The sequence below is a fragment of the Quercus lobata genome, chromosome 6, assembly GCF_001633185.2.
Source record: "Quercus lobata isolate SW786 chromosome 6, ValleyOak3.0 Primary Assembly, whole genome shotgun sequence".
Lineage (NCBI taxonomy): Eukaryota > Viridiplantae > Streptophyta > Magnoliopsida > Fagales > Fagaceae > Quercus > Quercus lobata.
Window position 1 is genome coordinate 6187167 of NC_044909.1, and position 71509 is coordinate 6258675.

Sequence of the window (71509 nt, forward strand, 5' to 3'; positions counted from 1 at the left end):
TGTATATTGTTTATGTTTTGGATTGTTGATATTTACTCAGTGTACAAGGCTCTGCAGATCTGCAGGGTCTGGGGGGTTTGGTTGATGATTGATAGGTAGTCTAACCCGACCGAACCCATTTTTAACCCGCTTAAAATGACCAGTTTTGATAAAAACCGTTTTGACTCGCAACCCAATTGACCCGACCCCAACCCGTCCGTTACTAGTCTTTGCCCCAATTTCAGTGGTGTTGCTATTCATGGTGTTACTACTTATTTATACCAGAAGAGAGCTTCAGCGGCTACTAGGGCCCTAGGCTCTTGGTTTACATGTCCAAAATTGTTTTGAGAGAAAGCTGGCTTAATATATATAGAAAAAAAAAAAAAAATTGATCATGTAGGTATGTAATTCCTGTAAAATGTTTTCTTGCAACAAGATCTCATAGACACACTCACATTGCCACAAGTAATCAACTGTTTGCTACAGTTTATTTTCATCTCATTAAGCTTGTATTTAGTTCTTTTGACTTATAACTTTCTAAAACTTTACTTTCTCTAGGTACAGTTGTACTTTTTCGCCCAGCTTATCTTTTAATCCCAATAAGCCAACAAAAATAAGCTATTTGGCATGTTGCTACACGAACACACTCAATTATGTCTTATAATTTAAGATACCAATGGCATTGTAGCTTGGTTATATTTCTCCTCTCATTTTAAGGATTAGGCGGCCCTTTAGTGTATGACTAACTGCAGGTGCAGTTGGTGCAGGATTTGTAGGGATAAGGATTCTTCTATTAGACGAGTTTGGACTGTCGGCATACTAACAGTGAATAATTTACAGGCTGAAAGGCACTGGGGAATATGACAAGTTCTATGAAGAAGGGATTTACAGCTGTGCTGGTTGTGGAACACCACTTTATAAGTCCACTACCAAATTTAACTCCGGCTGTGGTTGGCCTGCTTTCTTTGAGGGTTACCCTGGAGCCATAACTCGCACTGTGAGTCTATTCCTCATGTGCTAATATTTGTGATTGTTGATGTGCAACATTTTTTATTGTTACTGATTACAATAAAACAACTATGCAGCCGGACCCAGATGGGAGGAGAACTGAGATTACATGCACAGCTTGTGGTGGGCACTTGGGTCATGTTTTCAAGGGGGAGGGATTCAAAACTCCTACTGATGAACGCCACTGTGTCAACAGTGTTTCAATTAAGTTTGTTCCTGCAAACTCTGCTCCTTCCATTTGAAGTCTTTATGGTGTAGAGATGAATATGCATATTGTGTACAACCTTTGGGTTATGTCGTTTATGCAAACTGGAACGAACAATGTATTGAGCAGGGAGTGATGGAACGATGACTGATTGAAATTTCATGCTAATAAACCCTTGTCTCTTTACATGGCTCTGTTGGTAGTTTTTAAGAAAAGGTCAGTTAGGCCTGCACCATGAAATTTATTGTGTACAATCTTTGGGTTATGTCGTTTATGCAAACTGGAAAGAACAATGTATTGGGCAGGGAATGATGGAACGATGACTAATTGCGATTTCATGCTAATAAACCCTTTGTTTGTCTCATTACATGGCTTTGTAGGTAGTTTTAAGAAAAGGCCAGTTAGGCCTGCACCATGAAATTTATTTGTGGAAATGCATTTTTACTTGTATGCATGTCCAATTTTTATATATTTTTCTTCTTAAAAGGAGCATTTAGAACTTGGAAGTAGAGAATGCTTGTTGTCCAATTTATTTTATTTTATTTTATTTTTTTTATGAGTTTGTTGTCCGATTATTTATTGAAACTAGTTAGACAATTAACTAAGAAGAAATTCATCAATCTTCTGGTAAATGGAATTGGTATGGAAGGATCATTTATCTACTACAGGATATCCATATGGGTTTATGAGCATACTACCACGGGATTATAAATTTTATCAACTGGCCAATCGCGTTTACATAAAGAGTATGTTTGGATATCACTTATTGCTAAATGCTGAAAACTAAAAACATTGTAGCAAAATAAATTTTAAAAGTGTAAATAGTACTGTAGGATCCAGTTTTAAAGAAAAAAATGCTAAATAAAGGTACTTATAAGTCCTGTAAATAGTGCACGGGACTTATAAAAAAAAATGCTTCCATTGAAAAACGTGCAAAATGCACTTCCCAAATAGAGGCAGATAGCAAAGATCAGCCCTTGAAAGCATCTAGAAAACCAACTGAGCCTTAATTCTATTAGCAAGTTAACAGGTGGAGTTATGCTCCTACTCTGTGTCTAAACTATTACCAGAGATTCTAGTTTTTAACGGACACAAGACTCGCGGCAAAATTTCTCTGAAAGACCCTTTGACCAGAGATTCTAGTTTCCTGTTACATCTTTGCCTACACTCCAGTCCTTTCTGAAGTAACCTTGGTGAATGAAAAGAAATGTACCACAAAAACAGAAAAAGAGCCCCCAAGCATTCAAATAAGCAGCAGCAGATAAGGAATAGAATGGCTGAATGCGAACAAACAAGTCCATGCACATATATATTTCTCCAACACATGCCACCTTCTTATAAGGCTGTAAATGAACGATCTATTTATGAATAGCTTGGATTTGACTTCAACAACAATTATCATGTTTGTTTATTTAGCAAATGACTCAACAAATAAATCAAGCAAGCTCAATTTTAGACTCGATTATTAAAGGCAAAATGCAAAATTGACCCTCTAACTTTTAATTTTTTTCATTTCAGTCCTCTAACTTTCAATTGTTGTAAATTTGGTATTCCGTTAAACTTCAGTTATGTTTTGGCGTTAACTAACCCAAAACTACGCCATTTTGGCTTTTTTTTTTTAAAATTTTTTTAAATTTTTTTAATAAATTTCGAAATTTAAAGAAAATTAAAAAAAGAAGAAGAAGAAGAAAACATTTATGTGATGAAAACCCAGTTCGAAACTGCAACCAATATCGGTAAAACCTCAGTGGAGTTGAAGTTGAGGACATGGGTTTTCTTTTGCGGGGACCACGCGCTAAGGTTGAGGTTGACGTCGGCGCGGCGGAGCACAGCGCGAAAGCTAACGGTGGCAGTGAAGACTATGAGGAGGAGAGTGCTGAATAGAGGGCAGACGGAGCATTTTTGTGGGTGTGGTAGTTTCATGGGTTTTGCTAAAGACGGGATGTTGAAAGATTGAATCTTGGGTCAAGGTCAGATCCATTGTCTTCTTTAGTTTTAGGAGTGTTCTTGGACATTGGAAGAGATGGGATGTTGAAAGACTGAATCTTGGCATGAAATGGTGGAAAGAAAGCTGAAACTTTTTTGTGAGAGATTGATGAGTAGCTAGTTTCCTGAAAGTGGTAGTGGGAGCTTTGTTGTTGTTGTGTATTGGGTTTACAATGTGGAGGATTTGGTTTGAGTTTGAGAAGTGTGTAGGAAATTTACCAGCGAGTGATTTGGGAGTGGCTCATTTTTTTTATTTATTTAATATCAGTTTTTTTTTTAATTTTCTTTAAATTTCAAAATTTATTAAAAAAAAAAAAAAAAGAGCCAAAACGACGTAGTTTTGGCTCGATTAACATCAAGACATCACTGGAGTTTAACGGCGTACTAAATTGACAACAATTAAAAGTTAGAGGACTGAAATGACAAAACTGAAAGTTAGAGAACTGAAATGAAAAAGATTGAAAGATAGAGGGTCAGTTTTGCATTTTTGCCATTATTAAATAAGTTAAACACAAACATAATAATATGTTTGTGAACAAGCTTAGAGTGTGGGATTTGATTCTAGTACATATAATATTTTGTGTGTTATATATATACACATGTATAAAAATGAACTTATTTAACTTAAGATTTTAAATTTATAAATAAGTTTATAAGATATTGAATTATTATTTGTAATTTATAAATAATATAAATAGTCCATTTCATAGTAAAAATTAATTTATAATTTTTAACATTGCAACGCTTGTGAATCTAATTTTCATAAATTCATAAACAAAAATCATTCTATCAGATTGAACTAAATATAATTTCATTAATAATTATTAATGTGGGGCCCAAATGATTTATGGGCCGGGCCCGTCTACCTGGGAAAAATTCGAAGGCCCAAGCCGAGGAGGGCTATGGCCCAAGCCCGACAAAATAGCCTGTGGATATCGCCGAGGACGGCTCAGTCCTCGGCAGACCCAAAGTTCCCCTCCCTGAAGGAAGGGTAAAAACGGTATAGGACCGAAATCAGGACGAAAGATCTAAAATATCCAGGGAAAGCTGCTCTCACTGCCATTCTATGCTCTGAACCTGACAGAGCCGCAGTCTTTGGCTTTTACAACCACCCTCAACGACTTTCAATATGGGCTGATGGGACAAGTATCAATTTTGGAAAGGTTGACCCTATACGTGGACGACGGACAATGAACGCAGGCGAATATAAAAAGGAAAAAGAAGTAACCTAAAAGGGGGTTGGGAAAAATGGCCAGAAACCAGAGCTTCCCAGCTCACCTCCAGGAGAAAGACTCCAGAGGTGTAGGAAAACTTAAACTTGTACGGACACTGCGAAAAACCCACCTCCTATCGATCAAGGCCTAGCCCTCCAAACCCACGCTCTACAAATGATATTGTTGGGGGCCTTTTCACGTGCGAACCCGACACTGTTACGGTCCGCCATGAATCGCGTCCCTACAATTGGCGCCGTCTGTGGGAAGGGCTTGTGTGTTGGTATAGGAAGTGGGTTGATAGAGTTTCTTCGTTATATCTAACCGTTGGTTATAGGGTTCTAGTATAAAGGTCTATTAGGAACTACGTTTCTTGATTAGGGGCTTGGTTGAGGAGCTAACTCCCTTAAAGCCAAGGTCCCCCGTAAAGAGCAAACTAGGCACTTGATAACGTTAACCGTATGGATAAACTCTAGGGGCTTGGCTGAGGAGCTAACTCCCCTAAAGCCAAGATCCTGCACAAAGGGAAAACTAGGTTTTGGACAGAACCAAGGCATTGCATGGTCCTCGGACCCAAGCCTCAGGGGAAACCAACTACCTGGATGTAATGAAAACTAGGTTTTGGACAGAACCAAGGCATTGCATGGTCCTCGGACCCAAGCCTCAGGGGAAACCAACTACCTGGATGTAATGAAAACTAGGTTTTGGACAGAACCAAGGCATTGCATGGTCCTCGGACCCAAGCCTCAGGGGAAACCAACTACCTGGATGTAATGAAAACTAGGTTTTGGACAGAACTAAGGCATTGCATGGTCCTCTGACCCAAGCCTCAGGGGAAACCAACTACCTGGATGTAATGAAAACTAGGTTTTGGACAGAACCAAGGCATTGCATGGTCCTCGGACCCAAGCCTCAGGGGATGGGGAACCCACTATTTTAAAAAAAAACTATGGCACATAAACCTCAAAATTCATCTGAAGAGAGCTCCGCGTTAACAGATGGGTTAATACCTTGATTACGTGGGTTCTTCGGTCTACCCTCTGATCCCCCAATATCAAAGGGGTTGATGCGATACGGCGCAACAAATTATCCAAAAGCGCAACCAAAGCCCCTCGCTACTCGGCTACCCTCTTGGACGAATTACCTAGAGTTTATCGTACTCGGACATCGCTCTAGCACGCATCGCGCAGCACTTAGCCGTTATCCCGGTTAGTTCCATGAGTTTAATTTATTGATGATTAATCTTGTTACGCTTGATAATATTTGTAAGTCTAAACTAGTAGGAATCTGTGTTAAGGCGTTTCTCTGCCTAGAATATCATTAAGGGCAAGCTCATATTTAATATTCATGCATAAAGTAGTGGTTACGGAGAAGAAAGATATGTATAGAGAAATAGACCCATATTTTATTAAGACAAAAGAACAGTACAGTGTACAATGGAAAGTTGAAACAAAACCTACATCGAAGCTAACTACGTGAGTAACGAAGAATACAAGAGAGTGAAGATAAAGCCGATGAGGCAGTTCAGAGGAGAGGTTGGCTTCTGCCTCGAGACCTTATTCCTCCTCCATGCTTTTGCACGCCCGTAACTCAGGCAGCAAAAGAACCTGACCTCAGGCTAACACCATCTACAGAAAAGGTGCAGGGAGCCGGAAGTTGGGAAGCCCCCGCAAAAATCTGCCTACCAAAAAGTAGACAGTGCTGATGGCGGAAATTCCTTTTTCTGACATACCAAAAATCTGGCATGACCAGAATCTGCTTCGAGTTTTGATTAAAAGAAGGAGGAATACCATCTTCCTCCCCTCAAGATGGAGGACTGGCTTAAATCTGTGCCATCCTTGTCCATACCATATCACCTTGAGGATTCGGTGCCTCTGAAGCGTACGGAGACCTTTCGTCCCTATCCAAACCTCAAACATCTTGCTTTGGGGCAGTGGCACTAGAAAGAGGGATCGCGGATATGGAAGAAATATAGTTCTGAAGGGAACGGGAGAGTTCATGTGCAAGTGAAGTGATCCCCTATCCCATTTATACCCAGAAGTAAACCGGTGACATTTAATTCGCGCAGCGTCCCAAGGAACGCTACAGACAAAACGTCTCTGGCTCGATTTCCAACGTCGTCTGCAACCCTGAGGCTAAAGGAGTCTCGAGAAGGTGCACCTCGAACACTGGGACGCCAAAAGGTACCGCGTGATCAAAGGTTATGGAGACACCTCTTAATTTGTGGGCCCAGTAAATTCGCGGCCCAGGCCCGTTTAACATAGGGGCCCAGGGACAGAACCAAGGCCTTGCATGGTCCTCGGACTCAAGCCTATGGGGAAACCAAGTACAAAAAATTATAAAAATTACAAGTTTTGGACAGAACCAAGGCCTTGTATGGTCCTCGGACTCAAGCCTATGGGGAAACCAAGTACAAAGAATTATAAAAATTACAAGTTTTGGACAGAACCAAGGCCTTGTATGGTCCTCGGACTCAAGCCTATGGGGAAACCAAGTACAAAGAATTATAAAAATTACAAGTTTTGGACAGAACCAAGGCCTTGTATGGTCCTCGGATCCCAGCCAATGGGGAAACCAAATACTTGGATAAGACAAGGTTTGAATCTCGTAAGATGGGTTACTTGGTAAGAATGTCAAGTCACCTCATCCACGGCTTGAACACCATAAAAGGTTAAGGCCAGTTAAGGTGTAAGGAAGGGAGTGGAACGGCCCAGCACTTAGTCATATTAGAAGGCCGCTCATTTGGTGGGTGATATATCTTCAAATGGTTGTTCCATACATGACATCAAGCCTTCGTTTTTCTCCTCGGCTAGCATGGGGTAAGTATGACTCTTCACTGATCGGCCTTATTATGCCAAGCATTTCTATTAAAGTTATGGTAACATCTTTTTATTATCAAATCTTTTGGTTTTAGTCGTCATTGATTTAGATGCTATATTATTGTGCCGAGCAGCGTTTGTAGATCCAAAAAAAAAAAAAGGCATAGAGACAAAACATGCGAAATAAAATAACAACGATTTTTATTAATACGAAAAACTATTACAATGTACAAAGAGGGGCTCGAACGAGCCTATGCAAAATGTGAACTGCCTAAGCGACGGTTACATCCGTAGTATAGATAAGTAAACTCCCAGGCATCTTTTAAACTCGTCTTCAAAGTCTCTCCAATCTTTGCCTCAATACCGCTCATATTATGATAAGAACCTTCTTTGGGAGGAAATGGCGGAGAAGGAAATAGTAAGGAAGAAATCAATGAAGAAGATGGAGGAGATGAATGAAGAAGATGGAGGACATGAGTAAAGAAGGAGGAGAAGAAGAGAGAAGAGATGAAAGGAAAAAAAAAGGAGCAAAAGAGGGAGAAGTGAAAGCACCAGGGTGGAACTGGTGCTGGGAAGACTAAGAAAAGGAGACGGAGAATAGCCCCAGTGAAGGAAGAGGGGAAGAAGTAGAGACACTTAGTCCCTACCTCGATCCTGACTCCCAACACACTGGAGCCATACTAGGTATGCTCATAGGAGAGCGGTTGGTACTGATGATGGGTGTTCTCGACTCAGTCACGCCGAAAGTTTGACGTGACGAGTCCCTGCTTCGGATTTTGACTAAAAGGAGGGTGAGGTTGATTTTGAGTCTTCGCCACCCCTGTCCCGATTGAGCCATAATGAGTTTTATTGGAACATGGCGTTTATGAAAGGGTTTTGGCTCTCGCATCGCTCGTCGTTATGGTAAAGTGTATCACAATTTAGTGCGTAAACCCTTCGGTAAAATGAACCCTGGGGGAGGCCAAATATTTCAAATCTCAGAAAGATGAGAAGGAATTATTTACAAAAACAATAACCTCCGCCCTTCCTTCTTATACTGAGGGGGGAGCGGGAGACATTTAATAGGTTCAGATATCCAAAGGAATCTGCCAACACGAACATGCCGGTTCCGTTTCTCCACCCCATCAAAACAAACCGCCGAATTAAAGCAGTCTCGTAAATAGTGGTCATTAAAAGCACGTTTTAGGATGCCCAAACGATACGAGCGCGTCAAGCGCGAAATCAAAAGGCTGCCTCATAGACCGGCGCGTTTCTTGGACAGATGAGGAGCCGCCAGCATTATTAAAAGGCCAAATTAATTGGGCCGTAGGAAGAGGTTTGGCATCGCCAAAACCCCCCTTTCCAACCAAGAGGTTGGATAGCCGGGTTTTGATGGGCTATTGTGGGGCCCAAATGATTTATGGGCCGGGCCCGTCTACCTGGGAAAAATCCGAAGGCCCAAGCCGAGGAGGGCTATGGCCCAAGCCCGACAAAATAGCCTGTGGATATCGCCGAGGACGGCTCAGTCCTCGGCAGACCCAAAGTTCCCCTCCCTGAAGGAAGGGTAAAAACGGTATAGGACCGAAATCAGGACGAAAGATCTAAAATATCCAGGGAAAGCTGCTCTCACTGCCATTCTATGCTCTGAACCTGACAGAGTCGCAGTCTTTGACTTTTACAACCACCCTCAACGACTTTGAATATGGGCTGATGGGACAAGTATCAATTTTGGAAAGGTTGACCCTATACGTGGACGACGAACAATGAACGCAGGCGAATATAAAAAGGAAAAAGAAGTAACCTAAAAGGGGGTTGGGAAAAATGGCCAGAAACCAGAGCTTCCCAGCCCACCTCCAGGAGAAAGACTCCAGAGGTGTAGGAAAACTTAAACTTGTACGGACACCGCGAAAAACCCACCTCCTATCGATCAAGGCCTAGCCCTCCAAACCCACGCTCTACAAATGATATTGTTGGGGGCCTTTTCACGTGCGAACCCGACATTGTTACGGTCCGCCACGAATCGCGTCCCTACAATTAACATATATTTGTGAAGGGTAAAAAATATGAACCGATCTTGAAATTCTAATACTTGGCTCATTTGGGCATCTATCAGATTTCACATCCTCACTTGACTCAACTTCACCTTACAATAAGCTATTGACATCTTTCCCGTTACCCCCCATCTCTCCCCCCTCTTTTCTCTCCTAAATAAATGAATTGTGAAAACTATATTTGTCCCATGTAAAAGACATGAGGAGCTCCTATTCAAGTCAAGAGAACAAGGTTAGAAGCAGAAAATAACCTGCCTAGTTCTGAGTTTGATCAGGTGAATTCATGCAATGGTTTGCTTTATTTTTCCGGGGCTGAAAGAAGTGGCCCCTTTCTTGTGCAAGCCAAGTTTGGGTGGATGTACCACTCCGCCAGCCAATAGGAGTGGCTCTGTTCCTTGGACTCTCGGCTATGGTTCATGACCAACAAGTACAAGGTGCTGCAAACCTCATATTCAATGATTAAATTGCTCACTGGTAGTGGCAACATAAAGGCGGAAATATACACCATCTATACAGGAGCACAAAGGGCAACATCTCTTCCTTTATTTAGTGAAAATGGAATTAAAACAAGACCATATTCTCCTAATGATACCCTCAAACCTATCACTCCTTTGGAGGAAGCGACAGATGTGACCTTTTCTCTTAAAAAAACCATTGACAAACCCATTTTGTACCTATGATACTCAAACCTACTATTCCTTTTGCGGATTCTACCTTCATCAGTTCTTCCTCTAAAAAATTATTTTATTCATCAACTAGCTTTATTGTCATCTTCCTGATCATATTAGATTCAAGTACACACTCAGTGAAGTAGATTGAAATCAGACATACTAATTGTAAAGATCCCTATTGCATTTCACATGTAATTTAAAGCAGCCCTTGGCTATAAAGTACGAACACCACGATGCAAAACAATCAATTTGTACGAAGGCCATTCATGAAATCATTAGTACTTACCAATTGCAAGAGAAATTAGGATATTGTCATGAAAAGTAAAAAACTGGCGAACAGATAAGCAAAACTTTATCTTCCTTCATTTGCGTGAGCTATATTTCCTGACAATAACTTTATAACATTATTTCTTGGAAAAGATCAAGTGCCAAGTGATAAAATCTCACAACAACTAAATGAAAACATATTTAAATTAAGCATGAGTACAATGAAGAAGCCAAGAGCTCAGTAAAATGTTCGAATATATCAATTTATCAAAACAAAAAAGAAAGTTCGAATATATCAAAGTTGCATTTCAAAAGTTCATTCATTCCCCCTTTAAATTGCCTTAAACTAAACTACAATCTAGCAACCGGTCAATAATTTGGAGACAAGTGTTTAGAACAATCCATCATCAGATGAATTTGTTGAAGAATCATCAACAAAAACTTAAAAATCACAGAACACGACAGATGGTTCTGTTCAATCAACCAAAGAAACCAAAACTTCAAATATATGGTCAGGGTGCTAATCCGCAGAGTCCAGCTCTTTTATGCAAAAATTCTCAGTTCCCTTTGTCATTTTTTCCTTCTTTCATTGCATGCCTTCAAAGCTTGAACTTCTGTCAAATATTTTAACAACTTAGAAATACAAAAGTACTTCAATAAGAAAGCAAGCACAGTGAATGGAAAAAACCAATAGAATGCATCAATACAAAATCAAGAAATTTCCCAGATTTTCAAATGGGAATTCATACCAAATTACCAATACCCCAAAAAAGGCCAAAATACATGGTTAGTCTCTAAACGTTAGCGGCTTTCGCGTAAGGGCAATTTTAGTCCCTAAAGTTTAAAATGATTGCTTTTAGTCCCTAACAAACTTAAAGCCACCGATTTTAGTCCTAAAAAATTAAAAGTGATCGTTTTTACTCCGTATGAAATGACATGTCAGTTTTTAATTTGGACAAATCGTCTAACAGACTAAAAGTGATCACCTTTAAACTTATATCTTCAGAACCAATAGTGTATAAGCAAAAAATAAAACTAAAGAAATTCAACATTAAATTTTCGCTCTTTCTGCAATGAACTCAAAAGAGAGAATAAAATCCAAATTCTTCATAATTCTCATAACCCTAATATACTTGTAAACAGGAAATTAAACCCACCAAAAAAAAAGTAAGTGAGAGTGAGAATAGAGACTTAAAAAACGCATACCCATCTGGCAAGACTTCCAATTTCTATTACTTTTAATAAGACAATCCTGCAAATCATGGATAAAAAAAAAAGGGTTCTTCAAATCAATCGCAGTAGCCCTAAAGTAAATAGTGTTCAGGGTTTAGGGTTTAAGATGAAACTTCAAAAATGAAGAAAATTACCTGCAAGGACAAGTAGAGAGAAGAACATTCATTGAGCTGTTTCACGTTCTCATCATCATCATCTGCGTCACTCTGATGAAGACTTGCCTTCTGGGACTGTGGCTCTGATTGTGGTACCTTCTGCTCCATGTTTTTTTTGTATTTTTTTTTTTTTTTTTTTGCACTTTGGCTTTGTGATTGTTGTGTTTTTTTTCTTTTTCTTTTGGTCGGATGTGGACCGCGTGGTACAATGTGGGACCCTTGTTTTTTTTTTTTTTTTAATTTTTAGTACTAATTATTAATTATTACTTAAACCATTGCCAATTGAATTTATTAATTAATTAATTTTCAAAAGTGATAATAAAGAAAAGAAGAGTCAAGAGAGTACTAAGGAGATGACCTTTTCGTATGATGTTTATTCAAAGGAACCAAATTTGTGCGGCAACCAACTAGGGGAGGTGGTTAATTAGGGTAGGTGGTTAAATATTTTGTTTAATTAAAAAAAAAATTGAGTGAAAACGATAAGAAAAATAAGAATATAAAAATTTAACATTAGCATCGTTCAACGATGGCCTGATAGATATTATATATGATTAGGCCTTGAACCAATAGGAAATAGGTCTAAGATTTGAGTTTTTCTTATTTATAATAATAAGCGCATTGGTGTTTATCTCTTTTCGTGCTGCTTTAGATGTGTAGGAGTTGTTACCATCACCTCCTAAACTTTTTTTATTACCCGAAAAAGAAGAAGATAGATATTATATGTGGCCATCGATTAAGGATTCATATTTAACCTATGTGTCCATAGTTAGAATTAAAGAGAAAATATTGATTTAGAAGAAATACCAATGTCTGAATTGGATATTAATTATTAGTTTCTTAGCCACATTATTGGTTTGACGAAGATCGTTGCAAAGTTTGATTCTTTAAACACATAATCTAATTGCAAGTTTGAGCTTTAAATCTCATCAATTTATAAGCACAACAAACTTTCTTATACTTTTATTTCATTTCCTACATTAAAAAAAAATTTTAAAAAAAGTGAATTACAATTTTATATGCAAATCCAATTGAGAATTTGTGTCTCCTTTTACAATTGATAAGTTGAATGAATAGCCCTACTAGTAAGACAACTTTTGTCACATCTTTTTTGTATCATTTTTAAAGATGATTAATTGTAAATGACTGATAATAAAATGATGTTAATAATAGATTTATGTAAAAGTGATTATTAATTATTATAATTTTTTTTTTAATTTTAGAATTTGATAATTTGGAGATGAGAGATTTAAATTTTAGATATCTTCTTCTAAAAAAAAAAAAAATCTTAGATATATTCGTTAAGAGGTGCTAATTAATCTATAAAGCTCTTGGCCATTATTCATAACTTACCATCTCAAGAAATTGTTTCAATAATATGTGATTGAATAATTGAACCAATGGAAGATCAAAGGAGAAAGAAATTATTCCTTCTATCTTGGAGAAGAAGTGTGCTCTTCACTAAATTCCACTTGCCAATGCTATTTAGCCTATTTTCTAATGGGTGGTACCACTTGATTTCCCATCAATCTTTTTGCTAGCAAAGAGTAAGCATCTCACCCTTTCCTTTTTTCCTATAGACAACACCAATCGCTTAATCATACAAAGCAACGAGTCATTGTATTGACTTAATTTTATTTTAATGTGAAGAGGAGCATATAAAATATGTTTGACACCATAATAAGAGGGTGACAGATTAATAAATTTCTTTAGATGATGCATAAAAAGGTCTATTTTGTTGACAAGGAAACGAAGGGTTTTAGGGGAGAATAGAAATGGGAGATGGTGCCTTGTTGCGTGTTCATATGCAATTTGTTTTTTTAGACTTTTATGGCAATGACATTTTCTGACAATAATTTCCATAAAAAACCACAAAGGACATGAAATGAAAACTCACTGAAGTATTTTACCAAAAAAAAGAAAACTCACTGAAGTCATTGTAATGTAATATCATGTCCACACGTATATATATGCACTCACATCCATACATTTGTGCATAAAACAGAAAATGGTCCTTTTCTTTTCTTTTTCTTTTTTGTTTTGTTTTGCACAATGTTATAAGAGTCTCTGTCTTAACCCTTAGATTAGGATTCTTAAATTGTTCTTCCATTACAAACAATGCAAATGCCATTAGATCTATAAACCATTGGGAAAAAGAAAAAGAAAAATCCTTGGCCATGTTGGTTTGTTCTAAATAACAAATTTATAATGAGGCTGGAGTCATTTGTTAGCCTTTTTTTTTTTTTTTTTGGTTGTTGTTTTGAAGATTCATGGTGTTGGAGATGATAATTAGATGAATTCCAATTTCCTAAAAAAGATCGGTTCACAACTTATTCTCACACTTACCAAATGCACACACATGCACAAAATACACACTTGGATTAAAGGAAGATTGTCAAATTGTTTTGCACTGGTTTGTTATGTGACATTCACATTACTAATCCATTCATTAACACTACGAAATAGAATCCAAGAGAGAGTAGGTGCCTAAATTTTCATAAACTATTAAATTCCCTTTCATAGACATCTGATAAAATTGTATCAGTATATTTACAAATTGAATTTTGATGTGGCTATCGGACCAAAAAGGAGAATATTGGCTGTTATATATGCAGCAGTGATATGGATGATATGATTTTTGCACGTTCAAGTATTTTTACCCCCTGTTATTAAAAAAAAAAAAAAAAAAAAAAGGGTTGTCGACCCCCTTCGATTACTTAAGCAAGCCGCAAGTGAATCTTTGGCTGCTTTATTAGCAACAAATTCGGCAAATGATTACAATCTTAAGTTTGTAATTTTTGAAGGATGGCTCCTAAATGTAATCTAACGCTATTTTGACCCAAAACTCGAGTTTTCAACCGGATTGTGGGACAATGGGAGTGGTGTTGGAAACATTTTAGTGGATAAACAAGCTTGATATAACAAATAATAACCCGAATAATAATCAATAATTAGCAAGAACAAGAAATGAATAAAAGTTCAGAATGAGCTCATATTGCTTATAAAATCACATTGCAAAAGCATTGTTCTTAAAGGTTGATTAATGCCACTTAGAGTAGAACTTAGTTCGAATGACTCTCTTGGCCAAGTGCCACTTGGAGTAAAACTTGGTCCGAATGGCTTTCTTAGCCAATCAACCCACCAGTTCATACTGTAGCATCGACCTTCAAGTGTGAGATGAAATAGAGTAGGGTGATGCATATGTGTGTGATATTTGTAAGGCCCAAGTCCACACTAAGCATAATATATTAAGAAGTTAAGATATCATTAGAGACTTACAATGGCTTATAATCACAAAAGGAAGCTCAATCCAAACCAATGTAGGACTAGCAACAATAAACAAAGTGTTTGGAAAATGCACCCATACTAACAAGTGGGTGGATTTGCGAAAAGGTGGGTTGCATAGCAAGGGTGGGTCAATTTATGACGGGGGTGGATCATGAGAGAGAGAGAGAGAGTGGATTGTAGCTAAATTGTGGTTTGGGGGGGGGGGGGGGGAAGGGGGATTTGTTGTGGACTAAGATAAGGGTATAACAATTTGCGTCTTATGAGAGGTTATTTTACTATCACATTGAAAATATTTTTTAAGTTGATTAACATTTTTCAACTGAACCAAATGAGTACTAAGATGTTGATATTTTCAACCGATAATGTAGCCCATTATGCAATATTTTGTAATTGGGATGAACTTCTTCCCATCTCCTATATTCCTCCCAATTTTTTCTCTTCAAGGTTGGAAATGGACTAGGTCGACCCCTCTTCTCTTTTTCTTAACTTAAATTTATTCATAATAGAAAAAGAGAAAAAAGAAAAATGAGAACCATCATTCAATTTGGAAAAAAATTATTTGAGGGTAGGTGGCACAAGAATGAACTAAAAAGTAAAAAAAAAATTATCACATTTTTTTTTTCTTGAAACGAGAAATTATTCATCCCAAAAAAAAAAAAAAAGTGAGGTAGATGTCTAATTTTAATCAACCATGGTTATCTTTGGGAGGCATATTTGGATAACCATGGTTACTTGATTTTAGCAAAAAAAAAAAAAAAAAAAAAAAAAAAAAAAAAAAAAAATCCCTTAACCGAAAAAATATAAGAGAGAGTGAAGAGAGAGTTCAATTCTTTATTAAGAGCTTAACATAAAAAGAAAATAAAGGAAAAAAAAATAGCAAATAAATTTTCCCTTTTGACAATCCGATGTTCTAAGGTTGTTCGTAACTTCGATTTGTTGAACATTAGCTCCAATCTGGTACGTATCGATCGTTGAAATTCTGATTATAAAACCTCAAAATTCTCGAACTGCTGTTGAGGATCTTCCAATAATATTTGACAGTGTGGCTACAAATATATATGGATTTTGGGAACTATATTTGATGCTTTATCGATCCATGGGCTGGTTTCAAAATTTAGATTTGTATAGAAATTCGTGTGGATTCTTTGAATTTTGATATTTTTGGCAACTGTGTATGTCTGTAAATGCATTGATGATTGAATATTGTTTCGTTTCTGGGAAGAACTAATTTTGGATTTTTTTTTTTTTTTTTTGGTTGCAGAATCTTGATTATCGTTTTTTCTTGATACTGGGATTCATAGGTATGTTTTCTAGTACTTGCTGCATGCAATGGTTAATCTGTTTTAGTTGTCGATTTTTTGTATTTTTGTTATGAGAAGCTGATCTTATGACTTGGGATTGTGAATCTCTGATACCAATGTTAATTGTAATGTTTTTTTTTTTTTTTCAATGGGTTTGATAGTGTTGGTTAATCAGTGTTTTAGTGTTGCATTGACTCATTGAGGATTGATAGATAGATGATGATAGATAGGCTTGATCAATGTATTGAAAGATATTATTTTGTGCAGCTGAAAATGGCATCAATGGTTGCTAAAGTTAATTGTCAGGTGTCTTCTTCAGTTTCTATACAAGAAAAGGGGAGTAGAAATAAGAGGAAATTTCGGGCTGATCCGCCTTTAAGTGGTGACCCAAATAAGATTATCTTGTCGCCTCAAAATGAATGCCCAAGTTATGAATTTTCAGCGGAGAAATTCGACATTGCCCCAGGTCATGGACAATTAAGTGCCTGTGATCTGTGTTGTGTTAACCAAAATCATTCTGATGGGTTGAAACTTGATCTTGGATTGTCTAGTGCTGCAGGTGCAACTGAAGTTGGGCCTAGCCGGCCTAGAGAAGAATTAGAGGCAGATGAATTCCAAGATGCTGATTGGAGTGATCTTACGGAAGCTGAGCTTGAAGAACTTGTTTTAAGCAATTTAGACACCATTTTCAAGAGTGCAATAAAAAAAATCATTGCTTTTGGTTACACTGAAGAAGTTGCTACAAAGGCTATCTTAAGGTCTGGCCTTTGTTATGGGTGTAAAGACACAGTGTCAAATATAGTGGATAATGCTTTAGCATTTCTTAGAAGTGGCCAAGAAATTGATCCTTCAAGGGAGCACTATTTCGAGGATTTACAGCAGCTGGGGAAGTATGTATTGGCAGAATTGGTTTGTGTTCTTCGAGAGGTTAGGCCTTTCTTCAGCACAGGGGATGCAATGTGGTGCTTGTTGATTTGTGATATGAATGTTTCACATGCTTGTGCAATGGATGGAGATCCCTTGAGTAGTTTTGTGGGTGATGGGGCCTCAAGTGGGAGCTCCTATAATTCCACCCAAATTCAATCTAAAACAGAAATCAAAAGCTTGGAATTGAATCTTCCAAGTTCTTCTAAACAGTTTAATTGTTCTCATAGTACTCAATCCGAAGCACCCACCATGGCAGGAGTTCCCAACATAATGAAACCAAAGAATTCCCTTGTTCTCAATGGACTAGTATCAGAGAAAGAGGGCACAACTACAACATCTGATACTATTGATAAATCCTTTAATGTTGCAGGAACGTCTCAATCTCCTGCAGTGGAAGAAAAGTTTGGGGGAAGTAGAAAGGTCCATTCTGGTACTACTAAGAGAGAATACATACTCCGACAAAAGTCACTTCATGTGGAGAAACATTACCGGACATATGGATCTAAAGGGTCTTCAAGAGGAGGAAAGCTTAGTGCTTTTGGTGGTTTAATCTTGGATAAAAAATTGAAATCTGTATCAGAATCCGCTGCAGTTAATCTCAAAAGTGCTTCCTTAAAGATAAATAAACCAGTGGTAGTTGATGTGCCTCAAGTCAATGGGAATCATAGTCTTTCAGTCAACTCTGGACTCCCTTCCTCTGCAGCTTCAAACCTGGAAAGTATTAATACCATTTCAGCATTGTCTAAGACCAACACTTCAACAACAGTAGCTGCAGTTAATTCTCCACCTGCATTACCTGCACCTAGTACACCACCTTCATTATCAGCTGCCGATACTGAACTTTCTCTTTCACTTCCTACTAAGAGCAACTCTGCTTTGGTGCCCTCAAGCTGTAATGCTGAGCCATCTAATTGTAGTTTTGCTGGCATACCATATGATAAATCTCTGGGGCAGTGGGTACCCCGGGACAAGAAGGATGAGTTAATTTTGAAGTTGGTTCCGAGGGTTCGGGACCTGCAAAATCAGCTCCAGGAGTGGACAGAGTGGGCAAATCAGAAGGTTATGCAGGCTGCTCGAAGGCTGAGTAAGGAAAAGGCTGAACTTAAAACTCTGAGACAAGAAAAAGAAGAAGTTGAACGGCTCAAGAAAGAGAAGCAGACTTTGGAAGAAAACACTATGAAGAAGCTATCTGAGATGGAGAATGCTTTGTGCAAGGCTAGTGGGCAGGTCGAGCGAGCTAATTCTGCTGTCCGAAGGCTTGAGGTGGAGAATGCTCAACTGAGGCAGGAGATGGAAGCTGCTAAATTACGTGCTGTAGAGTCAGCTGCAAGCTGTGAGGAGGTTTCCAAGAGAGAGAAGAAGACGCTGATGAAATTTCAGTCATGGGAGAAGCAAAAAACCTTGTTCCAGGAAGAACTTAGTACAGAAAAACGCAAAGTAACACAGCTGCTACAGGAATTAGAGCAAGACAAATGTCTTGAAGAGCAACTTGAGGTATGTTCTATGATAAACTACCACTTATCCCAAAATCTTAAGGTGTTATGAAATAGTAAATTTAATCATTTAACCATTAATCTAACACTCTCCCTCATGAGTGGGCCTAGATTCTCCCTTCACAACTGGGGCATAGCATGCGGGATTTCTAACTTTATAAATGGGAGATAGAGTGGAAACAAGGTGAATTTTGGCCACTTGATTTGATACCATGATAAACTACCATTTGTGCCAAAAACTTAAACTATTAGGAAATAATGAGTATAATTATTTAACCATTATTTTAACATTGTAAAAGTTCAAATATAATTCCTTGCCCCCACCTCCCCCTCCCTTTTTTTTTTAATAATGGACCCCCACATGAGGCCAACCATTAACAGGTTTCTTATTGACATTTCACTCTTTTTTTTTTTCTTTTTTATAATTTTTTTTTTTTTTTAATTAAGGTTTGTCATTGCCAATGTATTGACCTGATTGGAAGTCATAACATTAGCTGCATCTGTTAGATAATCAAAAGTGGTTGCCACTATCATAAGGAAAAAAAATTTATAGATGATGAGGTCACAAACATCCAATTAGGATGATATCTGGCATAGGAGTTTTAAAAGTTGGACCTAAAACTCTTTGCAGTTAATGCTCCTTTCACAGTTTGTCGAGGTGCAAATGACACTGCTTGGCGTATTCCTTCATGCACTTATGCATGCATTGTACGTAGGGTACATGCGTGTGCTTATAAAGAAGTCAAACAAATGAGAAGAAGTGTAGATATGGTAGGAATAACCCTTATTAAGGCCTGCCTTAGGCTTCCTTCTGGTTAAGAGAATTTAAGTTACTCCTTTAGGGCAAATTCAAGCATCAATTTTATACCATGAGTGAGTGTAATTTTCATAATTATTTTTTTCTAGGTTTAAGACACACTGATGTGTATGTGAGGTCAGTTTGAAAAGAGCCTAAATGTTACCTTCATTTATTTAATCCCAAAAAAAATCAGACGTAAGTGAAAGATTTCCGTCCTATTAGTTTGATAGGGGAGTTTACAGAATTATTGCTAAAGTGTTGGCTAATAGGTTGAAAGAGGTGATTGGGACATAATTTTAGAATCTCAGAATGGTTTTGTCAAGAATAGGCAGATTCTAGATTCAATTCTTATTGCAAATGAGTGCCTGGATAGTAGTTGAAATTAGGAGTGCCTGGGGTGTTATGCAAATTGGATGTGGAGAAGGTTTATGATCTTGTGAATTGGGGATTTCTCATCTATATGCTGAAGCGCTGTGGTTTTCCTGAAAAATGGAGAAACTGGATTTTTTTCCTGTTTATCTACAGTTAAATTTTCGGTTTTAATTACTGGAGCCTCTTGTGGTTTCTTTGAGAAATCTAGAGGTCTACGGGAGGGTGATCCGTTGTCCTCTTTATTGTTTGTTTTAGTCATGGAGGCGGTTAGCAAAATTTTGGATAAGGCTTCAAGAGATGGTTTTATATCTGGTTTCAGTGTGGGTACCTCCGCATGTAATCATTTACAGGTGACCCGCCTTTTTTGCAGATGATACAATGATTATGTGTGATGCTGATCTTGACTAGATTGTATTTCTGCATTTGATTCTACTATGGTTTGAGATTGTGTCAGGATTAAAAATAAATATGGGGAAATCTGAATTAGTCCCTGTGGGTGTGGTTCCAGATATTGATCTACTAGTTGGTATTTTGGGGTGCAAGCAGGGTTCCTTTCCTTTGAAGTATTTAGGTCTTCCTTTGGGTGCAAATTTAAAATTTAAAGATAGATCAATCTGGAATCCAATTATTGAGAAGGTGGAAAGGAAATTAGTAGGTTGGAAACAATTGTATCTCTCTAAGGCAGGTAAAGTTACTTTAATAAAAAGTATTTTATCTAACTTGCCATCTTATTTTCTTTCTCTCTTCCCTATTCCGGTGGATATTGCAAATCGTCTAGAACAACTACAACAAAATTTTCTTTGGAGTGGTATAGGAGATGATTCGAAAACTCATCTTGTGAATTGGTCTATGGTATGCTCGGTATACTCTCCTATTCAGTCTGGGGGGTTAGGGATCAGAAATTTGAGATGCTTTAATGAAGCTTTGTTAGGAAAATGGTTATGAAGATTAGGGTCTGAGAGAGATGCTTTTTGGAGAAGGGTAATAGGGGTTAACTATGGAAGTGAGGGGGGAGGTTGGTGCTCTAAGTCCTTCCCATGTCCTTATGCGGTAAGTTTATGGAAGTCTATTAGTAGTGGATGGACTAACTTTTCTCGTTATGTTCTGTTTGATATTGGAGATGGATCAAGAGTAAAATTTTGGCATGGTGTTTGGTGTGGGGATAGTTCTCTCAAATTGAGTTTCCTAGAGTTATTTAACATTAGTAGGGATAAGGAGGCTTATGTGGTTGATCTCATGAAGTTCCCCAATGGGGTGCTTTATTGGGATATGGAGTTTTTGCGTGCGGTTCAAGATTGAGAATTGGAATCCTTGTCTACGTTTATTGATATTATATATGATGTCTCTTTGAGGGGTACTGGTGAGGATAAGTTCTGCTGGATACCTGCCAAGAGTAGGGGTTTTGAGGGGAGTAGCTATTATTGGGCATTTATAGGTGTTTGTGATCAGTCCTTGCATTTGGAAGCCAAAGGTTCCCTCCAAAGAAGTGTTCTTTGCTTGGACAGCTTCTTTGGGGAAAATTTTGATGATCGATAACTTATGCATGAGAAAATTATGGATTCTAGATTGGTGTTACATGTGTAAATGCAGCAGGGAATCAGTGGATCATCTTTTGTTGCATTGTCCTATTGCAGTCCAGCTTTGGTCTATGGTATTCACATTGTTTGGGCTCTACTGGGTAATGCCGAAGTCTGTGGTTGACCTTCTAGCATGTTGGCAAGGGAAGTTTGGTCGTCATCGCAACAACATTTCCTGGATGGCTGTCCCTCCTTGTTTGATGTGGTGCATTTGGCTGGAGCGAAACAACTGGTGTTTTGAGGATTTTGAAAGGACAGTAATCGATCTAAAACTTTTATTTTTTAAAACGCTATTATATTGGATGTCTATCGTAGAAAACCATTCTATCTCTTCAAATTATGATTTGATGAATGCTTGTAATTTGTGTTCCTAATTGTATTGATCCCCTGCTATATATGTCGTGTATACTTGGGTGACTCTTTTTTTTAATGTTTGAATAAATTTTTTATTACTTATCAAAAAAAAAAAAAGCAAAAATATAAATTACACCCTTAGTTTGGTCGATTGTCATTTTGGTCTATAAGTTTCATTTTTGTCATTTTGGTTTGTGAGTTTACATTTGTTGTCATTGTTATTTCGTCCTCCTTTCCTTTGAAAAAATTACCATTAAGAAGAGCTAACGGTGACGGGAAATGTGAACTTACATGACAAAAATGAAATTTATAGGACTAAAATGACAATTGACCAAACTTGAAGGATGTAAGTTGTATTTTTTTACTTTTTGAAAAAATAAGTTTAATAGTTTTTTAGTATTAAAAATTATTTTTTAATGGAGTAGTTAACAGAAGTTATGGATGGACGAAACAACTAACAGTGACAACAAATGCAAACATATAGGACTAAAATGTCAAAAATAAAACTTGCAAGACCAAAATGATAATTGACCAAACTTAAAGGCTGTAATTTGTATTTTTGCTAAAAATTTATTATTTGTTTGTATGGATGTCAAAATCTTATTGATCTTCTAAAAAGCTTATCTTCACACATTGTCTTTACTTGTTATCTTAACATTTTGATCGGTGACTTGAACTTAAATAAATTTTATTCAACTTTCTTTTAGGGCTTATCTGTACCTTAAGTAGTAGGCACATGCATGTTGTAAGCCTGTGAACGTGCACATTTTTATGCATTTCCAAACTCCGGATATTTCCTCCATTTCATTTTTTTGGCCGACCAAAACTTATTCCTGAAGTAAAGCTTTTAAAGAAACACGTGAAGTGTATTGTAGTAGCTGTCGGAAGAAGCATGTTAATAGGGCAGTTCTAAAGTGCCCTTCTGTTAATGCTTTGAAAGTATACTGCTTATTGGTTCCACAAAGATGTCATTCCTAGTTCCTCTTGGTGCTTCTTGTGATTATGAGTTTTACCACTGGGCCCTTTCTCATTGATATAAAAAATATCACAGGCTAAATGGAAACAGGAGGAAAAAGGGAAGGAAGAACTACTTGTGCAGGCCAATTCCATAAGAAAAGAAAGAGAACAAATTGAGGCTTCAACAAAATCAAAAGAGGATATGATTAAATCCAAAGCGGAAAAAAATCTGCAGAAATACAAAGATGACATTGAGAAGCTTGAAAAAGAAATCTCCCAATTGAGACTGAAGACTGATTCTTCCAAAATTGCTGCACTCAAGAGGGGCATTGATGGAAGCTATGCCAGCAGACTTACAGACATCAGAAATGGCCTAGATCACCAGAATTCCTGGGCCCCTTATATCTCAGATGTGGTGAGAGATTTTCAGGACTACTCTGAGTTAGGTGGTGTGAAACGGGAACGGGAGTGTGTGATGTGCCTTTCAGAGGAGATGTCTGTGGTTTTTCTCCCATGTGCTCACCAGGTGGTCTGTACAACATGCAATGAGCTCCATGAGAAACAGGGCATGAAGGATTGCCCTTCTTGTAGGAGCCCCATACAGCGGCGAGTCTCGGTTCGATATGCTCGTTCTTAATTGTTTTCAGGGTGGTTGAGTTGAGTGTTCTGAATAATGATTGCGGGACTCCTCCAAAATGAATAATGCATTTGATTGGCCCCTTTTATAGTTGAAAAACTCAAATTGCCTTATTTTTGCAAGGTTGATAATAGTATGCTTTCCCACCTTCTTCCAGTTTTGTCTTATAATTTTTTTCTTAATCTCTATAAAAGTATGTTAACAATTGGCTCTCACTGTGGATATTAACAATTACCTAAGAAGAATGCAGAAGATGGAAGCTGGCATTTCTATATACACATTTAATTACATATATTAGTACTTACTGTACATAATTGAGGTAGTTGAGCTTAAGCAGCGGGCCTAGACAAATGTTTGAATTCGATTTGGCCATTGTAAGTAGAGGAGTTGCTAAGTACTAAATAATGTCATGCCTCTTCCGCTCTTCGGAGTTTCATATTTGTAATTGGTACTTGCATTTGTATATCCTACAACTCTCACTCTTTTAATTTTTTTTTTTACTAGTTTAAAAGTTTTGAAGCCTGTTTCTCCAAAAAAAAAAAAAAAAGTTTTGAAGCCTTGTTGATTATATATACCAATCACAGATCCGCGTAATATAGGGAAAAATTTGATATAAATATGTTTTATTGGATAATTATTGAATTAATATATTAGATTGTATATTTTTAAAAGTCAATATGTGTTATTTGAAATTATGTTTTATATTAGGAGTCTTTTTGTGGTGTAACAACTAACAAATTAAATATATTTTGTAGTTGGGTATTATATATAGTGAAATATATATAAAAATACAATACAATACAATAAATTTTAGGCAAAAATGCAAAACTGACCCTCTAACTTTCATTATTTTTTCATTTCAGTCCTCTAATTTTTAGTTTTGTTAATTCAGTCCTCTAACTTTCAATTTTTGTTAATGCAGGATTCCGTTAAACCTAGTTATGGGTTGCCGTTAATGTCACTAAAATGATGCTGTTTTTCTTCTTCTTCTTTTTTTATTTTTTTTTATTTTTTTAATTTTTTAATTTTAATTTTATTATAATTTTATAATTTGGGAATTAAAATAAAAAAAGAAAAATGTGTAAAAAAGAAAAGAAAACATTTAAGGGGAACAACGACGTCGTTCTGCTTCCCCTAAAATCAAAACCGAGGAAACTCCATACCCAAATCCCATTCGTCAGTACCCACCCAACAAAATTAAAATTCAAAAAAAAAAAAAAAACTTGCACTCATCATTTATTAATTATCTCTTTGTATTACTAGCTTCTCGTTTGTTTCTCGAGAAAATCAAAAAAGAGAAAAAAATTTATGAATAGATTGTTTTTAGCTTAGATAGTCCGTACAAAAACAAACTAAATACTATTTGATCCAAGGTCCACCGATTCATTCAATGAGAGAGAGAGAGAGAGAGAGAGAGAGAGAGAGAGAGATGACCTTCGTAGGAATTGGATGCTAATGTGGCGGAGGCAGCTTCGGCACCATTCGTCGGCGTCTTCATTGTCTTTCTCCGCCAAACTATTTTCCTTCTCTCTTTTTTGGTTTTCAAGAAATGATCAGGAAAAAATATTATCAACAATTCATTTCTAAAAGCTAAGATCAAAAGCTCAGCTGAAAACAAAAACCATCAGAATTTTTTTTGGGTGTGGAGTGATTCCTCAGTTTTTAATTCCAAAATTTAAAAAAAGAAAAGAAAAGAAAAGGAAATACAACGTCGTTTTAGTGATATTAACGGCAGTCCATAACTGGGGTTTAACGGAATCGTGCATTGACAAAATTGAAAGTTAGAGAACTGAATCAAAAAAACTGAAAGTTAGAGGACTGAAATAAAAAAGAGTGAAAGTTAAAGGGTTAGTTTTGCATTTTTGCCTAAATTTTATATAATTTTTTTTTTTTTTTTTTAACCGTATGAGCGTGAGAACTATTAGACTAAGTTCTAACTATGTATACTTTGTTTATTACTATACAGATGTATGCGATTCAACACTTATAGATATATTTTTCTCCAAAACATAGATCCACATCTCTTTTTTCCACACAATTGAAACTAAGTGAAAAAGTATATAAAGATACTATGCAATAGATCATAATCAATAAATCATATATCATAAAGTGGAAATATAAAATAAAATAAAATGCAAAAAGAAAACTTTATTTCATCATATGAACAAATCCCACAATATAACTCTTCAAATTCATAAACCACATGATTACTTAGATTTTATAGTAAAATAAGATCAATCCATCGATCATGACATTGCAGTACAGTCTAGATATAATTATATAAAAATCACGTTTTGTTGATCATATTTCATAAACCAAAAGTACTATCTATACATCTAATAAAATCTTTAAAGAGTAATACATGAGAATTCTTAATTTGAACAGCCGATTATATATATATATATATATATATATATGCAGATGGTAGTGGAGGGGGAATGGTGGGTTTTTGAACCACAAATAGGGGACACCATAAAGAATGTTGCTAGGCTGTCACTTGAACCCCCAAAAATTAATCTAAGAGGCTAGACGTAAGGATAATAGGAATTCCAAGAAAGAATTAATCAAATTCCTTAAGTATCTATACATAAAAACGTTAATAGCATAATGATGCTCTAGAGTAAAAGCTCAAATTAGCTAAAATTTTAATGGTGGTGATTCTTATTATTTGTAATATAATGAACAAAATAAAAATCACAAACAGATTTGAGAAAAGACGCATAAGATTTTTAAAAGAAATTTTATCAAACACATGGGATGCAACAATAAAAAAAATTACTGCACTAAAAGCTCTTTGACACCTTACAAATAAGCATAAAACATGTTCATTATCAATATGTTTCATACCAACATTAGGAATTTCCACAACAATGATAGGCCAAATAAAATTGCAATAACAATTCTAAGTCTCAATTAAAATTAACAAAAGTCAATATCATTGAAAAATTTGGAAAGGAAAACAACAAAATCACTTCAACAAATGCAAGAATGCTAAAAAGAAAGGAAAACGAAAAAAAGAGAGAGAGATAATTTTTGATTGTGCGTTTTGTTTGCCTCAATGGTCTTCTTATTGTTGCCTTAACTTTGAAAGTTTCTAACAAAAATAATTGATGTCTTCTCAAAATGGTGAAAACTAAAGCTTGATTGAAAAATATGGAGAACAATTAGTATTGTGCTAATTTTTTTTTTGGTTGTAGATGACAGGTGATTGTATCTAGAATGTGCATTGGTATATATAATATTGTAAAACTTAAATAAATAATCAATGTATGAGAGAGAGAGAGAGAGAGAGAGAGAGATAAGCTTGTGAAAAACCGAAATTTTGGAAAAGAAAAACTATAATGGTAGATAAACGAAGAGACACTTAATGCTTGATGTCTTCTCAAAATGGTGAAAACTAATGCTTGATTGAAAAATATGGAAAACAATTAGTATTGTGCTAAATTATTTATTGTAGATGATGGGTGATTGTATCTAAAATGTGCATTGGTATATATAACATTTTAAAACTTAAATAAATAATCAATGTATGAGTGAGAGAGAAATAAGGTTGTGAAAAACTGAAAGTTTGGAAGATGAAACATTATAACGGTAGATAAACGAAGAGACACTTAAAATATTTTAATGAATTATTCAATTTTAACAATTACTTGAAATTAGAAAGAAGAAAGCAAAAAGTTGAAATCAATTAGGATAGCTGAATAGTCAAATATTTGTATCTAATGAATAATAATGTTTATCAATAATCTGTATTTAATTATTTTATATAAAAAAATTAAAAAATCATAAAGAGAAAAATGACTTAAAGAGAAAAAGAAAAAGAGTATGATGTAGCTGATGAGGTGGCTTAGTAGGAGCACAACAATATTAAATGCTACATCTCAGCTTTTAGATAAATATAAATAACAAGAAGGGTCTACTAGGTGTTCTAAGCTACAAGTAAAGGATCATGCAATACTCCATTACTCTTAAATGATGCATGTTTTATAAAATGATAATATATATTGTAAGGACATGATTTGTAACGACCCATAATAGTGTTGGGTTCGCACGTAAAAAGACCCAAACAATATCATTTATAGAGAGTGGGTTTGAAAGGCTAGGCCTTGATCACCAGACGGTGGTTTTTTCATGATGTTCATACATAATTAAATCGTGTTCGCTCTAGGAGTCTTTCTCCTGGAGGCGGGCTGGGAGGTTCTGGTTTTTGGCCATTTTTCCTAGCCTCTCCTTTGGTGCATTAACCTTCACATTATATAGCCCTTCCTGGTTGATCTTAGCCCTCCACTTGTTGATCTTAGCCCTCCACTTGTTGATCAGGCAGGTGCCTACTTCTGTGCCCTTCCCATCAGCTGTCACTCCTTGCTTTCTGTTAGTTGCGATGATCGAAGTCACCCTATCCAGGCGTCTTTTCTTATTAACATGGTCAGGACGCTGGAGGGTGCATTTAATGCGAAGGGGACGTATTTACCCTGAACCAGTTTCGCACCGTACCCCTACGTGGGTCCCATTCTACTCGCATCTCCTTCAGGGGGCTTTTTGGTGGTAGCCATCATCGAGATGTTGCTCTCTCCCTTGAAGTCCTGGAGTGCCGAGGACAGGGTCACTCTCGGCTGTTCCACTCGACACTTCGGCCTTTCCCCATTCGTCCTCGGCAAATACCCTCCTCGGCACGGGCCCCGGGCCCTAATAGAGCGTGGGCCGGATCATAAATTCCCCGGCCCCACATATATATATAAATAAATAAATAAATAAGGTTTATTTGTATGTGAGTCTTAGGTACTACATTTTATTTTTGATGCGAAGAACCAAAATTCAAATCGTCATTTTTCCACTATTTTGTAACAATTGAATTGTTAAAAAAAGGTTAATGTGTACAAATTCAAGAAGAATTGGATCTGTTTTTTCTTAATATTTGTTTACACTTTATTTTCATTTTTAAAAATAAAATCATAATGGTTTATGTCTGACCTCAAGCACTCGCTAAGAAAAGTGAACAGAAAATTGTTAATCCTTATTACCTGCAGATGTTAGGGGTTATTCTATACTATAAACTAGGGGTAAAAGAAAAAGAAGTTTCTTCTTTTTTAATTCAAATATCACTATTGGTTTTTGACATGTATATCACTATATTGATTCTTTGACAAATAATCTTTTGGATATTTGATTTGTTAAAAATCCAAAATTCTCTTATTATATTTCATTAAAATCTAAAAACTTAATTATGTGGAATGTATATGATCTTTGCTACATCATCAATAAGTATCAAATCTGTATATTAAGGTTTTTTTTGAAAGAGACATCTGTATATTAAGTGAGTATATCCATTAGACTTATATAAAAAAACCAACAGAATGATTGGTTTATCATAAATCAATTAGTGTAGGGGAATAATTTTTCAAATCCTTTTTTTTTTTTTTTGGGTATGATATCTCTACTAATAACAAAGTTACACCTGATAACAATTTTGTTACATTTGTTATTAACTTGGGTTATATTGAGAGTAACTTTAGACTTTTTCTCTTTTTTTTGACAATAGATTCTCTAACAAAGTCAAATAAGATAGTGTTTATGTCAAATCTAATAGTAGGTTCAGCTATATTATATGATAATCAATATCTTTCATTTTTTAAAATTTTTAATTTTGGACATATAGTGATGGATGAACAAAAATCCACTGAACTTTCTAGATTTCAAACTAATTAATGTGATAGGTTAGGGACACTCTAAAGGTTATTTTAGTGAAAAAGCTCCCAAAGTAAGATTCAAAGAAAAATTAAAAAAAATATTGAGATTTAGAGTGCGTGCTGTTGTTCATGGCTTAGTAAGGGTATTTATATGGTTTTGAGTGGGGGTTGACAACTAATTCCCATAAAGTGAGAGAGGTTTTGACAATACACAATCCCTTTAAGTCAATTGAGGGGACGTGTTTCTAAAGTACTCTTAATATTATATAACGAAGACTTGTTGCATTTCTTTTAATGCAAAAGTGTCAATGGTTAGTTAAGATAATTAATGTTGACATGATGGACGAATGATCTTTCTTAGGTGCTTCTTTTGAGATAGGGGTGCTCAATTGCCGAGTTTTAGAAAACCCATATTGAGGCATGAGACCAAGCACCTCTGGGTGGGAGAATTATTGCATACTCCTAGAGTATGCAATATCAACCCCTCTTGGTGTTTCACTATCTCGTGTCACATGCTCCATGTTTAAGAGAGCATTCCTGGGATTTTGATTGATGCACAAAGAGTGTTGCTTGATAGGATGGAGCAAAGGTTTCCTTATGGATGTGGTCTTATACAGAAACTTGCTTGCGCTAGACGTTGACCTTAGGGTCTTGTTTGGAGGACCATTTGATCTGGGCTTTAAGGTGTTTCTTCTTTCACCCCTCATTTGAAATGGATACAAATGAATAAGTTAAACCATATTTTGAAATCTCAATCTTTCTAATTTGTTTTAATTTTGTGCCAGAATTGGGGAATTTGACATGTTATACAATTTGACAAAGTAGGAATCATAAGCAATTTAATTGTTTTTGATTTGATAATTTTTTTAATCTAAAATCACATCAGGTTTGTGTATATATAAAATATATAAGTATAGAGACACAAGTTTTTTTACAAAACCATATTTTTATAATACATTTTATAAATAAATGAAAATAGCCCAATTAACATACTAAGTTGCAAACGAGGGCTTGGCTCAGCTGGATATGATTCGTTCGCTTTGCCTAACACGCTCAGGTTCGATTCCCGCTACCAGCAGGAGTCTGTTGGTGGGAATCCTTAGTGGGGTAACCCCTCACACGGTTGGGTATGTGTAGCTGACGCCTACGAAAAGGGCCCCAGCTGCCACCTCTGACCGACGCCCTGCTCGGGGGTGTAATATAACCATAAAGATCCTTATTTTTCTTTCTCAAAAAAAAAAAAAAAAAAAAAAACTAAGTTATGTAAAAAGATTAAATATTTTTTTTAGTGCATGTATCGCTTATAAAATATTAACTAACAATACATTATATTTGCGTAGACAGAAAGAACTTATCCAAAATAAAAATTGATAAAATCCTATTTAAGATCAATCAAATTAAGTGAATTAACAATTTATCGATTGAAAAGAAAATCTTAGCGGGACTTGAATAAAAAAATAATATTAGTAGTCACTTGCATCTCAAATAAAAAATAAAAAATAAAAAATAAAAATAAAAGATGAAATAAAAAATCAAAATATGAATATTATTCCATTAATATTTAAATAAGATGGGAGATTGGTCAAGACTATTGTGATTGCAATATTTGTGTCACTGTAGTAGGTATCTGCAGGGATAAGAAAGGAGAGAGCAGGATTGCCTCTAACTATTTTATGTCCACGAGTGAGCCATGTGGCACCATTTCATAGGCTTCAAAGTACATATATTCTCTCCATAGAGCGAAGGGCCCACCTGAAACGTCCTTTTGGTTATAGTTTGCTCATTCATCATCACTTGCCTCAACCATTAAGAATGGACACTTTTATTTCTCTTTATCATTATTGTTTTTGCTATATTTTTAGTGTACATTTGACTTCAAATTAAGTTTATTTTTGCTATTATTTATGAGTTTTATTGTACTTTTTGGCATAGTTATCAAAACGTGAATTGTATCGTAAATCGATTTTTAATTTTTTTGTATCGTATATCATATCGGTGTATCGTAAAATACACAAATACTTAATAAAATTTATAAAAAATTATAAATATACATATATAAATGATATATTCTTTATAAATTTTGCATGTATTCAACTAATGACTAATTTATTCATCATTTATGTAATAATATTTAACAAGCTAACTAAAGAAATCAAACTAGCATGTGTTTATAATATACACATTCAAATTACTTAAATTCAGAAGTGATAATATATTACAAATGAACCAAAAATAATAATTTATTTTCATCATTTTCATCAAATTGCCTAATCAACCTCATCTAAGTCAATGCTATCATCATGTTTATAATTTTGCAAATTTATTTCTTCATTAAAATTTTCTTCATCGTTATTCGTCATTAATTTCAGACCTACTAAGGGGCTTCGCCAGGGTGATCCGCTATCCCCTTATTTATTCTTGTTTTGTGCTGAGGCCTTCACATCTCTGCTGGCCAGGGAAGAGGAGAATGGTAGGATTCATGGTGTGTCCATTAGTCGGTATGTCCCTACTATCTCTCATTTGCTATTTGCTGATGATTCTCTTTTGTTTTGCCAAAATAAACAGGAGGAAGTGCAAGTGATCTCTGATGTTCTAGAATTGTATGCTGTGGCCTCCGGTCAATGTATCAACTTAGAAAAATCCTCTGTTTTCTTTAGTAATAATACATCGAGGATGCAAAGGGACTGGATAAAAAATGAGTTGGGAGTGCAGGAAGTAGAGAAATTTGAATCCTATCTGGGTTTGCCCACATTGATTGGCCAGTCAAAATATCAAGCCTTCTCTTTCCTTAAAGAAAGGGTTTGGAAGAAGATCCAGGGGTGGAAGAGGAAGCTGTTATCTAAGGCGGGGAAGGAAGTCCTAATCAAAGCTGTGGCCCAATCAATTCCTACATACACGATGGGAGTGTTTCAATTACCAGTGAAACTTTGTAAAGAATTAAATATGATTTGTGCAAGGTTTTGGTGGGGTCAATGTGGAGATGATAAGAAGATTCATTGGAAGAGTTGGGAGTCCTTTATCCAGCCAAAGAAGGGGGGTGGTATGGGTTTCAGAGACATTCGAAGCTTCAACCTTGCTATGTTGGCAAAGTAAGGGTGGAGAATGTCAACTGATCACAATTCTCTTCTCTATTGTTGCTTTAAAGCTAAATACTTTCCCCGGTGCACCTTTTTAGAGGCGGTTGATCATCCAAATAGCTCATATGTTTGGAAGAGCTTACTTGCTGCTCAGCCTATCTTAAGGAAAGGGTGTTGTTGGCGTGTAGGTTCGGGTTCTTCCATTCGGGTGTTATCTGACAAATGGCTGCCAGGCCATCCAACTAACAAAGTTCTAGTCCCACCATATGAAGTAGAAGAAGATTGGCATGTGTCGGAGTTAATTGATTGGGTTACTATCCAATGGAACCGTGCCTTCATTGACATGGCTTTTTGCAGGTATGATGCAGAGGCTATTTATCGGATCCCTTTGAGTAGGCGATGTGTTCCAGACAAGCTGTTCTGACTGTATAACAAAAATGGGAGGTACTCGGTGAGATCTGGCTATCATACAGCAAGGTGCTTGTGGAATGAGTTAAAGCAGGAAGGTGAGGGGTCCAATCTGAGGCCTAGCAGTGAAGTTTGGGCGAGAATCTGGAAGTTTTGCCTACCAAATAAGATAAAAGTCTTTATGTGGTGAGCTTGTCGTAATATTTTACCAACGCTTGAAAGGCTTAGGCAACGAAGGATTATTGAAAATGCCCTGTGCCCCATATGCATGCAAGCCCCTGAAACAATAATTCACGCACTGTGGGAGTGTGGAGCAGCCCAAGACGTGTGGGATAGTTGCTCTCACCGTGTGCTGCAGAAAGGGCTGACTGTCCAGGACTCTGTGTTTCGATTAGTTGAGGGGCTAATGCAAAAGTTGCCCGAGGATGCTCTTGAATTTTTTCTGGTGCAAAGCTGGTTGCTTTGGCATAGGTGCAACCGAATAGTGCATGGTGGTTTTTTGCAGGAGCCGGGTACATTGAATGAGCGTGCACGCAGCCTCCTGGCAGAGTATAAGGATGCTCAGTCTCTGCTTACAATCCCCGCCCCTGCTGGCCCATCACTATCGTGGCGGCCTTCTGATGGTTCAATGTATAAGCTGAACTTTGACGCGGCGGTCTTCACAGATTCATTAATTTCAGGTGTGGGCGTGATGATCAGAAATGTTGGCGGTCAGGTGATGGCAGCAATGTCGTCAAGGGGCCACGCAGTCATGGACAGTGAAGAGGCAGAGGTCTTGGCATGCCGACGAGCTTTGGAGTTTGCGATAGAAGCTGGATTCTCAGACTTAATTGTGGAAGGTGACAATTCAAATGTTATGAGGTCCATTGTGTCAACTCAGGCAGATTGGTCTCAACTGGGGAACCTTTATGAGGATATTCGCTGCTTGGCTAGAAGGTTGCGGCTGGTGGAATTCAGGGCCATTAGACGTGCTGCTAACGGAGTAGCCCACTCTTTAGCTTGGTTTGCTAGACATCTTAGGGAGGAAGTTGTTTGGTTGGAGGAGGATCCTCCTCCGGCGCTAGAAGCTTTGTATGTGGACTCGTTTTCCTTGTCTAATTGAATGAAGTTGGTTTGGCTTTCAAAAAAAACATTTACTATCTCTTCTTGTTCTTTTTATTTTAATAATTTTAATTTTTTTTTTTTGCATTTTAGTTTCTTGGACTTATAACAATAATGATAAAAATAAAAAAAAATTTTAAAATATTAAAGTAAAAGGTAAGTGTGTACTGTGTAGTCCAATTGTAGAAGAGAGGAGAAAAAAAATTATGAATATGTTATTTTAGTAGGCTAAATTAAGTAAACTAATATTTTTTTGCTAAAAACAAGTCTAACAACTTGTTAGATTCAAATAAAAGTACAAATTTTAACAAAACGTTTCATTTTAAAACATTTGTCTATGTATCGTACAATACGTATAATTTTACGATATGATACGATTCATAAGATATGCATATTGTATTGTACGATTCATGAGCACTTACGATACGCCGATACGATACGAAACTTTTTTCACACGATACAATACATATCGTACGATACGTATCACGTATCGTACAATACTGACAACTATGCTTTTTAGTACTATTTATATGATACGTATCGTACGATACTGACAACTATGCTTTTTAGTACTATTTATGGGTCCCATTGTACTATTTCAACTTGCTTTTATCTTTATTTACAGTACTTTCAACAAAATTTTTTCAATTTTAGCAAAATAAGTGGATCCCAAACAGGCCCTTAGAATGAATCTAAGGGTATGTTTAGTAACTATTTTTTCTCCTTATTTTATATTTCCAAAATCAATTTTCTATTTTTGAGACTAAAAAACTTGTTTGACAACCCAAAATGAACAAAAAACAAAAAATGTTTTCAAAACTCAATTTGTGAAGGGAATTGAAAACATGCAAAAGACTGTTTTCAGTTTCTAATTTTCAAAAGTCAATGAAAATACGCATTTAATTTAATAAATCTATCTTATTTAATGAGTTAGCATTAGGGTTCAAATCCTAGTAACAACATATTTTAATATTTTCTATTTTTTTCTTAAATTTTTTTTTTTATTTTAAATTTCAACTAACCAAACATGTTTTTGATTTAAAAAAAATACAAGAAAATTGTTTTTTCATTATATTCCCCAAAACAAGTTTTTGAAAATAAAAAACAAAAATGGTTACCAAAGATAACCTAAGTATCCTCCCATTATGGTGAATACTTTAGCAAGAGTTTAGGTTTATAAAGTGTATCAATATATTTTTTTTTGGGTATGATAAGATGTTATCTTATGTAACAAATAGGGAAATTTCTATAATATCTTCTTTTTTTTTTTTTTTTTTTTTTTTTTTGGGGTATGGTATCTTTACTAATAACAAAGTTACACTTGATTATAATTTTGTTATATTTGTTACTAACTCGGGTTACATTGAGCAATAATTTCATAGTTTTTTTTTTTTTTTGACAATAGACTCTATAACAAAGTCAAATAAGATAGTATTTATGTTAAATCTGATGGTAGGTTCAATTATGTTATATGATAACCAATATATTTTAATTTTGGACATATAGTGATGGATGAACAAAAATCTACCAAGTTAGGGCATGCTGTATAACCTACTTCCTAGACATTGGACTAATTAGTGTGCTAGGTTGGAGGCAGCCTAAATGTCAAGTTTAGTGAATGGGCTCCCAAAGTAGGATTCAAAGAAAATTTGTAAAGTAACGAGATTCAGAGTGCATGTTGTTATTCACAACTTAAAGAATGTATTTATATGGTTTTTGAATATGGGCTAGTGACAATTGACTAGTTCCCTATAAAGTCAGAGGGATGTTAATAATACACAATCTTTTTATATCAACTGAGGGGACGTGTTCGTTAGATATTTCTCCTAATATTGTATGGTAAAGACTTGTACCATTGTATTTAATGCAAAAGGGATTATGGTTGGTTATGATAATTAATGCTAACATGATGGACTAATGACCTTTCCTAAGTGCTCCTTATGAGATAAGGGTGCTCTGTTGCCGAGTTCTAAATAGCCCAAATTGGGGCATGACGCCATGCACCCCTAGGTGTTCGACTGCCTAGTGCCATGTGCTCCATGTTTGAAAGAGCCTTGCTCGGATTCTAATTGGTGTACAAAGAATTTTACTCATAGGATGAAGCAAGGTTTCCTTGTAGATATCGGTCTTATGCCGAAAATTGCTTGGATTGAACGCTTGCCTTAGGGGGTTGTTGAAAGACCCATTTGTCTTTCCCCTTTCACTCCTCATTTGAAATGTATCAATTTTATGATTAAAAATTTAAATTAAATACAATAAACTTAAGAATATATTTACTATTTAATTTGTGTCTTGATTCCAATACATCCTCTAATACCTCAGCCGAAGATACGGTTGTTTCACAAAAAAAAGAAGAAAAAGATATGGTTTTTAAAATGCGTGCCATTAGCCCATGAGCCTGTTATCCCACACACAAACCCAAAATGTGGGTGACAGTTTATCCCAAGAGGTAAGAATTGACCTTCAATCAACTTCAAAGTACACGAGTAACCCAACCGATTTCTTACACGTCCATAGCTTCATTCATATATGCAATTGGCCTTAACATATAATAGCACTTCTCCAAAGTAAAGCCACCAATGGTTTCTTATCGAGTGAAGGGCAAATGCGCCTAGGGATGGGGCCAGGACTTTGAGTTAAGAAGAGCGACTCTGACCTTTACCTCAATAGCTTCTTAGTCATTGAGGTTTTTTTTTTTTTTTTTTTTTTTTTTTTGAGTTTTTGATGTGTGCGCCTGTTGGGTAAATGCAAAATTATTTTATTTAAAATTTTTTAAAGGGACAATTGTTTGTTTGAGTAAAGTTGGTTAATTGGACTTCATTTTTTTTAGCTTTGCTATTGGTGATTTTTGTTGTTGCACAAATGTTTTTGGGCTAGTATATGTTGTTTTAAATTTTAGATCTATAAATTTTTTAATGGCCTTTAAAATGAGGAAAGTGCTAGAGGTATATTGTTGATATAGCGAGTGATTATTGGTAAGTAAAAAAGTGATGTAAGTGATAGGCTCATATACAAAACAATAAGAATTTGTACCTCAACAGTATATAAAAAGGGAAATGCTAACGAGTGCTCTTAGGGCACTGGTTAATAATCCATATAAAGAAAGTTTTTATAGGAAATGAAAAAAAAGTAATTAATATTTTGACAGCTTTTTTCATTTTACATAAAAGTGGTATTAAAACTTTCCTAAAGTGGCTTATTAATGAGTGTCCTAAGGGCACTTGTTAGCATAACCCATATAAAAATGTTGTAAATGAGTTTGTAACTGTAATATTACTCTAAAAAGAATAAAAAATATTGTTAAAGGAGTAAAATGTAATTTTATAGAACAAAATTACTAAATTTAATGCATATATATATATATATACTAATATATATATATATATATATATTTTTTATAAAAATTTAGGGGGGTCCATTGCCCCCTGGTCAATTAATGCCTCCGTCCCTGAATGGGCTAGTGTCTATATGTGGGTACTCACAAAAACCATTATTTGAAATTTTAGTTAACCATAATTTCGTCCACTCATGTCACTCTTCTTAGCTCTTGTCTCAGACTTATTACAAAAATACAAAAAAAAGAAACACCAACCGCTATTTTTTTTGGTTTTAGAGAATCAAAGAGGCTCTCTGGACCTCGAGATTCATCAAGGCCAATTGAATATCTCAAAAATAGATAAGAGTTCTCTTTGCAACTTCAGGTACGTATAAATTTGATTACTATTCTAACAATTTGACAACCAAATAACCTTGAAATCTTTTTCTTTCTTTGTTGTCAATCAATGAGTTCTTGTATATACTCTTACATGCAAAACTATAGCATGTCGATGTGTTATATATTACTTTAACCTATAGTCTATCATGTATCCATTACTTCAAGATTAGTAGTGAGGTTTCTGCAGTTCTGCTATTATATTATTTGAAGTTACTAGAACGATCACAAGGAAAAATTGTAAAGAAAGAAGAAAAATAAACATTTGTTGAGGCAAAACAAAAACAGACCCTGGTGTTCTTTTTATTCATTGGTGGGATGAATGAAATTCTATGTAATCTTTCTTATATTTCATATGTCTTCACACGTTGAACTTTCTTGCTCTATGGTTTTTGTTTCAACAATAAGAACATCATAAATCCAATCCAATTCATTTAGCCTAATATTTTGACTTGTTTAGCAGTGGATATTGGGCACAAAAAATGTCATCAACAATGGAAGGTATGCTGGTAAGGACAACTGCACCAGGAATTTGCAACGAAAGACTATTCAAGGGAAAGTGTGTGGATCAAATTCAAGTTCTCAAAGAAAACCTTCGAGTTGGGAGTGCACGCTATCACAACTCAGGGAACATCATTGTAAATGGGCTCAACAATGCCAAGCCCAAGAGTTATGAACCGTCGATTCGTGGTCAAACCCGAGCTCAAGCCATTTACACACCGGTGTCTGACCCTACTCCAACTACCCAAAAGGTAAGGGAACTATTCCTTGCACATGGTGTGGGTCCTTTGTTCACCATTTGTTGCCTACATGGGATTTGAAGTAGGGCCTAGGCTATCCCAAAATACCACTTGTTCAACCTATGGCTCAGCGGTCCAAAAGTGAGGGGAGCTGGACATGGGTTGACATTAACGCCCAAAATAGCTATTTTTTAGCCAATGGCCTAGTTCGAACAGAGCCCAAGTCCAATATTGGCATTTACAATTTTACATTAAACTAAAGCTATTATAGTCATCATGTTAACTGATTCAGTTTTTGTACTACCACAAACTTTTACAACAACTTGGTGGAGGTGAGCAGTGTACAACCACTTTCACAAAGACCTGCGACTTCTTATTCATGAATTACACGACTTATGAGTTGTAGCATACAAATTGTGTTCCTAGAGTTTCTCTAACCAGTAAAGTTTTAATGTCCTCTAGAGTTTAACTCTAAAAATGTTAATAATTTACTGCTAAATTAAACTTGAGAATTTTTTTCATGTGATCTATATTTAAACAAATATTAACTATTGAAATAATAATATCTTTTGTAAGAAATATGGACCTACGAAAAACATTTTGAGACATGAAAAACAATTGTGTAATTCTTTTTCTTTTCAACATTTATTGAAAATGATGAAAGAATGACTTGCATAAGTTGAGTGATGTTGAGGATACTATAAATTTTACCACATAAGCTTTATAGACTAATGTGCCACTAATCACCAAAAAAATAATTAAACTATTTAATTATTAAGTTGTTGAAATTACACAAACCACATTATTTGTCATGTCAATTTATAAGTATTTTGTAATAAAATTAGTAATAGCTTTAGTATTTTCCTAGTAAGTCATATGAATTAGTTTGGTAAAGGAATTGCTAAGACGAAAATATTCTTTATGTTTGGAATGGAGGGACATAGAGAGGAGAGAAGGAGGGTGGTTGGTTTATGGAATGCTGAGAATAAAATGTTTTTGCCTGTTATGTTTGTAGCTCTGGGAGGTGGTGGAAGCCTCATCCTTTAAACATATGGTTTAAGGTTTATCATAGACTAGCTAGAATCTAAGTCCCAACATTTTTTTTTTTTTTTTTTTTTTTTTTTTGCAATTGGCATATATATAGTTTTTTAACAGAGTTGGTTTTATGATGGAAAATAAGATTAAAGTGTGTAATGGTGGACATAAGGCCTCTTTACTCTAAGTACTTCACATTGTGTCTTCCATTAAATTGTATGAGCAAATTGGTTGCTAATTGTGTTAGTGTCGCATCAATTATGGTGAGGTCACCAAATTAATGTTATATAGTACAAGCATTTTTTTTATTGGATAATTCATTTCTTGGTTTTCCTCACAAGAAAGACTAAGCAGAGTCACTGAGCTACAGGGATCTTCAAGCACTTGTTACATCAAGTGTTGCAAGCCTGATATTAGTCTTTCGTTTGGTTTACACAGCGAGTGTTTACTTTTGGCAAAGGAAGGAGTGAAGGCAACAAGGGCATGAAGACTTTGGTAAGCTTTATTTATCTTTCTAATCTACATGCACATGAACCACATCTTATGGTTACTTCTTTAGAATCTGTTGTGATCCAAGTTGATGGAGTATTTGGACGTCTAGGAAAAATTGAATGGATATATTGAATGTTTATGCATGTGTGTGTGATTGTAGTTGGGAGGGAAGGGAGCAAACCTTGCAGAAATGGCAAGCATTGGGTTATCTGTACCGCCAGGACTTACCATATCAACAGAAGCATGCCAAGAATATCAGCTGAATGGAAAGAAGTTGCCTGAAGGTTTATGGGAGGAGATATTGGAAGGTTTGGAGACTGTGGAGAAGGACATGGGAGCGTTCCTTGGTGATCCTTCTAAGCCCCTTCTTCTCTCTGTCCGCTCTGGTGCAGCGGTAAGCTTTTGCTGCATGAATATATAGTAGCTACATATTGTTTATCTATAAGAGTAATGTTAATAAGGACACAATATTTTTCACAACTGTTGACATGACTTGTGATTGGAGCAATATCACTTTCGCTCCAATAATAAAAGAAAATCAACTAATTTGCCTCCTACTTATGTAATATGTAGATTTCCATGCCTGGCATGATGGACACTGTCCTCAACCTCGGGCTTAATGATGAGGTAGTTGCAGGTTTGGCATCAAAAAGTGGAGAGCGCTTTGCTTATGACTCGTACAGACGTTTTCTAGACATGTTTGGAGATGTTGTAAGTGCTTCTTCTAGATGTCGCTTGTTATGCTAACTAGTTTTCATCTATAATAAAAATGCTTCTTCTAGATGTCGCTTGTTATGCTTAGTAGTGTTCATTTATAGTAAAATGTTGTAAGTGCTTCTTCTAGATGTTGCTTGTTATACTAACTAGTCTTTCACTATTTGTTAGGTACTGAAACATTAAAATTACCAAACTAAAATGCACCTTCTAAACTGCTTGAATCTGTTAATTGTGTATGTGCTTATTTTTCCTTTTATTCTAAATGGAGTAAATATATCATGCTGTCATCTTTTCTTGTTGCTATGTTTATTGAAAACCTTGTCATCTTTAATTGGAGGTATTGGGAATTCCACACACATTATTTGAGGAAAAGTTAGAAATGTTGAAGAATGCAAAAGGAGTCAAACTTGACACTGGACTAACATCCTCTGACCTCAAAGAGCTGGTGGAACAGTACAAGAATGTTTACCTTGAAACCAAGGGTGAAAAGTTTCCTTCAGGTACCAAGTATGCACCAAAAACTTATTTATATTTCCATCTTTTCTTAGAAAAATCTTTTTGTTGGCTAATAAAGAATGCATAAGAAAATTTGGAAAAGACTATTTGTATATTTCTTTCCCTTCAACCCATCCCCTTTTGCTTGTATCTATCTACAGATCCCAAACAGCAATTACTGTTGGCTGTTAAAGCTGTTTTTGATTCTTGGGATAGCTCAAGGGCCATTAAATACCGGAGCATCAATCAGATAACTGGTTTGAAGGGAACTGCAGTAAACATTCAATGCATGGTGTTCGGGAACATGGGAAATACTTCAGGGACAGGTGTTCTATTTACTAGAAATCCTAGCACTGGTGAGAAGAAGCTCTATGGGGAGTTTCTAATCAATGCTCAGGTTTTTATGCCAGTCCCATCTTGAGCTTACTTTAAGACTTAACTTCTATATTAATGTACATATCAGTAGAGGTTATCTTAGTATTGATTTTATGAGTGTAGCTGAAGAATGGCTTTGAATAGGGAGAAGATGTGGTTGCTGGAATTAGGACACCAGAAGACTTGGACACCATGAAAAGTTGCATGCCTGAAGCTTACAAGGAGCTTGTGGAGAACTGCGAAATTCTAGAGCGACATTACAAAGATATGATGGTAAAACTTAAAAGTTCTCATTTGTTAGGAAGATGATTTTAATTGTCAGTATTACTTTCTTTACCTTTTTGATTTCTGAGATTATAATGGTCTTCATGTTCTCAAAGCCTGAAGTACAAGTCAGTCATATCTTGGCAACATTTAACAATAATATGATTTCTATTATAATTTAGTAACATACTGGGATGGGGTATTTTCTGATAAATACAGGACATTGAATTCACCGTCCAAGAAAATAGGTTGTGGATGTTGCAATGCCGTTCTGGAAAGCGTACTGGTAAAGGTGCAGTAAAGATAGCTGTAGACATGGCAAATGAAGGGCTTGTTGATATGCGCTCTGCAATTAAGATGGTGGAGCCACAACATCTTGACCAACTTCTTCATCCACAGGTATATATATGTCGACAGTGGTCTAATAGCAAATATATCTGCATATAGATTGGCATTTTCATCTTAACATCAAATTAAAAATCATGGGTCAAACTGAAATCAATATTAATTAATTGCCATTTAAGGAACTTAAAATGAACTTTGATGCAAAGTATAGGCTAATGGCTGAATGTATATGCAGAATCATTAACATGGGCCTGTATATTCAGTATATCTCAATCAATATATTTAATTAAGCTAGCTTGTCATGTCTTTTATATCTGGTGTTCCTATGTTTGTTCTTTGCACACAAAAAAATTCTTGATAATCATTTTTATTTTTCTCTATGATGAAGATCCCTACATCTGCTCTAACAATGCACTGTAGACATTTGTATGCATACAACTACATATGATGACATTTATGTGATAATGTAAAGGTCTTCCTAACTTCATTGGAATGTTGCTGGACTAGTTTGAGGATCCGACTGCTTATAAAGACAAAGTGGTTGCCAAGGGCTTGCCAGCATCTCCAGGGGCTGCAGTGGGGCAGATTGTGTTTGGAGCTGATGATGCTGAAGCATGGCATGCACAAGGAAAGAGTGCCATCTTGGTATGCTCAAACTAATACCCTTTTTCACAATTCCTTTTCTTTCATAGAGCTGTTAGTTTATTTTGAGCTACATAAAGAGAAATTTCCCGTGTTGGACAAAAAATGCAGCTTATGGTTATGGCTTGATATTACTGATGGAATAGATTTAGTTATAATTCTAATGGCATTGCAGTTTGCTCACTGATGCCATTTATTGTAACACGAGTACAAACACACTCTTTGTATTAAAACATGTACGCTTAGTTAGGATCAGGGGCGTAGCCAGGAATTTTTACATGGGGGGCTGATTCGAACTATGAAGGTTGAAATTGACGACGATGAGTATCATCGTTGTATGGATAGTCTATATTTTTAGGTTGATATGGACTTTTTTTGAGATAAGCTCATTGGATTTCATCTTGTTTGTTGATAGAGAATTCACATATTTGTTTATGTGATATTGGATCACGATCTATTTCTTTAGATTGAATTCTTGAACATTTGGAGGGGTCAGGGTGTTCATCAGGCATTGAAGTATCAACATTTATTTCTACAGCCACAGGTGTTCTAATTTTTGAATTGCTAACATCTTTTTTCTTAAAGAATGCATCAATTGTTTTTCGTTTGCTTATAATTCTTTTAGCTTTAAGAATATGACTCAAAAATGAACCTGAAAAGAAGTTTAAAAAATAAAATTTTAATTAGAAATTTTTACTTAGTTATATGGATGTTATTCATACTCAAGAAAAAACAAAATTTCCACTATTATTTAAACATACAATCCATTTTTAATACGACTTTAATTAATAATAAGCTCTCAAACAAAAACAAAAATTAAACACACAAGTATTGATACACAACATAAACCAAACAATTTAACAACACCCACAGCCACGTCCACAGCCATATGATATCTAACTAATCAAAAATAGGTAATAAATCAAAACAATTTTACCTTAGAAACTTTGTCTTCACAAAGTGCAAAGATGGGTCACCCGTGTGGCAATGCCTACTGCCTCTGCCTGACTGCCTCCAACTTTAGATCTTTCCTTCAAGACTCATCACAAACAATCTCCCCATGCCTTCAATCATGTATTTTTCTAAAAATCTATGAAAATATAAAGAGCATGTGAATATTTAGGTGTAGATAGTTGAGAAAATAAAAAAAAAACACTAAAAAGAGATGAATGTCTAATGCTTAAGAAAGAGAAGAAAACTCACCAGTCACCAAGTTCCAAAACTAAAGCTGATGAAGAAAGAAAAAATTGGTCATGATTTTTTTTTTTTTTTCCAAACTGTGAGTACAGAGGACTGGAGTTTTGGGGGTTGGTAGGTAGGCAACGATACTAGTGGAAATGAAAGTGTATCAAAGAAGACAAAATAAAAGAATAAGAAGTAAAGAAAGGGATTCCGTGGGTCAGTGGGTAGATTTTTTGAGATGAAGAGAAAGTGAAGTTTTGTTTTTTGTGTTTGGACTTGAGCGGACCAACTTGTTTTGTTTGGAGTGTATAAGATGATAAGGCTTAAAATTAAAGCCGGGTTTGGGAGAATATTTGAGCTGGGTTTGGGAGAATAGTTGAGAATAAGGGTCATCAAATAGCCCATGACCCATGGACTGGCCCAGTAGCCCGCTAGCCCACCAGGCTAATGGGCGGCCCGGCCCGGTAATATTGAAGCCCGTGGGCAGCCCAGTAGCCCAATGGGACAGGCTATGGGTTGGTTTCTTTACCCATGGGCGCCCGGTGGGCCGGCCCGTTAGCCTAGCCCATTAGCCCAGCCCCTTAGTCCGACCCGTTGTCCAAAATTTATAACAAAATAATTTGGGGGGTAGGTGGGTGAGGGATTGAACTTTAGACATTATAAAAACTTTAAGACCACACACCTAACCACTAAATACTTGGAATGATTGTGATACAATATGCATAATAAATATATATATTTTGGTATTAGTCTAGTAACTTTGATTTTTAAAACAAAGTTACTAAGATAACTATTGCCCTACCTCTGTGCCTTTGGAAAGAAAGTCATTTTTTCCTTTGATAAATTCCAATTCTTTCCTTACAAGTTACAATCATAGTAGAAATTTCTTTAAAAAAAAAAAGGCTTACCGTTGGTTGGAAAATTTTTTTTCCTTAATGAGTTGATATTTGATTCTTCATATATTTTCTTAAAGAATTGATATTTTATTCCTCAAATATTTCCTTTAAGAATTGATATTTGATTCTTCAAATATTTAAATATTTGAAGAATCAAATATTGTTCAAACGGTAAGCATTCTTAAAGGAAATTTCCCTTAAAAATTCTTAAATATTTCCTTTAAGAATTGATATTTGATTCTTCAAATATTTAAATATTTGAAGAATCAAATATTGTTCAACCTAGTTGGGATGTACACATTTTGTAGTGATGCAACTATTTTCAATCTAATATATTCATGAAAATTTCAATGTACTTATTTATTTTTATCAATACAAGTTAATTAATCCTATTTTAGTACCTTTTTAAGAGGTATGTCTTAGTATTTTTTTTAATAGAATCTTTTTAGTAGATTTAATTGTTCAATTTGATAGTTTGTAATAATATATAATTATAATTATTTTGGTTAAATTTTTATAACCCCATTGAAGACCTGTTAAAAATGCCCATGGGTAGCCCATTAAACCCATCTCACTAGCCCAGCCCGCTAAAGCCCAAGTGGGCATTGCCCATGGGTAGGGCCATGGGCTAGGTTTTTCCATCCAGCCCGGCCCGACCCAGCCCATTGACTAGTCAACAGCCCATTAAGCCCAGCCCATTAGACCCATGGGCCAAGTAAAAGCGGGCCGGGTCGGCCCGGCCCGACCCATTGACGAGGCCTAGTTGAGAATGGGCCATGGGGGGTCGGCTGTCCAATATTGGGGAGCTCAATTTTTTTTTCTACCTACTCTAATGGAAAAAAATTTTTTTTGCAGGGGCCGGGGCCCCCCAAGCCACTGTGTGGCTCCGCCCCTGGTTAGGATATAGCTGCATGTCAGATTATTGAACATTATGATATTAGGTTGAACAAATTTCATTATACAGGAAACATATTTATTTATGACTTTGGTCACTCCACTCACAACATCTTATTTCATATGCATTTCGACTTATTATTCCCGTTTCATTGATTAGAACTGAAGTTTTCTATGATTTTGTGTAATTGAAGGTAAGGACAGAGACCAGCCCTGAGGATGTGGGGGGTATGCATGCAGCTGTTGGTATCTTAACAGCTAGAGGTGGCATGACATCTCATGCAGCTGTTGTAGCGCGTGGGTGGGGAAAGTGTTGTGTTTCCGGCTGTTCTGAAATCCGTGTAAATGACAATGAGAAGGTAAAATTCTAAAAATTTGATCTCCTATGCATTATAGCTGCTTCAGAATAAGAGGGAATATAATAAATAGGTTTTGTTTATAAACAATGCAGTTTGTTGTGATTGGGGATATGGTGATTAAGGAAGGAGAATGGCTCTCACTCAATGGGTCAACAGGTGAAGTGATATTGGGAAAACAACCACTCTCTCCACCCGCTTTAAGTGGCGACTTGGAGATCTTTATGTCTTGGGCTGATAAGATAAGGCAACTCAAGGTGCTACATTTCTGTTAACTGCTGTAAGTGCTTGTATTGTTAGTAGTGGGAAATTATAAAATCTGATTTAGTGGTATGGTGCTGTAACAGGTCATGGCAAATGCTGACACACCTGAAGATGCACTAACAGCAAGAAACAATGGTGCCCAAGGGATTGGCCTTTGCAGGACAGAGCACATGGTAACTGTTTCTCTTACTTCACTGTCATCTGCCTCATCATAACATGTAAAAGAAACAATTTTCCCAGATATTTATAGCTTGTACGTGAGACAATTATATAGCTTGTACTACAGTAGTAGGGAGTACAATATACATGTGCGTGCGCAAATTTTCTTAAGCAATTGTTGAAACAAGGACATTTTAAATTTAAGACATTCCCTTTTTTGTTATTACAATGTTGTATCCATGTAAATCCCCAACTTCTATCCAATTGCAAGGTAGAGCTAGGAACCTAATCAAGTTCTTCTCTTGATTTCAAACATCCCTCATACTTCTTTTATAAATTTCTTCACAAATGTTTCATATGCATGAAGGTTAGTGTATATTGGTGTTAACTAAAAACAATAAATTAGCTTTACTTTCTAGATCATCTTTTATCTGGTCCAGTAAGGTTACAAATTTTATTTTTCTCATGCTTTGGGTTGTTTCAGTTCTTTGCTTCAGATGAAAGGATAAAGACTGTTAGGAAGATGATAATGGCAGTTACTCCTGAACAAAGGAAGGTAGCTCTGGACTGTTTGTTACCTTATCAAAGATCTGACTTTGAAGGAATTTTCCGTGCAATGGATGGTACTTTCCTCTTCTTTTGTTTTGAAAATTTGAAAATTATGAAATATCTGCGTTGTGGAGCAACAAATTTGGTAAACTGCAATGACAATTACAATAGAGAGATATAGAAAACTTAGTACTGGAGTATTTTGGGCACTCAGTTTACATTTAAGTCTTTATATATATATATATATATATATTGAATCTGTAATTAACCAAGATTATATGGAATTTTCAGGCCTGCCAGTAACAATCCGACTGTTGGATCCTCCACTTCATGAATTTCTTCCAGAAGGTGACCTACAACAGATTGTAAGCGAACTAACTACAGAGACAGGAGTAAATGAAGATGAAGTTTTTTCAAGAATTGAAAAGTTATCAGAAGTAAATCCCATGCTTGGTTTCAGAGGCTGCAGGTTTGGTGACCCTTCTTATGGGCTTTTGTTTCAAAGATTGCTCAAATTTTGTTCTCATAGTAGTTGGCAACCAGTATAACTAGTGCTCCCTTAATTGCTAGTAGTATTATAAAAAATTATGTTTTCTGAATATAAAACTGATATAGAATCTTAGTTAAAAGCCAATAAAGATGTTATTAAACAGACACTACACTTTGGTGCCTCTTACATCATGTTGGGCTCCAACTCTCATCACTCTGAACTAAAACTGCATGTGATACATTGAGCACTGACTGCGTCTTCATCTTGGCCACATTTCAGAGTATTGATAATTCGACTGGCAACCCACAACTACCTCATTCCTTTTCTGACAATATAGAATTATTTGACTATCCTCGAGTTCATATTACATTGTTGTTAGGATGACTCTGAAATAGCTCTCAACACTAGTTTTCTTGAGCAACACATGTAAAGAATACAAGATATATACAAAAAACCATTTCATTGTTATTCACAAATAACTTTTTCTGTTGTCTCAACAGGCTAGGGATATCATATCCAGAACTCACTGAAATGCAGGCACGTGCAATCTTTCAGGCTGCTGTCTCAATGAGCAACCAAGGTGTTAAAGTTTTTCCTGAGATAATGATTCCCCTTGTTGGAACACCTCAGGCATGGTTCTGTCTCTTCTTTTGTCTTATTATTCATGTGCAATATTAGGTTCACTTATTATGCTTAGAATGAGAGAAAAAGATGCAACTAAATTTACATTCCTCATTCTAAACCATGTTTTCATTTCTTTATCTTGAATCTGTGTATGTCACTCAAAACAAGAAACCTCAGTGTGATTAAACTTCATGCAGTTTTAGATATGCTTTTCTACCAATTCTGATCTCATAATCATAAAAGTCAAAACTGATCAGAATTCTTACAGTTTAATATTTAAGGGAACAAACACCCAAAGTGCTTTTTCTGAGATAAGTTGACGTTGTGCTATGTCAGGAACTAGGACATCAAGTGAGTTTGATACGAAGTGTTGCTAAGAAGGTGTTCTCTGAGATGGGTTCCTCCTTGAACTATAAGGTGGGGACCATGATTGAAATCCCTAGAGCTGCTCTAGTTGCAGATGAGGTATGCTAAGTTTAAATGTTCCTTTCAGGTTTCTATAAATACTTTTTAAGCCATAGGGAAGTCTTTATGAGGAAAGACATTATTTTTTACTGTCTCTCTTTGAAGCTTGGCAAACCATTATAAATTTCAACCTAGATAAAGGAATGTAATATTCATTACTGCTAATAATGCCTTGCATCCTGTAATGCATGATTTACAGATTGCAAAGGAAGCAGAGTTCTTCTCCTTTGGAACCAATGATCTCACACAGATGACCTTTGGTTACAGTAGAGACGATGTTGGCAAGTTTCTCCCTATTTACCTAGCCCAAGGCATTCTACAGAATGATCCATTTGAGGTTAGTCTTTTTTAATTATCTTGACACAAGTCCATGGGCTTCTTGGGAAGATGGATTATGCTAAGAGAAACAGAAGAGTTCATACTTAGGGGAATGGAGACAAATAGGAACTGATTTCTTCTATTCCAATTTTGTTGCTTGCAGGTACTTGATCAAAGAGGTGTTGGTCAACTCATCAAGATTGCCACAGAAAGGGGTCGTGCAGCTAGGCCTAGCTTAAAGGTATTATAAGGTGCACTTGTACTGTTGAAATATGTAGAAATGTTCCTGTCTATGGAGAGTTGATAGGACATTTGGGTTTATCAGAGAAAGATAGCAATTCATGATTGTGACAAAAATGATGTTCAAATCACATTAAAGTGACCAGACCAAGCAATGCATAGCTTCAATTAGCCATTTATGACAATATTCGAGCTGTCTGCAGATTGAACTTCATGCATTTTATGATGGCTGGCATGTCATTCTGTCAAGATGATGGGGCTGCATTTTGCAGCATTCATCACTCATAAATAATGAAATGTTTTCATGGTGCCCCATCTATGATCAAGTTGGAACATGATATAAATTCTCAAATTCTTTCATATATCCCATGCTGGCAGCTCTGCTAATAGCTTATTGTAATGTAGGGGCATTTTTCATTATTTTTCTTGACTTGAGATATGATGGTGATAAAACAGGTTGGAATATGTGGAGAGCAAGGTGGGGATCCTTCTTCCATTGCCTTCTTTGCAGAGGCTGGACTGGACTATGTTTCATGTTCTCCATTCAGGTTGGCCTGTCTTGGCACTTAGAATTTTCCTATACTTATACTACTTTCATAATTGGAACAAAATCCTGATTTAAATTTTATCAACAGGGTTCCTATTGCTAGGCTCGCAGCTGCTCAAGTTGCTGTCTGAGAGGATTAACTACTTCAACACATTGCTTGACCTTGTGTAGTAATTGCAGTTGAATATGCATATAACATATACAGAAACATTGAATAATTACATTGGTGTAGAAGACAAAGGCAAGGAGAAAGGGAATGCTATCAACATTATACAAGTGAAAAAGAATGGACAAGTCGTCCTATGGAGAAGAGGGGATCAGTATTTATGGTTGATAGGAAATCCTCTGTGAATAATAATTCTGCTGTTTAGAGTTTTAAAAATAAATTAATTTGTACATTCAAAAGAAATATGTAACTGTAAACAACTCGAACTGAGGGGGAAAAAGAAGAAGCTAAACAAGTCATAATTTGGGTACAAGTTACATCAGCACATTTTGCAGGGCTGTACCATGTATATATAATGCTTGGATCTCTTGTAACTCAACCAAATATATTATAGCTTGCTTCTCTATTGCACATACATGGAACAATGGTAGAACTTTAGATTGTAGAATGAAATTCAATCCTGACTAAGAATGAAAGGACTTTGTTGCTTTTTGTACATTGGAAGAATGAGATGTTTGGCTTAAAAGTGAGAAGAGAGGAAAGGGAAGAATGATGACAATTTATTTATAGTTTTGTTTTATTTGGTCTGAATATTTTTCTTCAAAATAGATGAAATAATTTTATTTTCTTTTTATCTTTTCCACATAATAAAATATAGGAAAATAATTTTAGTTATGATCTTATGGATAATCTTAGAATGTGAGAAATGTTGGGAAAACTACCCACTTTTTGGTGAGAGAAAAGTCTCAACCAATATTGTCAACAAAGTGTTACCAACACAAATGTAATAGAAGTTGCCCCCATCAAATACCCAATGATAAGCTAGCAAGATATGTAACTTGGAATCCAAGAGAAAAAGCATCAAACATATATAAGACATATAAAATATACACAAGATTTACATTACTAAGCTTAGACCCACAGATTAAGCTCTTAATAATCCATTATAATTAACATGTTACAATAGCTTTCAACTCAAGTTTTGTAACACAAAACTTGAGCTTACATAACAAACTTGAAGAAATATAAGATTACCTCAAGGAGCTTTACAAAATCCAACTTCACCAAAATGAAATATTTCAAACAACATATTGAAAGAAAATTCGGTCCACTTTGGTCCTATTCGGTCTACTTTGATCCTATACAGTCTTATATGGTCCACTTTGATCTTTTCGGTCCATTGTGTTCACTTTAGTTCTATTCAATCCATTCAGTCAAATTTAGTCTTATTCCGTTCATTTAGTTCTATTCAGTTCAATTTAGCCCACTTCAATCTATTCGATTTGGTCCATTTCAGCCAACCGTTTGTTATGTCTTTCTTGATGTCGTGAATGTCTATCGATTGTTCTTAACTTCTTATGAAAATAAATTTTATGATAGAAACATAAGTAGTGTGCCTTTGCTAAATATTCAGTGAGCACCCCCTCAAAAAAAAAAAAAAAATTCAGTGAGCGACAAATTAAACAGGCTATATAAGCAGTGCATTAGCTAATTTTTTCTAAGCAAAAATAGAGCCAGCTAATTTTATTTTAAAATTCGACTTTACCCCCCAAACAAAAAGACTCTCTTTAAAAAAGAGAAAAAATAAAATTCGTCAAAGAAGAACGACGTCGTTCATTGTTTTTGTGTCTCTCGTACTTTGCTCTTGTGCTGCTTAAAATGGTCGGCCGCCACAACTGAATTCTCTTCCCGAATCCCATAAACCATAAAAACCGCCAAAACCCCCAAAACCCCATTTCTCTTTCACAAAATGAGCGTGGAGTGCTACGTAGTGGTGCACAACATAGCAAAACGACACAACGTTGGCACACTGGCCCGGAGCGCCACCGCCTTCGGCGTCTCCGAGCTCATTCTAGTTGGCCGCAGAGACTTTAACGCCTTTGGAAGCCACGGCTCCACCTCCCACGTCAGCTTCCGCCACTTCCACTCTCTCTCTGATGCTCGCCAATTCCTCAAGGTACGAGAATTTTGTGGGTGTGTTTGCTTTTTTTTTTTTTTTTTACGAAGTCTTTGTCTTTTTGGTTGTTTTGGGTTTGGAATGTGAAATCTTGAAGTGGGTATTTGTGTTTCAGGACAAAGATTGTGATATTTGTGGGGTCGAGATTACAGACACTGCTGTGGCTGTCAATCAGCACCCTTTCAAGAAAAGCACAGCTTTTCTACTCGGAAATGAGGTATGGGGTTTTGAATTTTTGCTGGTTTATAGATGTTTATTGTGACTTTCCTTGATCTTTTGGTTATTTAAAATTTTGGGTTATTTTTCAATTAGTTTGTCTGGTGTTTCTTGGTGGAATTTCCTTTTAAGTATGGAAGTCTGAATTTGTATGCTTTATCATTTCAGTTTTCAATGTGCTAAGTTTATTATATTGCTTAGTAATCATAGGCTTAAGAGGAATAATACAATATGTGCTTGCAAGTTGCAATCTAAGCATTAGTGATGCCTAGATATGTCTCTTTTGCTGGGATATCTATTCTAATGTATGGAAGTGGTCCTTTTGAATATTTGGGGGAATAATTTTTTTTTTTTTACTTTTTTTTTTTTTTGATGAGTAAGAAAAATTTTATTTGAAAAAAGACTACTTCATGTGAAAAGATCACAAAGCAGCAATGATGTACAAATAAAAGCAAAACAAATACACAACTATGAACAAGAAGAAGCAAATAAATTAGCGTCGGAAGGGAATCACTAGATGTGAGCCCCCAAGCCTGAGACCAATCAAATAGAGAGCCCATTAACAAGGCAAGGAGCTGATTCCCCAAACTCTCCACATCTTCAAATTTGCGATTATTACACTCCATCCTAATGCATCACATCAAACACAACAGTGTCAAATTCCAAATTTCAGACGAGTGCTTCCCCAACCAATTCCTCCATCCAAATAGCAGATCCATAACCCTTCCTAGTAAAACCAATGAGACTCCAAATGTTCTAAAGACAAAACTCCACAAAAGACAAGCCTTCTTGCAGTTTGGATGAATCAAATTTTAGCATTGAAAGGTGGGGTTGGGCTTTTGAGTTCAGTTTGTTACCCATGGTACCAAGAAGGTGATAAGTTAGGAATGCCACTGAGGGCTTCCTAGGCATTTTACTTTACAGCATTGCAATAAAGCTCACTGGAGGAAGAAACTGCAGTTTAGTTTGAGATCATTTCGGTATTCATAATTTTTAGGCTATTTTTGTGATGATTCTTTGTTTTTACTTTGTAGGGAACAGGCCTTTCTGCCAAAGAATGTGAGATATGCGACTTTTTTGTTTATATCCCACAGTATGGTTGTGGTACTGCTTCTTTGAATGTCACAGTTGCAGCTTCTATTGTATTGCATCATTTTGGAGGTAATTTTATTGACAATCATCAAAGTACTTCATAAGTAAATTTCACCTTTTAGAGCATGCAGGCTTTCCACTTGTATGTACTCTTTCACAGTGTAAGGATGATAGATAATCAATGGACTTTTCCAAGAGTGTAGCTCAACTAGTTGGCACCTCCTAGTGTTTCCAACAGAGACATCCAGGGTTCTAATCCCCCCTCACCCCCAACTATTGAAATTATCAAAAAGATAACCAATGAGCTTTAGCTCAGATGGGAAAACCCCCCTTCTGTGTGCTTGCATGATAAACATGGAGGATTTTGTCCTTAAGACCCACAGAGTGTTTTTGTGAAAATTTTTCTTCCCGTTTTCATCCATTTTATTTTATTTTCTTGTTTTTACAGTTTTTGTTCATGCTTAACCTAAATGAATCATTGTGTTTTCCTTGCTTTCTTACTTGCTTGTTGACTTAGTTTTCTTAACAGGCAGTTGTAGTGGTCTATAGTAATTTGTGTGCCCCAGGCACATAGCATATGTACAGAGCCCCGGCCCATAGAATCAAATTCTAAACTAGTATAGTGTTGTTGGGTGGTTCTAATAAACAAACAAGGAAGATAGTTGCAACCATATGTTGAATAATCAATCTAGACATCCAGGGTTCAAATTTCCTCTCCCAACTTTTGAATTTACCCAAAAAAAAAAAAAATGAAAAACAGAAGAAGAGGGGGATGTTTAGTTAATGAAATTAATAAAAAGGTATGGCAGCTCTATTGGTGGTCCTTTAAGCATTTTTTTTAATTATTATATGGTATCCATTGTTCATTATGGGGATAAAGAGCTCTTCAAGATTCATGCGTAAAAGAATTCTATAAAAGATCATGCAAATTTTCGAAGTACTTGATACTTCTACAGCTAATGCTGAATACTCCTCTGGAGATCTGCAGACATGCTAATGTGTGTAGACCAACACTCATGTTAACTAAGACCATGAACCTGAATTAGCATAAATGCTTGTTCCCTTGCAATCTATAGGTAATCACAAGATCTTTAGTTTATATGACATTTCCATTTAAAATGAAGCTTTTGTGGAAAGCTTGCATCTCTCCCCTAATACGGTCAGTTTGTTTACTTTCTAACTGCATTTGTGTTCTGATTGGAAAGAAATTCAAGTTCCTAAAAGTAACAAAAAAATTTAACTAGAGAATTTACCTCACATAAAGTAGGAGAGAAAATCCTTTTGCATTCAGAGGAGGGCATCATATTCCAATCAAGTGAGCCAAAGCCCACTGTATGTGGTTCCTAAAATATAGTGTGGTAGTGACAACAATTTATGTTCCAGTTTATATTGGTTGGAAAAAAAAAAAAAAAAAAAAAAACCCTACGTTTCTTTTAAACAGAAATTGACCTAACTTCTCAAGCAAAGTTTTCTTCAGTTTGGGCAGGCTTCCCTGAGAGAACCCGTGAAGGGAGCAAGTTTGTTGTGGCTGAGAGACCTGTTCAACAGGTAAGACGAAGTTTCTGTGCAGAAACAGCTGATACCATCATTGAAGAGCGGAAATCTAGAAGGGAAAATGCTTCTAATGGTTTCTTTGATGAGAGTGGAGTTAACAATTCAGCCTCCAACCTTTTGGATGCTTTGTTTGGTGATGATTGATTGAAGGCAATTAGCCATGTGATATAATTGGCCTCAAGCATTGAGAATAGTATGGGTTGTGGGTTTTTATTGCCTCAAATGTTGAAAGAAGGAAACATACAGTTCTTACAAAAGCAATGACTTGATAAAAGTCCATTACGAGAGAAAATTGTTGCAAGGTAACTGATTGAGAGAAGCTTCATGTTGGAGGGATATGCTGCAAGTTACAGTGAGAATTTAATGCGATTAGTCAATTACCATTTGTGACTCAAGATATTAAATGAAAATTTTGTTTATTTTGCTTAATTAGCTCTCTATGTAAGTGCAGTAGTAAGGATAATATTTTCTGTTCTTTTGTTGGAGGGATATTCTATTTTTAAGAAATATCTGACCATTCAATCTACTATATTGTTGTTTAGTTTCACGTGTAGATGTTAAACATCTACATGTGATAAAACATCCTCAAAGATAAAACATCCTTAAAATAATTCTCCTGTACAATGTTTAATGCCATAAGAATAATAATAAAATCCTCAGTTTTACAAGATAATTTGTAACTATTGTCTTCTAAGAATTTCTACTCTAATAATCCCTCTAATGTATCTATAAGGGGAAATAAAGGAGATGAGATAACTCAATAAGTGGAATTCACTAACATTGGGATGTGGGAACAAACCTTTCTAATAAATAATTCTTACAACAAATTCATAACTTGTAACTCATCAATATTTTATCATCAAATATTTTATATATATAAAAAAATATATTTATATTGTGAGCCATCATAATATATATATCAATACTATCATATAAACAATTTCCTAAACTTTTCTCATGGTTAATGTTTATGCCCCGTTAACAAGGTTGTGCTGTCCCCCTTTTAGGACTACAACCTCCTTTTCATCCATTTTCTTAAGGATGACTTCTTTGGAATCTAAATGTGTACTCCCTTACTAAAGAACTTCCTTTTTGGATCCTCAATAGTATACTTTCTTGTTAAGGAGTTATCAAATGTGCACTATCCTTTTTTCTGGGACTGTCCCTTACTAAAGACTAGTTGTAGTATGATTGTTCCTTACTAAAGACTAAATACAATACTGAGCTTTTAATCACGACTTGCCATAGGTTTTTAAAACATATTCAATATAATCACCAAAATAAACCATTCATAATTCTAAAAAATATAAAGATATATTCACACATACAAGTTTTAAATAAATTCAAGTTGTCCTACAAGTTTTTCATAAAACGAATAGTCAATGTGCATACAAACATTTATAAAATATCAATTTATATATAGAATATTAACATATTTCTTGATATAAGAATAGTTTGATAATCAACACTATTTTGGGAAAACTCCCAAAATTAGTAAACACCACCTACCTCTTATTTGCAAAAATATGAAATCAACCACCCTTAGTCATACTAAATCAATAGAATTAGACCTAGTAACACCAAAAATAGGTTCATCAATACACGAATTTCCCACTTAAAATCAGTTTTCACACTTAAATAGTTTAATCTATCAATATTAAAGCCTATAGAGATGTTAGATTCTTTGTGCCACTCTGATTTCGGTACTGAGGTTGCCTTATAATTCAAACTATATGTAGGGCCTAGTTTTGCTCAAATTTCTTTTCCCTCTCTACTGCCCAATTTCATTCATAATTAGTGGACGTTTTCTTTGCTAATATAGAAAGACAATGGAAGCATTATTTTGATGTCATTGGAAAGTGTATAAAAAATATCTAGAGGATGTTTGGTACATGCACTTAACATGTGTGAAAATATGTGTGGGTAAAAAAGTATGTGAAAATACGTGTAATCAATATATTACTAAAAGTTAAAGTGTAGCATTTAATGTTGCTACTCTTATATTGAGTCACGTCAACAGCTATGTCATTATCAATTTTTTTATACAATTTTTTAACATTTAAAGTGAATTAAAAACTTTATTATATTACAATTATATTACAATCAAAATATCATATTTAATTTATCTTATTTTTAATTATTCTTATCTATTATTAAATTTTCAATTCCATTTTAACTTTTCATATCTCCACTACTCTCTACCTTAACTTTTTTCAACATTTCTCATTCCATTTCAACTTTTCATATCCCCACTACTCTCAATATTAATATTATTCTATCTTTTTATCTTCCTTTATTTTTGACTCTTCTTATTCTTATCCTCATGCTATAAAATTGTCACTCCCTCTTATTCCATGCATAATTTCTATTTTTCCACACACAAAAGCCCCCCCCCTCTCTCTCTCTCTCTCTATATATATATATTTATTTTCCTTCAATTTTTGGTATATATATATTTTTAATTTTAGTATAACAGGTTGACCATCAAAACATACTGATGCAGTATTGAAAGCTCTACCAAATGCATCGCAGAAATCAGTTTTAGACTACTAGAAGTCAGTTAGTTTGCTAAAATTGGAATTGACAGGTAATCCAGCTTGATATGATTTAGTTTTATATTTTATGTTGTTATCTTTTTTATTCACATTGGTTGTTAAATGTTATATTATTGCATTATAAAGATAGTATATAAAAATATAATATTATTTTATATAACTAAAATAATATGGTGTTTATTGCTATACATTTCATTTTTATTATTTTATTCTCATATTATTTTATTCAACATTTAAATTTAGCAACATCCTCCATATCATAATTATTTATATTTTGTCTCATTTTAAAAAAAATTAAACATATAATATTTTATTCAATAAATAAAAATTGTTCTTATAAAGTCTTCCCATGAAATGTTACAATGCATCAATGGAAAAATGAAATACAAAACAAATATCAATTTAGAAACACTCAATTTAAAAAAAAAAAGAATAAACAATTTTCTTATAAAGTATTCCCATAAGAAAAAGAGAATACAAAAAACATGCTATTTTAGAAACACTAAATTTATTATAATAATAATAATAATAATAATAATAATAATAATAATAATAATAATAATAATATCAAACCAAACATATCATAAAATAATAAACTAATAGTTATGGATGTACTAACTTCATGGCAGCAAAATGGAGTAAAATAAAAATAAAAATAAAAATAAATGTTACAATATGCATATTTAGTACATTAGAATTATCATCAAATTTGGGAAAACAATAGGATGTTAACAAAGAGGAAGAGAAAGAGATTAGTAAAAGAAATCAAATGTCGATCAATTAAATAAATTAATTAGTAACCGTTAATTAGAAAACAAAGAGACCGACGGTTAAAGGAGTAAAAAATTAATTAAAGATGGCCCTACGAATGTTATTATGAACTTTACAATGCAAATAAATAAATCATTAAATTCACTTAATTAAATCATATAATCAACAATTAAATAAAATCATACAAAATTTAAACTTGAAACTAATCAAACTCTAATCTAGAAAATCATATTTATTATCAAAACTAAAAGTAAAACGTTCTTCAGTAATAATAGAAATATATAAGAAATAAAGATGACAATTTTCAAAATTTTTTTTTGACATTTCATTTAACATTATTTATAAATAATAAAATATATAAAAAAGTCCTTAAATGCTTATATTCTTCACACACCATGACTTTTAAAATCTAATGAAAGGTTCGAAGAATTTAACTCTCATTTAATGCCTCTATTATGAAAATCAACAGCCAGTAAAATATGATAATATTAAGAAACATTATAAATGAGAACATGAAAAAACTAATTAGCTACTATTATTATGGAATAGATATCTTTTTTTTATGCATCTAAGAAAATGAACTGTATAGGGCTTACTTATTAAGGTATATATAAAGATTCATGTTAAAAAAATATGTAAAGGTTTTTTGAAAAAATAAAAGTAGATGTAAGGTTTTTATTAACTTAAAAGACAATGAAAAACCAATTTTTAATTACTACAACCGTTGCTACTCTATAAATCACACACAATACTATATTCAATATCTTAAACAACATAGTTAGGCCCTTTTGGATATACACCACCATATTCAACTTATAAATTACAACCCAAATCAATTATACAATTACACAATCAAAGCATGAACATGTAACATGTATTACCTTCTGAATTATTGCTTGGAATTTTCACAATTATTGAAAGAGAATCTCCAAATTTAATTTTTAGAAAACATCAAGACAAAGGAATCGGCGCAACCTCGTTGGAGCAAGAAGCTTGGAGGGCTTAGGTACATCGGGTAGATTAGGCTTGGAGGGTCTATTGCTGTTCATGTATCCCAACTACATTTTCTAGTGGATTATTGACCGCTTGGAGGGCGGCGGAGAGGTTTTACGCCGAGGGCTTCGGTTTTCTCTTCGATAACACATTGTGTGTTGTCCTTGTGTTTGCATCTCTCTTCCCTTTATCTTTGCCTTTTATTTTCTGCTGTGGATGTGATTTATAATTGGCTTAGATTGATTTCCAATTCTGTTTATAGCTTATGTTCATTTTCCGCACACTAGTTGTTTGACATAAAGCTTGAATTGATTAATTTGTAAATTGGGGGTCTAAACGTTCAAGGGTGTTTATACACATATTTGAACTTTCAAATAATAAAAATTATTTTGTGATAAATATGATTATGAAATGCATTACTTTTCATTAAATTAGTTCAAATTACAAAATAATAATAATAATAATGAGATCACCATAAAAAATAATCACGCGCAATGCGTCGGTTTGTGACTAGTATTGTTTAAAAACTGAAAACATGTGTTTAAATTGTGATACCAAACGGGCCCCTAGATATTTTTTTTGTTGGAAATTTCTTGTTTTAAGAAGGCATCTCAACCTGCTAGTGGCTGAAAGGTCAAGACTATATCTAATGATGAAAATAGGGGAAAACAAAAAGGCTATATGCATCATTCTTACTCCAATATAATAACAATTATAAGTCATCTTCTCCATTAATATAAGAATAGGTGGATTATGAAGGAGCACCACAGGCCTGATTTGTTTGCATTTATGGTCTGGGCAATATGGACTCAAAGGAACAAAACACAACTGCAACAGCCTTGCTATAATCTGCAGCAGTTGGCGCAAGAGTGTAAAGCCCACTTGGCTGGGTTCCTTGACATAAATCCTTTACCTCGACCTTGTCCTCCGCAACCTCAGGCTCAATGGCAACCTCCATAGGTAGATGGTGAAGATAAACTTCGACGGAGCTAATTTTTTAGAGTTGAAAAAATTGGGAATTGGTGTTGTTGTTCGTGACAGTGCTAACCAAGTTCTCGCTTTAATGTCGCAGCAAATCAATCAGGCATGTACAGCAGAGGAGGTGGAAACATTAGCTGCGTGTAAAGCCCTTTAGTTTGCTTCTGATATTGGTTTTAGTGATGCTGTCCTAGAGGGGGATTGGCAAATTTTAATGAAAAGGATTGGCTGACAATTTAGAGGTGCTGTCCTATAGTGGAGTCTTGCTTAAGGATGTGCGTCGTTGTTCTAGTTTTTTTAATCAATTACGTTACTCTCATGTGAAGAGAGAAGATAATAACGTTGCTCATAGTATGGCTAGGTATGTTAAGCATGTCTCTGACTTTGTTGCGTGGATGAAGAGTGTTCCACCACATTATTTTTCGGTCTTCCGAGTTGATTTAGCTGGAATTACTTAATAAAAGTTCAACGTCTTCCTTCTCTCAAAAAAAAAAGAAAAAAGAAAAAAAAAAAGGACAGATGGAGATTGACAGGTCAAATATATGCCTAGAAGTCCTTTTTCTTTTAATATATTTATAGGTTAGGTTTTATAAAGTAATGTCTATTATCCTATTAGCTACTAAAGTAATTTCAAGCACAGCTCTTTCCTGCAAACATGGGACAAGTCTAGCCATCAAATATTCAACTCCCTAAATTTAGAGCAAAAGGAAAACATACCTACAGTAGTCTCACGTTCAGTCACAAAGCAGAAAAAAAATAAGTTGTTCAATTGTGTGTTGCGGCTAAAACAAAAGAAAATCTTTTTTTATATATATACGTGTATCTTAAGAGGTAAAAGGCTAAGGTTTTTAAAGCTTATCAAAGCCCATATATTTACTTATGCCACCTCACTTGGGCTTCATATTCCATAGTATTTATCTTATTTTTAATATCTTAGGCCCAAATCAATTAAATCCATTTAATTGTAGGCCTTCTTTTTAATTTATGTATAATAATTAAATTGGTATCAAAATTATGGGGTGTTACAATATTGCTGTTTTGTTTCTAGTGTAGATGTTAATTTAGATGATCTTTCTGATAGTTATGATTAAGTAGATGTAATCCTCAAGTTGCTGAGGTGCCTGTCATCAAATGGGCACTCAACTCAACAAAAGAGATGGATCATTGAGGATAGGAAGCTAACAAATAAGCTACATTGTTAACGTTAGGTGAAAGAGAAAATCTTGTTTTTTTTTTTTTGATAGGAAGACTGCAATTTTATTTCAAACTAGATAGAAATAGATACATCATTGGTAAGAGCTTGCATTAAGAAGCAAGGCGTCTCTTCCATCCATGCTACAAAATGAACAATGCCTCTTGCATGTTTTGCTAATAAGTGAGCTGGTGTATTCCCCTGCCTACGAATGTGAGAAAAATCAACTTGGCGAAACAGCCCACAAAAACCAATTGCACCCGATATGACTGATGCCACTGAGGATGGTGGGGATGATTGACCACATAGAGCATTATAGACTATTAGAGAGTCCATTTCCATGATGAAGTCAGAGATACCGACGTCCCTTGCGAACTGGAGCGCCACCTCAGCTGCCTTCGCCTCTACCTCTAACGCTACCAAAGGTGCATTGATCTTCTAGCTTAGAACTGCTATGACTTGCCCCTGTTCATCCCGGATTAGAACACCAACCCCAGCTGTTTTTTGTGTTTTAAAGACAGCTCCATCCACGTTCAGTTTGTATCTAGTCGTAGGTGGGGGAGACCATCGCACCTCTTGACTTCTCGGTATCGGTTCCGACAATGAGTTCGCACACCTATATTCTGCCAAGTACTGCGTACTCCATTTTACCAGAGCTTCACCCGTCTTCTTTGTCCCACCATGGCACACTTCATTGCGATTTGTCCACATGGACCATGCTATAGTAACCACCGCAGCTAATTTATCTTCATTATGCTTCTCAAGCATCGTCATGTGCCATACCAGATCAAAGAAAGAGTTTATTTCCGCTGGTTCAAATGCAAACCTGAGTTTAGTGCATTGCAAAACCTGTTTGGCTCTTTGGCAGCTCCAGAACAAGTGACCTGAGTGCTCCACACCTTCGTTACATTCCTCGCAACTATCATTTTCCACCACATTCCTCCGCTTCAAATTCACCTTCGTGGGCAAGATCTCTCGACAAGCTCTCCATGTGAAATGTCGAATTTTATGAGGTACCGGTAGCCTCCAAATGCGCCTCCAAAAACGCCGAAGTCCACTGCCATCCGAGCTGGACCCTGCATTGTCAGACCGGGTATTCTCCATTGCCAACCTGTATGCACTACGAACACTAAAAGAACCATTAGTTGTCGCAGCCCATATAGTTTTGTCTGGCGGTAACAGAGTGCTTAAGGGAATGCTTTTGATAATGTTTGCCTCATGTGGAAGAAACAGGGCATCTATCACCTGCAATTTCTAGCTCATAGTCTCTTGAGAAATCAGCTCACTAACCCGTATATTAGCAGGCATGAACAGTATAGGAGACACCACCTTGAATGTAGAAGATGATGGCAACCATTTATCCCCCAAACACGAATAGATTCACCATTTCCCACATTCCAACGGATGCCTTACTTCACCAATTGTTGGGCGGCCATGATACTCCTCCAAGCATAGGATGGGTGATTTCCCATTGATGCATGGATAAAGTCTATGTGAGGAAAATATCTCGCCTTGAAAAGGCGATAAACTAATGAATCATGCATCCCTTGAAGTCTCCAACCTTGTTTAGCAAGAAGGGCAAGGTTAAATTGTTTTAATTGTCAAAACCCCATACCTCTATTTGCCTTGGACTCACACAATTTCTCCCAACTAAGCCAAGACATTTTTCTCTCATCACCTTTTTGACCCCACCAGAAATTTCGGATCATACTAGTCAAATCATCACAAAGAGAATTGGGTATTTTAAAGCAGCTCATAGTGTATGTTGGTATAGCTTGAGCTACAGCCTTGATCAACACTTGCTTGCTTTTGAGAGGAGTTTCAAAGAGAAAATCTCGTTATATATTCGTTATTGCACACTCCATACATACTTCCTTTAAATACAATCAAAGCTACTATCAAAAAAAAAAAAAAAAAAAAAATACAATTAAAGCTCCAACCACAAAACCCAGCCAACAAAGAGACCACAACATCCACGGGATATGGCTATCCTATGTCAGCTGAAGTCATGCTTCTCATTTTGCAAAGCCCACACATGTAGATCGCATAAGAGTGCCATCTCTGTTCAGGCTTCCTTTCTTTTTGGAGCAACTGTTTTATCCCGTGAGAACAGGTGACATGAATATAAGGCAACCAATATAAAAAACAGTTCGCTTATTGACACTCATTTTCACTCACACTCAATTTCACGACTTTCTAATTTGTATGATTGTGAATGATCAATAAAAAGTGTTAGGTTCATATTTTCCATAGTGAACGGAAAATGTGCATTATTCACAATTGCACAAGTTAACAAGTTATGAAATTGGATGAGCGATTGGATGTGCTCCTAGAATTATTCTTTAGCGGCAGATGCACGAAACCACAGAAACCACACTTATATTTCCTTCGGTTCTCGTCACGGCTGGTATTTCGGCACCAGAGTTGGAATCATTTGAAGATTTACTTAAAGAAATGTATCCGATTCCACGACGTTTGTTAGGACAAATCAAGAGAACCACACTAGAAATCGCACCAACAACCGGAGGAAGCACCTCGAGCAAAGCCCTATGCTGGGACTCGGACAATGGATAGAAGCAATCCACGGTATTTCTATCCAAACACACTATAACCCCGAACACGAACACCGCAAGGAAGCCATGAACAAATTCCTTAGGGCCAAATGCTGGCAATGTCATGCCCTCAGGCGAGGGCCAAAGTTTACCGTCGGTTGTTGCAAAACCGTAGTGGGTTTTCTCTTTATCTTTAATACTATCAGTGAATGAAGTAATGAAGCAAGACAAGCCAACCATACCTACAAGAGTGGCAGTGAGATACTTGTAGATGGTCTCGCTACACTGGCCATAGTGGGTTAGGACAGGACTGAGTAACTGGTACAAGAAGACCGTGCCAGTTGGGAGGACCCTGTTGAGGTTCTCAAGACCTGATAATGTTTTTCTTTTATGGTTGGGGGGGATGAACTCATTTGGAAATGTTTTGGTCGTGCTTTGGTGAGGGATATATGTTAATGGGGATGAGTTTAGAAGAGTGTATATTACAAAGAGTTATTGTACCACCACAAATAAATTCACAACTTTTGCCATAATTCTTTGTTCCCATGTGCATGCTTCTGTTTGAATGCTTGCAATGGCGTTGTTACTCTTATCTGAATATTCAATCTCTCTAGCTGTCCTCTTTGTTCCCATGTACAGACTTTTCCAAAGTCTCTCTTTAATCTTTATGCCTCTCACTATCTCGGCCCATATTTCTAATCATCATCACTGACTCTCATCACAGCCATTGATCAAAGCAAAGCGTTTATTTGTGTGGGGTTCGTTTTCATCTTTGCTCTTTCTCTTGTCTCCACTTGTGTTTTGCTTGGATTGATCGGTGATTGATTGTATGGGTCTTGGTGATGTTTCAACCACTTCTTTTTTTCTTTTTTCACCGAATTCTACAAAATTTTGAACACCATAGCCATTGTCATAGAAAGTTCTAACCCTCATCTCTGACTCTCACCACAGCCATTGATCAAAGCAATGCATTTCTTTGTGTGTGGTTTGTTTTCATCTTTGCTCTTTTTCTTGTCTCCACTTGTGTTTTGTTTGGATCGATTGGTGGTTGATTATATGGGTCCTGGTGATGTTTCATCCACTTTTTTTTTTTTTTTTTTTTTTTTTCTCCCAATTCTACAAAATTTTGAACACCATAACCTCTTTCTCTTGTCTCCACTTGTGTTTTGTTTGGATCGATCGGTGGTTGATTGTATGGGTCTTGGTGATGTTTCATCCACTTCTTTTTTTTTTCTTTTTTCACCCAATTCTACAAAATTTTGAACATCATAACCATTGTCATAGACAGCAGGGTTGGAACTTCCACTTGTGTTTTGTTTGGATCGATCGGTGGTTGATTGTATGGGTCCTGGTGATGTTTCATCCACTTCTTTTTTTTTCTTTTTTCACCCAATTCTACAAAATTTTGAACATCATAACCATTGTCATAGACAGCAGGGTTGAAACTTGAAACAATTCTCTCTCTCTCTCTCTCTCTCTCTCTCTCTCTCTCTCTCTCACAATAGGAAGAAGTTAATAGATGTCTTTAAAGTATTGGTTTATGAAATATTTTTAAAAACTCTCTTTACTACTGTTTTTATTTTCCATAAAAATGATATTAATTTTTTTCTAAAATGGTCAGTTAACAAATGCTTTAAGGGCACATGTTAATACGACCCATATTAATATATCTAAATAGTCATGTAGTAGATCCTAAAGGAACAAATTGTGATGCAAATAAAGTTTGTGCATGAGTAGTGTGCTAATAAAGTTCAATGTTAAGTAAAAAAAATAAAATTATCAAATAATAAAGTTTGTGCATGAGTATTATAGTTAATATAAAGTGATAAATTCTCTGATAATTGAATAAAAGATCTGGATTTCAATTCCACCTACATAAAAAACTGATTGGTGTATTGGTCTGATGATAAAGAACTATCATCGAGAGTGGACCCCATAAGGTTAAAACTCTCAAAAAATATAAAGTAATAAAGTTTGATGTTGTGTAAGAGTGATTAATATAAACTAATAAATTAAGGGTTATGTTAATGAATACTCTTAGGGCAATTGTTTTTTGATATATAAGACAATTGTTAATAAATCATAATAAGAAAATTTTGACACTGTTTTCATGAGAAATATAAAAAACTGTCAGTAACATTTATTGTTTTATTATGCTCACAATAAAATGCTTCCACTACAAAAAAAAGGTCCTCTGGCCGCGTTTTTAAAACGCGGCTATACAGTAAAAAAAACGTGGCTATAGCCTATAGCCATGTTTTTTTAGGCCACGGTTTCTAATGTGGCCTAAAACTCGTGACTATAGGACTGATGGTCCTATGGCCGCACTTTTTAACCGCGGCCCAAGCCCGGGTCCTATAGCCCCGTTTAAAACGCGGCCTAAGGGTACGGGCTTAGGCCGCGTTTAAACGCGGCCTAAGCCCGTACCCTTAGGTCGTGTTTTAAACGCAGCCCAAGGTTGAACCTTAGGCCACATTTAAAATGCAGCCCAAGGTTGAACCTTAGGCCGCGTTTAAAAAGTTCGGCCATACCTCCCATGGGGACGGCCTATGACACACGTTTAAGCCGCGTTTTAACCGTGGCCTAAGGTTCTGGTCTAAAAATAGGTCCTAAACTAATTAGATGAAAGCTCATCCATTTAACTTGACATATAAATCAATATCTTATGACTATAAATTCAAGTAATTAATCTAAAATATACTAAAATAATATGCATGCTTATATATGAAAACATTTAATAGCAGTGATAATATAATAGTCTTACTTATGTGAGTGAAATGATCACCTCGATTGACCTTCACATTAAATATTATAACTAGGTCACTTGACACAAAAATTAAGAAAATTAACTTGAACTTATGATGCAAGTTTAAACAAACAATTAAATACTAATTTAGATTCAATTTAAATTATAATTGTGTTTCGACTTCCAAAAAAAAAAAAAAATTATATATATATATATATACACACACACACACAAGAAATTTAACAAGCACGTGGTAAACAAATAGTTCGAATAATAAACAAAGAAATAATTAGATGAAAGCTCATCCATTTAACTTGACATATAAATCAATATCTTATGACTATAAATTCAAGTAATTAATCTAAAATATAGTAAAATAATATGCATGCTTATATATGAAAACATTTAATAGCAGTGATAATATAATAGTCTTACTTATGTGAGTGAAATGATCACCTCGATTGACCTTCACATTAAATATTATAACTAGGTCACTTGACACAAAAATTAAGAAAATTAACTTGAACTTATGATGCAAGTTTAAACAAACAATTAAATACTAATTTAGATTCAATTTAAATTATAATTGTGTTTCGACTTCCAAAAAAAAAAAAAAATTATATATATATATATATACACACACACAAGAAATTTAACAAGCACGTGGTAAACAAATAGTTCGAATAATAAACAAAGAAATGAGAATGCTCCTTTTATATATATATAAACTTTAAAGTGATTCTAAAGATGTATTCTCTATTTCTAATATTGAAAACGATTTCACAGCCAAAACATTCCTTTTGCCAAAGACTAAAATGCTTTCTGCCTTGTGTTTCGGATTTTTTAGAAAAAAAAAAAAAAAAAATCCTCCCAGTTAGTTTTTATTTATTTATTTATTTATTTTTATCCTCGTAATTTTTATTTTATTTTTGTTTCACATTTAACAAATAAGCTATCAAAAACTACAAAATGCCAAAAAGAGGGTTTTATTTTCATTTAACAATAAAAGTAATCATTAGGCTTCATTATGATAATTTTCACTTGTTTTCTTTCCTATTGGGTCCCAAATTGACACTTAATCAAATTGTCCTCCTAGGAAACATGTGGGGGTCATGTGGGGGAGCACATGCATATTTTCCATACAACCTGTTTCGCATAATCGTAACAAAAAGACTAATATGGGCATTTCTTAAAATTTAAGGGACTTCCGATTTCAAATTAGAGTTAAGAATTACAAGGGCTCACTTTGATTTTTGTAAGGTTGAATTTAATCAACCATCTTATTAGCTTCATTCCGTGCCAAATTTGCTTGTATTTCAGCATTTAGTAACCTTGTATTTAGGTGGGTTTTGTTGTAAGGGTAGTGAGTGAGATAGAGTGTTGATTGCTCAAGAGTGTGCAAGAAAAAAGAGACTCGCGGCTTGATCTTGCGGGTGACTCGTGGCTGCAAGCCGCCAGATGCACCACACGTGCCAAGCATGCCAGAAGGTGAATAGTCATGCAAGCTGTAGCACTACAGGATAAAACATGACAACTGGCCATACGGTTATCTTGCGATTGGATCTCGCGACTCAGTCAAGTCGCGAGCCACCCCTATTTTGAAAAACCTGACGTTTCACATTCTCCTCTCACCTTAGTATAAATACCCCTTATACCCACAAATGAAAGAGAGCTTCCAGAGAGAATTTTGAGGGAGAAACCCTAGAGTAAAACAAGATTGATTCACCTACAATCTATACATTAGAGTCTCTTCAAATTCCTCAACTCTCTTCCTCTCCATTGTCAAATCCTTGAGAGCCATTTTACCAAAACCTTGTTCTCACCATATTCATCATTGTGAGAGGGCTGTTTGGTATTCTGGGAAGCAGTTAGGAAGGAACCAATCTACATTGGTTGATGCTATGGTCTAGTAGTGGAATCTGGGAAGCTAGAAAAGAAAAAGGTTCGGTGCAACCTCGTTGGAGCAAGAAGCTTGGAGGGCTTAGGTGCACTGGGTAGATTAGGCTTGGAAGGTCTATTGCTGTCTATATATCCCAACTACATTTTCTAGTGGATTGTTTACCACTTGGAGGGCGGTGGAGAGGTTTTACGCCGAGGGCTTCGGTTTCCTCTTCGATAACACATTTTGTATTGTCTTTGTGTTTGCATCTTCCTTCCCTTTTATCTTTACCTTTTATTATCTGCTGTGGGTTGTGATTTTAATTTGGCTTAGATAGTTTTTTTTTTTTTTTTTTTTTTTTTTTTTTTTTTTTTCCAATTCTATATTATAGCTAATGTTCATTTTCCGCACACTAGTTGTTTGACATAAAGCTTGAATTGGTTAATTTGTAAATTGGGGGTCTAAACGTTCAAATGTGTTTTTACACTATTTGAACTTTCAATTGGTATCGGAGCGGGTACACTTCTAGTGGTTTCATTACCATTGTGTGATCCTTGACTCCCTTTTGAGATGGATCGGTCTCAATCCCTAAATGCACCTCCATATTTTGATGGTAGTAATTATGCTTTTTGGAAGGTTCGCATGAGAGCTTTTTTGTGTTATATTGATGAATCTGTTTGGGATGCTGTTGAGATAGGTTGGACTAGGCCTGAGGAAGCCAAATCCACATGGGATAAGGCAGCACTCGCTGCATCTAATGCTAACAGTAAAGTACTCAATGCTATTTTCTGTAGTGTGTCTCCAGATGAATTTCACAGGATCTCTCACATTACTATTGCTAAAGAAGCATGGGAGATATTGGAGACCACTTACGAAGGCACGAAAAAAGTAAAAGACACCAAGCTGCAGATGCTAACCACTCGGTTTGAGGAGTTAAAAATGAGTGAGGATGAGTCCTTTGACTCTTTCTATAACAAGCTGAATGAGGTGATTGTAAGCAAGTTCAATTTGGGAGAGAAAACGGAGGATTCTAAAATTGTAAGGAAGATCCTTCGATCATTGTCGGAAAGTTTTCGTGCTAAAGTGACAGCGATTGAAGAGAGCAAGGACCTTGATGACATCAAAGTCCAGGAGGTGGTTGGTTCTCTTCAGACTTATGAGATGTCGCTGCCCAATCAACGGAAGAGTAAATCTCTTGCTCTTAAGACCATTAATGAGAAGGTGGAAGACCATGACTCATCGGGAGAAGAAGTGGTTGACAAAGATGTTGCATACCTTGTAAAAAATTTCTGAAAATTCTTGAAATTCAAAAATAATGGCAAATTTGGTGATAAAGGAAAATTCCAAAGTTCAGGAAGGGAGAAAAGGGAATTCAAAACGAAAGATGGAAAAGAATCCCAATCTACACAAGGTGTTATTTGTTTTGAATGTAACGGGCATGGACACTTTAAGAAAGAATGTTCGAATTATTTGAAATTGAAAGGCAAAGTGTATGCCACGACATTGAGTGACTCGGATTCATCCGACTCGGAATCTGAAGAAAGCTATGATGGAGAAGGGAACTATTTAGTTTTTATGACTATTGCCCATGTTGAGTCCTCAGACGAGTTGAATCTGCTTGTACGAGACCTTGGAGAACATAGTGATGAAGAATCACTGGGAGTTGCTGAAGAATCAGATGCTGAAGAAGATGAAAGCACAACCAATCTTCAAGAGAATTATAACTCACTCCTGGAGAAGTCGGGTGAGTACACAAGGGTGACTAAGGCAGTTGTGAGAAAAATGAAGAAGGCAGAGGAGGACTATAAGAGTCTCCTAATCCGATATAGGGAGGCAAAATGTGAGATAGAAACACTGAATGGTGAGCTGTCAGAAGCTTACACAAAAGTGAGATTTCCTGAACAAGAGGTTGTGCAAGCAAATGCTAAAATAGAGAGAGTCACCACCAAGAAGCTAGATGATGTTATTTCATCTCAAAAGAGCTTTTCAGACAAATTCGGATTGGGATATACCGGAGGAAGTAGCTTATCTGGAAATGTCACTAAAGAAGTGAAGTTTATAAAGGCCAAAGAATCAACTGATGTTGGTCCTATTGCTAAGAAGCCTAAGATAGAGGAGAAGAGAAATGTGGGGAACGAACAGTTGTTGAATTCACGTAATCAATTTGTGGGCAGGTCTAAATCTCGAGCCAAGTCTCGTCCACGACCACAAAGAGGTCCTAGATCAAATTATGTGTGTCATCATTGCGGACTTCAAGGGCATACTCGACCAAATTGCCAAAAGCTGAGAGTAAAGAATAGTGCAACTCCTCAAAGGTCACGAGGACCTAGAAATGATAGAAGAAATTGGGCAGGTGAACCATCGAGAGATCAAAATGGTGATCCCGGAATGATGAACGTGATGAAGATGATTGGTGCATTCACCAACTACTTGGAAAGCTTCACACGAAGGTTTGAAAGCCCTAACTCTCGTACCCAATCCTATAAGGAAATCACCACAAACACAAGTGACGTGTGGGTGAAAAAGGGTACTCATGCATAAGCATTACAACATGTCCATGCATTAATACTTCCTATGCTTTGTGATGATGTTTGATTATTTGCTTGTTGTTTATGTTGATGGTTGTTTGTTTGTCTATTTGTGCATACTTTTGGTTTTCATTTTTGTTTTTGATCTATCTTTTTCTTCTTGTGTCAAAAAATCCAAAAATCACATAAAAATTAGAAAATCAAAAAGCTTGATCGACGTAGTTGAGTTTTGTCTCATAACTTGTTTTGCCTTGTACCTTTGTGCTAATGGCTTTGTGCATTTTCGAGCATAGCTTGTTTCTTTGCACTCTTATCACTGTAGGAGAAATCTTGAAATCTATGTGATTGTTGTAAATAGATCTTCAAACTTGTCATAAATGATGAGTGAATGGTTATGATGATCTTAAGACATGCATAGACTTGTGTTTATATATCTTCCCACTCTTTATTTTTGTTTTTGCTAAAAAGAGCTCACCAAATGTAAATCTCCAAATGAAAAGAGATATTGAGCTGCAAAAGCCTGTCGCACATATTAGTATTCGACTAGGAAAAAGGGAAAGCGACCAAAGATTAAAGTGAATGTTTATTCAAGAAAGCCAAAGGCTATCTCATCAAAGTCTAATATCAAACATCACTCTCACAACGAGAGGTGATTGTCTCAAAAAGATTAAAAAGATCAAATGGTATGATTGAAAGTGGAGTCAAATGTAAAGCTCCAATTTATGTTATCAAGTCTTGTGGGAGGTCATATATATAGATTTCTATAATTGAGATGGATCACATGACCTAGTGCTAATTGTGTATGCCTTGGTTGAATTGATCATTGAAACTTCACATTAGACTAAGGACTATCTCATTGTTGATATCCACACACAACACACAAGTCTATGTTCAATAAATGCCATATTCATTTGTGTGATTGTACTTGATGAAATGTGTTTTTACATGCTCAATCTTTGTTGATTCAAGCACAAAAAGATTTTTGAGTGT

The 71509-nt window shown here is 35.5% G+C and overlaps 5 protein-coding genes across 8 annotated transcripts in view; 4 read left to right on the top strand and 1 right to left on the bottom strand.

Moving 5' to 3' along the window:
- Positions 1-1556, top strand: part of LOC115951007 (peptide methionine sulfoxide reductase B5-like) — a 2012-nt gene extending 456 nt beyond the window's left edge. Inside the window, exons 2-3 of the mRNA XM_031068313.1 lie at positions 820-976; positions 1065-1556. Of these exons, the coding sequence (XP_030924173.1) occupies positions 820-976; positions 1065-1229 (322 nt within the window). The 3' untranslated portion in view covers positions 1230-1556. The remainder of the gene's footprint in view (positions 1-819; positions 977-1064) is intronic.
- Positions 1557-10414: 8858 nt separating this feature from the next.
- LOC115949582 lies at positions 10415-11697 on the bottom strand. The gene is made up of 3 exons (XM_031066865.1): positions 11544-11697; positions 11383-11428; positions 10415-10790 (listed from the first exon to the last, which is right to left on the bottom strand). The coding sequence occupies exons 1-3, from the start codon at positions 11670-11672 to the stop codon at positions 10747-10749; spliced, it is 219 nt and encodes a 72-aa protein (XP_030922725.1). The 5' UTR covers positions 11673-11697; the 3' UTR covers positions 10415-10746.
- Positions 11698-15684: 3987 nt separating this feature from the next.
- LOC115994340 (putative E3 ubiquitin-protein ligase RF298) lies at positions 15685-23422 on the top strand. Of its 2 annotated transcripts, none has more exons than XM_031118436.1 (4): positions 15685-15806; positions 16111-16150; positions 16418-18571; positions 22724-23422. In XM_031118436.1, exons 3-4 carry the CDS (start codon positions 16424-16426, stop codon positions 23264-23266), a joined length of 2691 nt encoding a protein of 896 aa, XP_030974296.1. In that variant the 5' UTR covers positions 15685-15806; positions 16111-16150; positions 16418-16423; the 3' UTR covers positions 23267-23422. The 2 variants fall into 2 exon arrangements, with proteins under 2 accessions (XP_030974296.1, XP_030974297.1); XM_031118437.1 differs by lacking the exon at positions 22724-23422 and adding an exon at positions 21376-21753.
- Positions 23423-37077: 13655 nt separating this feature from the next.
- On the top strand, positions 37078-49959 carry LOC115994731 (pyruvate, phosphate dikinase, chloroplastic-like). 3 transcript variants are annotated; one of them, XM_031118961.1, is made up of 21 exons: positions 37078-37240; positions 37712-38003; positions 39465-39521; positions 39679-39912; positions 40092-40229; positions 40573-40735; positions 40892-41127; positions 41250-41378; positions 41589-41768; positions 42222-42359; positions 45523-45687; positions 45780-45941; positions 46032-46121; positions 46592-46730; positions 46948-47125; positions 47647-47776; positions 48107-48235; positions 48435-48572; positions 48717-48794; positions 49250-49341; positions 49429-49959. In XM_031118961.1, the coding sequence occupies exons 2-21, from the start codon at positions 37734-37736 to the stop codon at positions 49469-49471; spliced, it is 2889 nt and encodes a 962-aa protein (XP_030974821.1). In that variant the 5' UTR covers positions 37078-37240; positions 37712-37733; the 3' UTR covers positions 49472-49959. The 3 variants fall into 3 exon arrangements, with proteins under 3 accessions (XP_030974821.1, XP_030974822.1, XP_030974823.1); XM_031118962.1 differs by having other exon boundaries at positions 37715-38003; XM_031118963.1 differs by lacking the exon at positions 37078-37240 and adding an exon at positions 37340-37585 and having other exon boundaries at positions 37715-38003.
- Positions 49960-51067: 1108 nt separating this feature from the next.
- LOC115993869 (putative TrmH family tRNA/rRNA methyltransferase) lies at positions 51068-54851 on the top strand. The gene is made up of 4 exons (XM_031117849.1): positions 51068-51463; positions 51579-51680; positions 52714-52840; positions 54249-54851. Exons 1-4 carry the CDS (start codon positions 51257-51259, stop codon positions 54467-54469), a joined length of 657 nt encoding a protein of 218 aa, XP_030973709.1. The 5' UTR covers positions 51068-51256; the 3' UTR covers positions 54470-54851.
- The last annotated feature ends 16658 nt before the right edge of the window (positions 54852-71509 follow it).

Bases quoted from the DNA above. Each gene is read 5' to 3' on its own strand.
- LOC115949582 (XM_031066865.1), bottom strand. From the start codon at position 11,672: ATGGAGCAGAAGGTACCACAATCAGAGCCACAGTCCCAGAAGGCAAGT. The intron at 11,429-11,543 runs GTAATTTTCTTC...CATGATTTGCAG, and splicing joins CTCTCTACTTGTCCTTGCAG to GATTGTCTTATTAAAAGTAA. The intron at 10,791-11,382 runs GTATGCGTTTTT...AATATTTGACAG, and splicing joins TTGGAAGTCTTGCCAGATGG to AAGTTCAAGCTTTGAAGGCA.
- LOC115994340 (XM_031118436.1), top strand. From the start codon at position 16,424: ATGGCATCAATGGTTGCTAAAGTTAATTGTCAGGTGTCTTCTTCAGTT. The intron at 18,572-22,723 runs GTATGTTCTATG...AAAATATCACAG, and splicing joins GTCTTGAAGAGCAACTTGAG to GCTAAATGGAAACAGGAGGA.
- LOC115994731 (XM_031118961.1), top strand. From the start codon at position 37,734: ATGTCATCAACAATGGAAGGTATGCTGGTAAGGACAACTGCACCAGGA. The intron at 47,126-47,646 runs GTTTGGTGACCC...TTGTCTCAACAG, and splicing joins CTTGGTTTCAGAGGCTGCAG to GCTAGGGATATCATATCCAG. The intron at 48,573-48,716 runs GTTAGTCTTTTT...TGTTGCTTGCAG, and splicing joins TACAGAATGATCCATTTGAG to GTACTTGATCAAAGAGGTGT.
- LOC115993869 (XM_031117849.1), top strand. From the start codon at position 51,257: ATGAGCGTGGAGTGCTACGTAGTGGTGCACAACATAGCAAAACGACAC. The intron at 51,681-52,713 runs GTATGGGGTTTT...TTTACTTTGTAG, and splicing joins CTTTTCTACTCGGAAATGAG to GGAACAGGCCTTTCTGCCAA. The intron at 52,841-54,248 runs GTAATTTTATTG...AGTTTTCTTCAG, and splicing joins TGTATTGCATCATTTTGGAG to TTTGGGCAGGCTTCCCTGAG.